General features: G+C 41.1%; 1 pseudogene; it reads left to right on the plus strand.

The window, feature by feature from the left end:
* The first annotated feature begins 15,571 nt into the window (after window positions 1-15,571).
* On the plus strand, window positions 15,572-27,716 carry LOC148029934 (uncharacterized; annotated as a pseudogene).
* The last annotated feature ends 44,373 nt before the right edge of the window (window positions 27,717-72,089 follow it).

Genomic DNA, 72,089 nt, shown 5'->3' on the forward strand with positions numbered 1-72,089 from the left:
TTTACTAAAAAGAGAGTGCGTAATAAGCAATCAATTTAGTGACATTGGTCCAAGAGAATGGTTTGAGCAAAAGAGAAAGTTGTAAGGGCTTCTCACTTGATGTCACTCAGTCTCTTCCTCTCTTCACTCTCTTTCTTGTAAGAAAAGATAACACAAGCATGAAGGCAACAAGTTTGCACACACATGAATAGCCTTTTCCATTATCTCTTATTCTTTTTCTACAATAGTCATAGGGTTTCCACCCTTTTTGGGCATTTGGCCCACATTAATGGTTCTTGTCTATCCTTGCATTCCATGCACTTTGGAATTTAAACTTGACCCACTCAACTTAAAAAGGGCTACAATTTGCATAGGAGTGAGCTTGGCCCTCAATTTTCATTTGTAAATATTCCCAGAAAATAAGCATAACATGTTAGAAAAATTGAATACTTGTTATTTTTTGCTTGTGTGCTTGCTTTATTAAGAGAGTTAACATTACCCCCTCTAGAACCTTGTGTTGAGGGACTTTGGTGTACAATAGATCCATCATGGGATGTATCAATGTTATTCTATCTCATTTATGCTCAAATATATGAATATAGTTACTAAAGGTATAATAATATAATTATAAATTCCATATTGAATGCTCGTGATATGCTAAATGAGTCTGGTAGTTGTTATTGAGGGGTGTTTAGATTGTCATTGCAACTATAGTAATGGTACTCTAGAATGTAGAAGAAGGCTTATGGATGTAGTGTTGTTGTAGAGGATGATTGGCCGCCAATATCTAGTGTGCAAATTGAATGTTGGATGCGTATGTAGCGAGCGCCAGAAGGTCCCCATGAACAAAAGAACTCTACTAAGCTCATAAAACAAGAAGAGAGTTTACATGACATGAGGCAAAAAGACAAATTGGGTACAATCTCCCCCCATGGCTTGTGTGAGCACTTCACAAGGCATGTATTTGTAAATTTATTCATCTCAAAGCTCAAAAATATCCCGATTTTACAATAAGCATGCTTTAGCTTTTGTATTTTCTTTTGTCCAAATAAAGAATAAAGTGGTTGGGCGCCCCAAAAAGTCAGACTATGCCCAAATACAATGTCCAATAATGAAATATTTAAACCGTACACCCGTGCGCATAAAAAATAATAAATATTTATCAAGCACTTCAATAAATAAGTGTGCCTAAATAAATATTAGCACCATGCCTTTAATGATAAGACGCACACACATACAAAATGATAATTTCTTCTAGGTAAATTGAATACATGATATCACCCAGTGCTTCCTAACACCACTGTTGCTTGCTCTACACATCAACTGAAACATTCACAATTGTTAGAAATTAATAAAATTAAACCGACAAAAGTGAATACCTAGCAGTCTTCAACTACAAAATAAATAAATAGGTTGGAACTTTGTCCTAACCTTAATTTAATACGAGTGCACTCTAAACTCATAAATGTCCATTAATTTAAATATGTATTTTGTAGAATCTTCTGCTATGGAATCACCCATGTGCACATTAAATTAACATGATGCCCGAAAAGGACAGGCATCCCCATCAACTTCTCCCACAAGGAATCCACCTTGTGTACGAGCCCCAGAAAATAAATATAAATTTACAAAATCCACCGCAAAACCTCACGGAATCCACCGTGGAATTAAAAAAACTCACGGAATCCACTGTGGTCTCATGGAATCCACTGTGGAATATGCCTCTTGGCATCAATATCATCGATTCTTCAATGAATTTTTCAATGACCATGGATCTCAAGAAACTTGCAATCAATGTGCTCTCCCTAGGGGCGTGTTTACCTTACTATGTAGTGCTTGTGCTCAAGCATGTGTGATGGGGAGATTGTTATCGAACAAATTAGGCTTGGCACATTACCCCACACTCGAGGACCTAGTCAATGTATAGTTTTATTATGCTATGAAATATTAGTTTGACAGGTTGTTCGAGTGAGCTTGATGTGTCCTTTTGTAGTTGTGCGGCAATTCATCTTAGAAGTTAGGCAAAGGTGGGTTGAAACTACTAACTCCATAACTGACCCTTAGGCTAGGTGGCGAGCATGCATGGATGTTATTACTCGATTGGCAAAGAAACATGGTGATGCTAAAGTTGAAGCTAGAAAATGGTGTTTAAATCAAGATGAAAAACTTTGAGTTGCTATTCTTTTTTTACTTAAGTTGGCTACTACTAATGAGGTTTTTCTACACCTCCTTTAAAACATTGAGGACTCCCTTAAGGTAAGGGAGAACTAGAATGTTGTAAGTGAAAAAGTTCAATTGAAGATGCACTAGGATTTACTTGGGGATGCTCAAAATGAAATCTATTTTAATTCCCTTAAGGTAAATCATTAGAAAAAAGTCCATGACAATTGTCCAAGATGTTGATGGTGCGATTTATACTAAAGATGTTGATAAGGTAGCACTTTTTTGGAGGCATGTGGCTTCCTTGGTCATGGTAGAACCATTACAAATTGAGGAGTGGTATAGGAGAGTTGCAACCTTCCTTGATGTCTAGGTGGAAAGGGTCCCAGCTACAATAATGCTTTTGCTTGATAGGCCTTTATCCAAAGATGAAGTTCAATTTGTGTTCTTCTCTATGAAAAAGGAAAGGCCCTTGTTATAGATGGTTTTCAAGACGAAATATTCAAGAGTTGCATGAGGCATGCCTAATTACTATTTGTGATTAATTAAATAGCTTTAGAGGCTCAAATAACATTATAGAATTGGCCAACCAAGGCTTTGTGAAGCTTATTCCCAAATGTCGAGAGATTGTGAAGCCTTCCCATTGTCACTACATAATAATTATACTAAAAATGACATTAAGTTTTTTCAAAAGCATTACAACCTACATCAAAATCCTCATGCCACAAGTAGTCCATTCCAAGCAATACTGGTTCATTAATGGAAGAAAAATTCATGATACAACATTAAATCTTAGGATGGCTATTGATTATGTGATGGATATGGGTTAAGAAGCTCTTTTTGTCAACATGGATTTGGATAAAATCCTTATGACCATGTTTGTTGGGATTTCACTATTGCTCTCATTCCCTTATGATTAACATAAAAAGCAATAAGTTTTCATTATAAGTCACAAGGATGTGAGATAGATGATATTGAGAACCTCCAAGACCCAATGACCTTCTTCCTTATTCAAATCAAATTCTCTCTTGATTCTTTGATTGATCTTGAAGGAGAGAGTCAAGGATTTCCAAAAGTCCATCCATCTTTGGAGGCATTTTTTCCAACATGCAATTGATAGCCTTTTATTGGAATCATAACAAATAAAAATATCCTTGAAGATATCCTTTTCTAGCCAAATTATTGCTAAGAGATATCTATCACCTCTCAAACCCAGTCTGTCAATCCATCTAGCATCCTATAGGGTTATCTACTATTGTTGACAAGATTTTGTGCCATGGAAGAGGCTATTATTTTTGCCTTACCATTGGCAAACAAGAAATTCTCCATCATTGACAAAATGCTTAATATGATAACTAGACATAGGTGCATATCTCAACCAATAAGCTAAAGGATAGCCCAAGGTTGATTAGGGATTTTAATAGAGAGAATTTCAATCTCATCACCCTTTCCATATCCTCACACAATTAGGATAACCCAAGTGCCTATACTAATTGTGTGAGGATATGAAGATCCTTCAAGAGCATAGTAGGCCCTATAATCTTGATAAGTGACTTTGTTAACCCTCAGAATGACACAAGGTGCCATCGGAACGACACAAGACACAAAGAAGGCTTAAGAAGAAGCATAAGAAGACAAACTGATGGAAAAGGGAAAACCAAGAAGCACAAGAAAATTTTCAAAATTACGAACAAGGCACACAAGAGATAAAGTGCATTTTAGTCCTTGTAAAAGAGCATCAAGCTCCCTCCTATGCAAGTTGTAAATGAAAAGGCACATGTAAAGAAGCCATGAGAATGGGAAAAAATAGGAAAAGAGTGGAAAAGATGACCAAGGCTGGACAGCTTGCCATAGAAATGGGTTGGGTGCCCAAGGGGAGAAGGACATGTATAAAAGCCAAACAGTGAATGTATAAGATCATTCTTGGTGTGTGTGCAAACTAGCTCTCTTCTTGTTCTTGCTCTTGCTTCCTTCTTATGCTTGAGAGAGGGAGAGAGGGAGTGTGAGAGAGGAAAAGCGCAAGTGTGTGAGAGTGTGGGACCATGGAGAAGCTCTTATTCTCCTCTCTTCTTCTTCTCCTTCTCTTCTCTTTTCTTGTATACATGGCTATGGAGGTTGGAGCTTAGAGTATAGAGATGGAGCTTGCTTGAGCTACCTTGAATCGTGGATCTATTGAAGGATTTGAGAAAGAAGAATACAATGATCGGATTCAATAGTAATCTCACTACATCATTGTGTGAGAGCATGTGCATGACTATGTGAGAGGTAGCCTTTGCCACTCGCTTGAAATGCTTAACTTGATAAGCGGTCCATAGGGTCTCGGCGGTTGCTAGTGATAGTTCCCGCTTTAATAACTTGTCAATTCTTCTGTCATCTCCTTTGTCTTCTTGTTGTTGTTGCTGCTAGTTTTTTTTGGGCAGGGCCATCATCCTCCTTATGGCTCTCATCAAGTAGGGTAGACCAAAGAGAGAGAGATGGAAGCGTTGCCAAGTTTTGCAACTACGTCCATCAGGTCCAGAAGCGCCTCGACCACATGCCTATCTGGAGCCCTGTCTATCCCCAACTTCTCAGCAGCATCGATGCCTTCAAGCAATACTTCATCAGCAACCTTGATCCTGCCTTCACCCGTGGTGTGATTGAGAATGGGTTGCATTCGGATGGCCATCGATAGCGATTTCTCTACAACAATACGATATGATAAGGAAAAACTCAATTTTACAAGGAAAAAAAGCAGTGGTGGAATATACATTAGACAAAGAGAGAGAGGTTAATTAGAGGGTTGGCCCCCTCTTGCACATCCAATGGTTTTGCTGCAAAGAACAGAGCAGCCCGGTTGCCTCTATACCTCTACGAGATGGCTCTTCATACTCCTCAATGCTCTTGCCAATCATGACCGGAATCTTGATGATTAGCATGGTGTTTGTACCACACACACACACACACACACACACACACACACACACACACACACACACACACATAGAGGTTGCTTTAGAATCAAACCATGGCTCCCTTGTGCCATGCGGAAGAAATAACCAATCTTCTACCTCGCTTGCATCCTTCTCTCCTACCTATGTAAGCCTAACCTCCTTGATCTTTTCTTCCTACCTCAACTTCACATTTGCTAGAATCTCCATGGTCCACGCCCCCAACCTCATGGAAGTGGGAAAAGACATTTCAGACACTGAGAGAGAGAGAGAGACAAAGTACGAAAATGGGCGTGTGAGTAGCCAATGCTCACATCCACGCTAATCCTGGGATCACACATGTCAATGAAGGTAGCAAGTCACTCGGCCAGATGATGAAGACATAAAAGAAGAAGAAGAAGAAGAATCCTAAATCGAAAAGCAGGCACACACCATCCCACATCACACCTTTGAGGAGAAAGAGGGCGAGTGAGCCTGTCATGGGTTCCTCTGAGTCTTCACATTAAAAGATCGGCGTTCACATTAAACAAAAAAGAAGAAGAAGAACAACAACAACAATGGGGAAAAGCCTCAAGTGAATGACGAGAGAGAAGAAGAAATGCACATGTGGTTGCAATGATCCTAGGTGGCCATTATTTGCTTTCGTTGGTTATCTCATGTTATCCCTCTTAACCCTTACCCTAACATCACAACAATTTAGACTTAATGTACCACCTTTTGGAACCATCCTCACTCCTCTATTTGGCCTCAACCCCTTCCTCATTTTCCCCTTTACTTAATGATCTCAACTATTTCATATCCTTCTATGCATTTGTCTCTCAAAGTGTACCTCGATCCATTAAGATATAAACATTTAAACTCACACAAAAATGTTCAAAACATATGATCAACATGGTTTTTCATATGCTCTACCCTCTTTACCCACATATCTCCCTCATTACACTCACCTAACCATTAAAGGTTCCCATCCACCTACTTTTCAACACCATGGATTGCCAATGTGGACCCCTATTTTGCTTTTCCCCTTCTTTAATCTTTGTGGACACATAATGCATCCACATTAACCTTTTAAATAAGGCTTAAAACAATTACCATAGCAACGTATCCTACATAAAAATTTAAGGTATGTTTCCATGATTTCCCCTCTCCCCTAGACAAAAATTCATATCCATTATAACAAGACCTATTCACAAGCACATATTCCCATGCTCTCCTCTTTTTTTGTACACAAGTGATAGCTTTGTTTTGATGTGGTGCCCTTTGAGCCACATGATGAAGGGAGTCATCCTTCTTTCTCTATTGGAATGGAGAAGTTATTCTCATGATTCCTTATTGAAGATGAAACCCTATCCTTTGGAGATTATACAAGATTTTCAGTGTGGGAGGGCTCAAGGCAGGAGTTCCCTTACTCTGGTGGTCATGGATTTGGAGTCCCCGTACCCTACCATGGCTAGGCCTTATGATCGAAGCTGTTTTACTAACAATTTTGGAAGTGTCTTGTGTTAGACAGTGGTTCTTATTCGACAAGGTTCGCGAGGACTCTTCACGTTGCAGGACCCTGCCACGGCTATAATATCGAACACAAAATAGGGAAAAAGAACCTTCAAATTCTATGAGTGGGCTGAGCCCATGATCCCAAAAATACAAACATATCTCTTAAAAGAAACTATATCCATAATGATATAAAACAACACTATCATATTCATCACTTTCATCATTATCCTCCTAGCTTTTAGAAATAAAGAATGAAGAGAGAGAGAAAAAGAGGAAGAGGAAGAGAGCCAAATACAAATATTTTTTCACAACCAGGAAGAAGAGAGCATGTGATCTGAGGGAAGAGAGGGAGAGAAAGAGACACACAACCACTCGTGTCCTCAATCCACCCTTTCACCCAAAAAGCACACCTCTCCATATTTGATTTCCTTTAATTTTCCTTTTGATACGTTTTCTTTCTTTTTCAAAGGCTTTGAGCCTTTGAGTTCTCTTCTCTTTTTAAATGTACACATACTTTGTATTTTAGTGGGAGATAGTGAGTGTGAACCCTCCCATGTTCTATCTCTCTTTTACAAATAAAGTGATTATTTTGTGACAAAAAATATAGATGACATAGAAACATGTTGCTTTTAGAGACCATCTTTGTTCCTTGTTTTTGCACATTTTTGAGTGTCATCACAAAGGCACCTTTACCCCTAACAACCTTCCACTTAAAGGTGAATCTTCCCTAGTGAGGAGTGAAAAGAAAAACAAAAGATAGTACAATGTACACATGTACAACAAGATGAGGAAAAATGTCATCTCATCCAATGCCCATCAATCTCCTGAGAGAGGAAAAGTGCTCAGTAGTGAGGCTTTTTGTGAGCAGATATGCAGGATTTTTGTCAGTGGAGATCTTGACAAGGTCAACAGACTTGTCCTCCTCCATGACCCCACGTATGAAGTGATACCTCACCTCAATGTGTTTCGTCTTCGCATGGAAGACCGGATTCTTGGCTAGTTGAATAGCACTCATAGAATCCGAATGCAATGTAGGTATAGAATCAATCCCAAGGTCATGAACCAAACGGCCCACCAACTATATGGCCTCCTTGCGAGCATCAATGGCTGCAACATACTCGGCCTCAGTGGTAGAAAGGGCCATACACTTTTCAATCCTAGACATCCAAGAGATAGCACCTCTAGCATAGGTGAATACATAGCTAGAAGTGGACTTCCTACTATCTGCATGTCCTGCATAATCAGATTCTTGTACCCCAACACTCCTATATCCTGGCTGCCATAGCAAATACACATATCTGCTGTGCCTTTCAAGTATCTCATGATACCCTTCACGGCATCCCAATGTTTCTTGCTAGGTGTAGTCATATAGCATGCCACAACACCAATGGCAAAGGTAACATTTGGACGAGTGGCTATCATGGCATACATCACACTGCCCATTGTTGATGCATAAAACACAATATTAGTGAGTTTGAGAATTCTCATTTTTTGAATACTAAAAAGGTGGCACCCCGATAACATGCCCAGAAGTTTCTCAAAACCATATGATGTGACCTATCATTGGAAAGCACTTGAAAAATGGAATCTATTGAGCTATAGAGTGCTTGATTTGGAGTTATAGTCTTGAAGTTATGACAAATCCGAAGATTTGACCACATGTTCCAAACTTATGGGAAATTCCCATATTCTCCAATATGGTGTTATAAGGGATCTTGACCATCTCAGCCCTCTGCTCATCTATTTGCGGACCTTGTGAAACCTTCACATAAGAAGGTAATGGGCAGCCAATAGGCTTCACGCCTTGCATGCGGAAACACTCAAGGACTTTATGAATGTACTCTCTTTGTGAGAGGTAGAGTAGTCCTTAATGCGTGTTGCACTTTTTAATGCACATACCAAGAATGTGAGAGGCCTGTCCCAAATCCTTCATCTCAAAGCTCTTCTTTAGCTGAGATTTAAGAGCATCCAGCTCATCATGAGCTTTCCCTGCTATTAGGCATATCATCCACATAAAGTACTAAAATAAGCAATGAGCCATCATGGGTTGTCTTCATGTAAAGACACAGATCCATAGCACTCTTGCTATAGCCCTGTGACTGCATAAAGGCATCAAACTTATGATACCACTCCCTAGGTGCTTGCTTCAAGCCATAAAGGCTTTTCTTCAACTTGCATACTAGGTGCTCCCTGCCAGGTTCTGCAAAGCCCTTAGGATGCTCCATGTAAATCTCATCATGCAAATCCCCATGCAAGAATGTAGTCTTGATATCCATTTGATACATGTCCAAGTCAAGCTGTGTGAATTAGGCCAAAACCAAGCGTAGGGTGGTCACACAGGGGATTCACTAGTAGTGATAAGGAGACGTCACTTGTGTGCAAGAAATATATGAAAATACCCCTTATCTACCCCCTATTTATGGGACCTTACCTTATAAAATGTACATTCCTTCCCTTAAATAACCCCCCTCCCTTACACTCATGTGGTACCATACAGTAAACCCTAGTGGACTCGCCGGGGGTGGTCATCTTGACCAAGGAGAAAAGAGTTCATCAAAGCCAACTCCATGCTCCTATTTAAAACCCTTAGCAACAGGTCTTGCCTTATAAGCCGGCTTGGGGTGTCCATGGATACTTTTCAGATTGTACACCCATTTGCATGGCAAAGTCTTCTTGCTATTAGGCAATGCAACCAAATCCCAAGTCATATTCTTATGTAGGGAGTCCATCTCAGACTACATAGCCCTCTCCCCTAGGAGTGATTGTCACCCCTGCGCATAGCCTCATCATAGGTGAGAGGATCTCTTGCATTTGTAACCAATACATAATGCATTGAGGGCTCAAATCTATTAGGTGGACGTTTAGCTCTAGTAAACTGTCTCACTGCAGACTCTGTTGCATGTCTAGCATCCTGTCCAACACCCTGGCCATGTGTACGAATTGCTATTGCAGGCTCTCCAACTGGCTGTGCAGGAGCACGTGGCTCCCCCTAGAATATAACCATGCGTATCTCTATCACATTCTCAGGCTGCCTATGCATCTTGTCTTCATGGAAGACTACATCATGGCTGCGGATGACTTTTTGCGCTTGTGGATCCCAGAGGCGGTAACCCATCTTGCTTGCATCTCCATAGCCAAGGAAAATGCATTTGACACTCTTTGGATCCAACTTAGTCTGCTTGTCCTTGGACACATGGCAGAATGCCTCACATCCAAAGACATATAGATGCACATAAGACAGAGGTTTCCCAGTCCATACCTCCTTTGCAACCTAGAAATCCAAACCACTGGAAGGTGATCTACTGATGACATGCACAGCTGTACTCACTGCCTCAGCCGAAAAGCTCTGTGGTAGGCTTGCATGGCTAAGCATACTGTGTACACGCTCCTGGATGGTTCTATTCATCAGCTCAGCCAAAACATTTTGGGGTGGGGTATAGGGGGTAGTTAATTGACACTTAATACCCCTCTCATCACATAGCTACTCAAAAGAACGTGACACATATTCTCCCCTATTGTCAGTCCTAAGGTATTTCAGCCTATGTCCTATCTGGTTCTCAACCAATGCAAGCCATCTCTAAAATACAACCAAGACATTTGACTTAAGCTTAATGGGGTAAGCCCAGACTTTACGTTAAAAATCGTCAATGAACATCACAAAATACTTTGCACCACCCATAGACTGACAAGGCATGGGCCCACATACATCCAAATGTACCAATGCCAGGGTCTCACTCATGTGTATCCTACCAGACTTCTTATGCGTATTCCTAGTCTATCTGCCATAAAGACAATGCTCACATGAATCAAAACATGCATAGTCAAGGGGTGGTAAGTACTGCAAACCAAAAAGAATTTTCATTCCCTTCAAGGACATATGGCCCAAACGAGCATGCCAAAGAGATATATGTGGGATGGAAACCACTAACAAAACATGGTCAATAGAGGATCCATCAACTACAAGAGGATAGAGGCTGCCAACCTTGGTACCTATAGCAAGCACAAGTCTACCATGTGTGATCTTCCAAGCAGAATCCCCAAATGAAACATAAAATCCATCATCATCAAGCTACCTTGCAGACATAAGACTGCATGTAAGCATAGGTACATGACATACATCGTGTAACAGAAAAGTACTACCAGTAGAGAACTGCAGTCGTACATCCCCAATGCCAACAATAGCAAGTGACCTATCATCACCCAAGTGAACTGAACCAGAGATAGTGCAATAGGAATGGAACCACACACGGCATGGTGTAATATGAAATGAAGCACCAGAATCCAAAAGTTAGTACCCTGCCTACATAGAGTGAACCTTGGTCAACGGCATAGCATCACAAGAACTAGCTACAAGTATGTACTCTCCATCTGAGTCATCAATCCGCATGCCATTTATCTCCTCTATTTTCACACTGGATTTCCCAGGTACCATGTTGCAATCAGAGAACTTTTCAAGTTCTTTGTCTTTCCCCTTCCCTTTTTGCGCTTCTCATCGCGCAACTCATGACATTGTGGGCATATATGACCCTTCTTGGCCGCAATGATGACATGTCACATTAGCATTTCTCCCACGAGACTTGCTACGCGACTTACCACACGACTTAGACCTAGACTTCTGCGAGTCTTTGTCACATCCATATCCATGGTCATTCTTTTCATTACCATATCTGCCTCTAACAGTCAAAGTGTGTGACACACGAGAGGCATCCAAGATTTTACGATTGATCTCTTCTTACAAAAGAGCACTCTCTATATCAGGCAATTTCAAAATAGTAGTAGGAGCACATAAGGCAGTGCAAAATACATCCCATGACTCACTCAGAGTCCCAAGAAAAAACAATGATGTAGCCTCATCATTAAAGGTAATGACTTGCGAAGTCAAGTTCTTGAGAATAGCATGGAACTGGCTCAAACGAGCAGACATTGTCATATTCTCCTTCATGCACAGGTCCATAAGATGCTTTAGCCAATATATCTGAATTGCTAGACTTTTCTTGTCATAGAGGTTCTTAATTTTATCCCAAATCTTCCAAGCACTCTATGCTTCCTCAACCACATTGTAATGCACCTGTTCAGTGAGAGACAAGATGAGGGTGGACTTGCATAACTCATCAAGCTCATCCCATTCGTCATTAGTCATAGTTTCAGGCTGCTCGCCATGCATCCTTAGTGGGTTTATCTGTGATTTTTACACTAATACCTAAAAAATTTGGCTCTTCCAATAGGCATAATTTGTACCATCATGCTTAGTGATATTGAAGATAGCACTGTCAATGGAAGAAGATGTTATACTACAGTCCAAATTGGTGCATATGGTTCAAAACTGCTTGCTATTTTCTGCTGTAAATAGCCAAAATACCACCAAAACCAAGGCAAAATGACCACAAACTGATAGCTATTGATGTTGCCCACCAAGTACCATCAAACATACATAAAATTAGGGTGATTTGGCATGAAAATTCCATGTCAGTCCATGCATAATTGCTTGTTGTAATAAAGTACAACTAGGTACAATGAGAGCAAACTGTAGGCAAAATGAATGCACCAAGTCAACCACTGACTGTCAAATCATAACCAGCATCAAGCAAGCATAAATTAGCACGTGACAGTCATATGGACATCGAGCAAACACCCAAACGTGTCAAATGAATATGTTAGTAAGCTGGCACACCCCCTGTGTAATAGGGCAAAGTGTACACAACATTGGCAAGACCTGACACAAAGATGTGTATGCTCAGGGAGTGCAAAGCCCAAATCAGCCATAGTATCCATAGACATCAAGTGCATCCAAACTGTAACTCTGGAAAGCTGAGAAATAGCCAAAGTAAGATCCAAGCAATCAAATGTCAAGGCAAAGCAAGGCTCAGTAGCATCCAACTCCAAACAATGTAACAGGCATGTAGTAGTTGCATAGGCCAAGCATGTCAAGACTAGTCAGACATAAGCAAAGTACATGCCATAAGTATAGCAAAGATGAAGATCCAAATGCTATGCAAGGTGAGCTCAAGCTCAATCAATGATTTGAGAGCAAATCAAGCTCTATGTCGATCCTCGAGAGCCACTACATCAATGTATACATCCAAGACAAAGCCCGAATGCAATAGGTATATTGAAACATAAGCAAAAGAGCTTCAACCCTGAATATTCCAATAGTAAATAAAAATCCAAAACTAAGCAAAAAGCAGCTCAATCCAAGCTCAAATCCATAGACAAACCATAGGCATACTTTCCCATATGTATAGGTACCAACCAGGCATAATCGGGCATCAAATGACTATTTAGCATGAGCATAAAGTGTAATGACAGAGGGCTACCCTGTTTTGGGTTGCCCATGGACTATGTAAAACAATCAATGACTGTGTAAATTCAGCCCCAAAAGCATCTCACATCATAGGTATACAATTCCTAGCATCCGGGATGCATTCAAACCAACCGAGCAACCAATCCCAATGCCAACCAAGAATAAGCATAAAGTGTTGATGTAACATTGTTTATGGCTGCTTGTGGACTGTGGAAAATAGTCCTAGATTGAGGTAAATTGGTCCACAAATCAATGCCAATGATAACCACCAATGTCGAACATCAAGGGGGTGTTCCCAAGTGCTAAATGAAGTGTTTTCAAGTTGCCAATGAGTGCCAAGGGAGGGCTGAAGTAAAAAACGAAAATTTTTATAGGTTTTCAAGCTAGCCCAAAATGATATGGGGCTTGTGGAAGGGTTGGGCAAGGTCAAGGAAAGGTTGGGGGAGTAGTCAAGGACCCCCAGGAGCTTGTTGAAGGGCAAAGTCATCGGTAAAGAGTAGGCATCACAAGAAACAAGAGGACATGGTTGCCCTGGTTCGCAAAACCTACGGATTGAAGTAAAATAACAAAAGAGAGCTCCAATACCTCTGAAGGAGTGCCTTGAGAGTGCCCAAATGGGCCGGGTAGGTGCTCGAGAAGTCGGGGAGTGACGGGAGCTTGGGAGAGTCGGCTATGGGTGGCAGAAAGGAGACCCGATGAGTGTAGGTAATCGATAGGAAGCTAAAGGAGTCATGAACCAAGTTGAAATGATTGAGCAACCATGCTCTAATACCAATTGAAAGGTGAGAAGGATTGAAGCTTGTTTGGAAGAGCTATGGTGGGAGAGCAAGAGCAAGAAAGAGAGAGACCAAATGGGAACTCCAACAGTCACAATGTGTGATCGGGCCTTCCTTTAATCAAACTGTCACTAAAAGAATAAATAATAAGGTGAGGTGACAAGCACCCACCACCTGCAGTATGCAATGGCGGGTACTATCAGTGTAGTAATACACAGGCAGCTAAGCAAAGGCGCCTTTACCCCCAACAACAACTATTAGATAATACTATCGTAGAGCATCCCTAGCAACTTTATTGCTTCAATCGCCCCAAATGCTAGAAGCCAAACCAAGATACCTATAGTTGCAAAGCAACTTGAGAACTATTAGATAGGTAACAATCCTCCTTACAACTTCATTGAGTAGTTTAAGGAGGTATGTGAGGTAAATAGCCTCATGGACCCCGCTCAGTGTGCTCAAGCTTTTGGACTCTACCTAGGGGATAAGGGACGAACTTGGTTTACTAGCCTAGACAACATTGAGTGCAAGAACTTAAATAACCCAAAGGATATTTTCATTAAAAGATTTTTTGAGGCCAGATACTTAGCAACCTCATTGTCAGATTGATGAATGTTAGCCAAAATGACAAGGAGAAAATCCAAGACTATGTTACTCACATGAGAAGTCTTTACAAGAGAATTCCAGCAACGAAGTGACCCAAAGAGAGAACAATCTCCACCATATTTATCAATGGAATCTAAAACAAAGAGCTCAATCTAGATGCCACAGATAGACAAATTGCCCAAGAGCATTGGTAGAAAGACCTAGAGTTAGAGGAAAAGGAAAAGATTGGCAATTTGCTCATGACACTGATATCAACTCCTGTAACCTTGCCATTAGGAGAATTTCTTAGGCAAAAACCCATGCTATGGCAAGTGTTGAAGTAGTGGTAGAAAGAACCGATGGACATGGAGTGATTGACTTACCAAACCATGATGCAGAGATGCATATACCAAGCTTAACCTTGAACCCATTATCTAGATCCCTACAAGTGAATGCCTTTTGGAAGGGTGTGAAAATGCATGCAATCTTACATGTTTCATTAGGTGATGCCACATGGAAAGGAAATTTGGACATAGAGAAAGGGTTAGTGTGCTTAGCCACGTAATTCTATAAGCTTGGGAAAATCCACCAGTAGAAACTACACGGTTTAATGTTACACTAGCTAATGTAATGTAAGTCAAACCATTCGGAGTGCTAAAATATTGCCTCTAAAGATAGCAGGAATCTAATTCTTGGTTAACTTCATAGTCATGAAGGGAATGGAATATGATATTCTATTAGGTAGGCCATGGATGAGAAATGCTCGAGTGATAGAGGATTGGGGCAATGTCCTGATATTCTTGGGCATCAGAGCAGAAGCTATTCGAGTAGAGATGGATACTTGGAAAACCTCACAAGTTAACCTTGAGGCTATCTCTGCAATACTAAAGGGTGACTCACAAGGAAATCATGAGCACGAACCCTTAACTAAGTATATTCCTTTCCCCGAGGAGGAGTGTGATTGGATGCACGTATTAGCAACCATCAACTTGCCATTCTCAGATGATGAGGACGACTATAGGCAACAAGCTATAGAAGAAACTACTAAAACCAACAAAGTCACAGTTTTTTATTTACGTGAGAATGATGCTACATCATCAATACCTCTTTGCATGATGGCCAGGAGGTCCAGCAATTGAGCAATGCTTGTTATGTACCGTGTGCTAACTAATAAACTCAAACTCCATAGAATTCTTAAGTACCTGACGAGAGAGCTAGGTTGTGACCCATTTGCAAACTTTAAATCTCTCAAGGATCTCGTGGAGAATCCAAAGTGGCAATGGATTAAGGTGCACGACCTAAATCTATTGTAAAATTGGGCTCTCATTGCAGATGAGAAAAGTCCTAGGAACATGAGCCATGGGAATGATGAACAGTCTGAGTATGAGAATTTAGATGGTGAGTATGAAGATTGTTGTTCCAATGGTGAGGAAAGTGAGGAAGAAGTCGAGACCATAGAGTATGATGTAGATGGATGAGTGATTGAGCAGTTAAGAGAAGACTCTAAACTTCGAGAGGCCAATGCTTTGTGTGATCGTACCTAGTTAGAGCACATGGACGTAGTGGACTATGAGCGAGCTCAATTAGTTCAATCAGGTGCCACACCACTGCTTAGAGTGGAATCAGTCTCAAAGCTATGATTACCAGGGAAAACTCCTTCTTCCAATGAAGGTTATGAGTTTAACTCTAAGTCAAAAGTCAGCTCTAAGAGTGATCCAAAAATCCTATGACCACCTAGGACCAAACACACCAAAGGGGACCTCTCGGTCCATTTGAGGTGCAAAGAGGCTCAAGGAAGAGAGATGGAAACAACCCAAATCCTCGGTAGCAGCTGGATGACAAAAGAAACCACATGACTTATCCAAACACTTCACTAAGCATAAGAAGGGCAAGTGCATAGTAGTGTTAGTAGGAGCCAAATGAGTAGGACAAGTCAGTAAACCCATTGAAGGACCTACTAAAGTTAAGGAGGTTAACATGGCAAGTGAAAGGAACAAGCCTTGACTCGTGTACATAGTTGACAACTTAACTGAGCAAGAGGAGCACAATCTCATTAATCTCTTATGAGAGTATGTAGATGCATTCGCTTGGTCCTTAGAAGAGCTGAAAGGAATAGATTCGAGTATTATGACTCACAACATTCATATGGTTGATGGCCCCCTAAGAGACTCCCAGATAAATAGGCAAGATGACTATGTGTAAAGCCATTATGTTAATTAAGGATTGGAAGTGGATTTATACACTCTTTTTAACCCCGAATTAATAATATAAAAGACATCATAACTTTTCCTTATGTAGTCCAACTATCATCTCGCCCAATAGTCTCATTCAAGTTACTTGTAATCTTTTAAATGTTACTATTCAACCCTCATTTTTGAACTAAAACCCCTAACATATCAAACCCCATTTGTTTCACATTTACATCAGCGAAAGTACTTATTGAAAAACTCTTAATTCATTGCTAATCTCTGTTAATACTCAAGTAAAATCACTAATATATATGGGTCATTACTTCCATCCTAAACATTATTTTACAAAGAAAGTATTCATAAATGGATTCCATTAACCATGAAATTTTAGCATCAAACTTTGAATAAGAAATATACTCGAGTCTCTTTTCATTCTTTCCACAAATTCTTTCTTTATCTAGGTAAATTGATTTTTTTACTTTTTTCTCAAAAAATATTTATAATAATTATGTTCAGACATAAAACCTTAAACTCTCTTAACCAAATACTCTTTATAATAAATGTACTTTATTTTTATGTTTCACCTTTAATTTTTCATTAATACTCTTAATTATCCCTAATTAAAATTAAAATTTATAAATTTTTATCACTAAAATGCTTATAATCTCTTAATATATTTATTTTCAGAGAATAAAATTTCATCCCTAAGTTTATTTTTTACTCTGCTTCAACTCACTTTCCATTGATACTACTTAGAAATCTTGATATTCCCTAGTTAGGGCTTAAAAATATAAATTTTAGCTTATTTTTCATCATTTTCTTATAATTTCAATTCATACAATGCAAGAATTTAATTCTTTTCCATCAATTTCAAAACTTAGAGATCATAAGTTCAATACATTCAATGTCAAATCTATTCAAACTATGTATTTTTCTTCAATTTTAAATAGAAATTGGCATACTTGATTAATGAAGAAAAGGAAGAACTTCGATCGTATTTGATGATGATGGTGCTTGCTCTCCTCTCCCTTTACGCTCAACAATCTCCAAGTCTTCTAATCTCTCTCATTTCTTACTAATATCCTCTAATTCTCTCTTAATCTTGTTGTAATTCTATCTCCCTACACCAAAGAATAGCCATCAAGAACCGAATGATGAGGAATGAGATGATAGAAGTGATTGTTTGCAACCAAATTGAAGGGGAGCGACGGATCCAAGGTTGGACTCGAGAGCTATTGCGGGAGAGCAAGAGCAAGAAAGGGAGAGACTAGAAATGGGAACTCTAACAGTCACAATGTGTGATCGGGCCTTCCTTTATTCAAACTGTCACTAAAAGAATAAAGAATAAAGTGATGGTGACGGGCGCCCGCCACCTGCAGTGTGCAGTGGCGGTGACTATTAGTATAGTAATACACGGGCCGCTAGGCAGAGGCGCCTTTACCCCCAACAACCTCCCACTTAAAGGGGAATCTGCCCTAGTGAGGAGTGAAAAGAAAAAGAAAAAAGACAGTACAACATGTACACATGTACAACAGGATGAGGAAAGACATAATCTCATCCCACACCCATCAACCTCTTGAGGAAGGCAAAGTGCATTGTAGAGAGGCTTTTCGTGAGCATATCTGCAGGATTCTGGTCAGTCGAGATCTTGACAAGATCAACAGACTTGTCCTCAATGACCCCACGTATGAAGTGATACCTCATCTCAATGTGTTTCATCTTCACATGGAAGACCGAATTCTTGGCTAACTGAATAGCACTCATAGAATTCGAATGCAATGTAGGGATAGCATCAATACCAAGGTCAGCAACTAAACGACCCAACCAAATGGCCTCCTTACAAGCCTTAGTGGCTGAAACATACTCGGCCTCTGTAGTAGAAAGGGCCGTGTATTTCTGCACCCTGGACATCCAAGAAACAGCACCTCCAGCATAGATGAATACATAGCTGGAAGTGGACTTCCTACTATCTACATGTCCTGCATAATCAGATTCAATGTACCCCACGACTCCTGTATCCTGGCTACCAGAGCATATGCACATATCTGCAGTGCCCTTCAGGTACCTCATGATACCCTTCATGGCATCCCAATGCTTCTTGCCAAGTGTAGCCATATAGTGTGCCACAACACCAACTGTAAAGGTAATATCTGGATGAGTGGCTATCATGGCATACATAAGACTGCCCACTGCGGATGCATAGGGAATCCTGGCCATCTCGGCCTTCTGCTCTTCTGTTTGTGGACAATCAGCTTGTGATACCTTCACATAAGAAGGCAATGGACAGCCGATAGGCTTTACGTCTTGCATGCGGAAGCGCTTAAGGACTTTATGAATGCACTCCCTCTGTGACAAGTAGAGGAGTCCCTGATACCTGTCGCGTGTAATGCGCATACCAAGTATATGAGCGGCCTGTCCTAGATCTTTCATCTTAAAGCTCTTCTTGAGCCGAGCCTTAAGAGCATCTAGCTCATCATGAGCTTTCCCTGCTATCAACATATCATCCACATATAGTACCAAAATCAATAAAGAACCATCACGAGCTTTCTTCGTGTAAAGACACGGATCCATAGCACTCCGGCTGTAACCTTGTGACTACATAAAGGCATCAAACTTATGATACCACTCCCTAGGTGCCTGTTTCAAGCCATAAAGACTTTTCTTCAATTTGCACACTAGGTGCTCCCTGCCAGGTTCTGCAAAGCCCTTAGGTTGCTCCATATAAATCTCATCATGCAAGTCCCCATGTAAGAAAGCCATCTTGACATCCATCTGGTATAAATCCAAGTCAAGCTGAGCAACCAAAGCCAAAACTAAGCACAGGGTGGCTATCTTAACCACAGGAGAAAAGACCTCATCAAAGTCCACACCATGCTCTTGCTTAAAACCCTTTGCTACCAATCTAGCCTTGTGTGCCGACTTGGGGTGTCTAGGGGTATTTTTTAGCTTGTACACCCACTTGCATGGCAAAGACCAAATCCCAAGTGTCATTCTTATGCAGGGAGTCTATCTCAGACTGCATAGCCCTCTCCTAGGAGTGACTATCACCCCTGCGCATAGCCTCATCATAGGTGAAAGGCTCTCCTGCATCTATAACCAAGACATAATGCATCGAGGGCTGAAATCTATCAGGTGGACGTTTGTCTCTAGTAGACCATCTCATGGCAGGCTCTGCTACCTGCCCAGCTACATGTCCAATACCCTGACCATGAGCATCTGCTGCAGTTTTGTAGGCTGTCCAATTGGCTATGTGGGAGCTCTCGACTCCTCTTGAAATATGACCCTACAGATCTCAACAACTCTCTCAGGCTGCCTATGCATTTTGTCTTCATGGAAGACTACATCATGACTGCGGATGACTTTCTGCGCCTGCGGATTCCAGAGATGGTAACCCATCTCACCTGCATCCCCATAACCAAGGAATATGCATTTGACACTCTTGGGATCCAGCTTACTTCTCTTGTTCTTGGGCACATGGCAAATGCCTCACATCCAAAGACACAGAGATGCGCATAAGAGGGGGGGTTTCGAGTCTATACCTCCTCTACAACCTGGAAATCCAAACCACTAGAAGGTGATCTGTTTATGACATGCACAGCTGTACTAATTGCCTCAGCCCAAAAGCTCTATGGTAGGCCTGCATGACTAAGCATACTGTGTACACGCTCCTGGATGGTTCTATTCATCCGCTCAACCAAACTATTCTGGGGGGGTGTAGGGGGCAGTCAACTGACGCTTAATACCCCTCTCATCACATAATTGCTCAAAAGCACGTGAGACATACTCACCCCCATTATCTGTCCTTAGGCATTTTAGCATATATCCAGACTGGTTCTCAACCAATGCAAGCCATCTCTGAAACACAGCCAAGACATCGGATTTTAGATTAATGGGATAAGCCCAAACTTTCCATGAAAAATCATCTATGAACGTAACAAAATACTTTGCACCACCCATAGACTGACAAGGCATGGGCCCACAGACATCCGAATGTACCAATGCCAAGGGCTAACTCATGCGTGGCCTATCAGACTTCTTATACATAGACCTAGTCTGCCTGCCATAAAGACAATGCTCACATGAATCAAAACATGCATAATCAAGGGGTGGTAAGTACTGCAAACTAGAAAGCATTTTCATTCCCTTCAAAGACATATGGCCCAAACAGGCATGCCAAAGAGATACATGTGGGATAGAACCCACATACAAAACATGATCAAGGAAAGAAGCTGATACAATCAAGGGGTAGAGACTGCCAGCCTTGGCACCTCTCGCAATCACAAGTCTGCCACGAGTGATCTTCCATGCAGAGTCTCCAAAACATACATGATATCCTGCGTCATCAAACTGTCCATTTGATATAAGACTGCATGTCAAAGTAGGTACATGACGTACATCCTGCATAACAAAATTGCTACCAGAAGGAAAGTGTAGCCTAATATCACCAATGCCCACAATATCAAGAGAGCTGTCATCACCCAAGCACACAGTACCCGAAACAGTACGGTATGAATGAAACCACTCTCCACAAGGTGTCACATGAAAGGATGCAGCTGAGTCCAAGAACCAACATTGTACATACATAGAATGTATCTCTATCATCTGCAAAGCACTAGAAGAAACTGCAAGGATATAATCATCATCATCAACATCCTCAGGTTGCATAACATTGATCTCTTCAATTTTAACACTGGACTTTGCAGGTACTATGCTGCGATCAAAAGACTTATCCTGCACTTTGTCTTTCCCCTTAACTTTGCGCCTTTCATTGCACAATTCATGGCATTGTGGCCTAATATGGCCCTTTTTCCCACAATGGTGACAAGTAACATGTGCATTCCTGCCACGGGATTTGCTACGTGACTTCCCACGAGACTTGGACCAAGATTTTTGAGAATCCCATCCATGGCCACTACCACTGCCATGCTTTCCATATCCATCATTCCTGCCTCTAACTGTCATAGCATGCGACACACGAGAGGCATCCAAATTCTTACGGTTAACCTCTTCTTGCAAAAGAGCACTCTCAACATCAGATAATTTCAAGGTAGCAGTAGAGGCACATAATGCAGTGCAGAATATATCCCATGACTCATTAAGAGTACCAAGCAAGAAAAGAGGAGTAACATCCTCTGCAAAAGTGATGTCCTGCGAAGTCAAGTTCTTGAGTATAGCATGAAACTGGCTCAAGTGAGCAGACATAGTCACATTCTTCTTCATGCGCAGATCCATAAGCTGCTTCAGCCAATACATTTGACTCGCTGGACTTTTCTTGTCATAGAGATTCTTGATGTTATCCCACAACTGCCATGCACTCTGTTCTTCCTCAAATACATTGTAGTGAACCTGTTTTGTGAGAGACAATACAATGGTGGACTTGCATAACTCATCAAGCTCAAGCCATTCCTCATCTAGCATAGTTGCAGGCGGATGTCCAAACTCTGACAAGCCAAATAACATCAAGACTACTCTAGATAATCCAAAATTCATCCAAGGTGGAGCTTCAATGAGCACTCAAACTCAACGTATAAATAGGGTAATCAACCGTGACATGAGCATCAAGCCATAGGCAACGGGTATGCATAAACCCAAGAAGCATCACTGTCAAAGCATATACCAATATCAATAAGTGCGGGCTGAAATAAGCTCAAGCTTCCAAAAGCATCCGGATTCAATGACAAGCTCAAAGTCGTCCCTCGATGATCAATACATCATAGCATAACCCAAGACATACATCCGGAACTAATAGGCATATGTCAAAGCATGAAAGATAGCTTCAGCCCAAGAGTATTCAGCATGCATTTACTATTATAAACTATGTATTTTCAGCCCCAAAATCAGGCCAAAATCATAGCATTACATGTAGCTTCAATCCCCCAATCAATCGGGATGCGATAGGCATCAAATCGGTTATGTAGTATGCCCAAACAAGCATAGGCATACAAATACATGCTGTCTCAGACCTGAAATCTATTGCAGAAGATCTTTTCATCAAAATTTGGCAAATCCAACATCACCATCACGTCCGGAGTGTGTCAAAACCCCAACTTAGAGACTTACCTTGCCTGAATCGGGTTCTGAATGCCCGAGATATGACAAAAAGAGTGATTTTTGGGCTAGATTTTGAAACAAGCGCAAAAAAAACGTGAGCTGGCTGGGAGGGTCTACTATCTCACATGTCAACAATGGGATCCAAAGGGGGCACAAATGAGGTCCAAAGAAGGCCTACACCAAGCCTCAGGAAGCCTTGATAGGCTGGAAGCAAGATCTAGGTGAAGGAAGCTCCAAGAGGTGTGAGCTATGGCTGCCCACAACTAGTTTACAGCCTATGAGACCTGAGAACTGAAGTAAAACTCTGAAATAATGAAGCAATACCTCAATTTCAATGCCCTCATGGTGCCTCAATAGGCCAGGAAGAAGTTCGGGAAGCCGGGGAGTGACGGGAGCTCAAGAGAATGAGCTATGGCTGCTGGGAAGGAGACCCACTGCAAGTAGAGAGATGCTGAGAATGCCACGAACCAAGCTCAAGAGTCGGAAAGAAAAGCTCTGATACCAATTGAAAGGGAGTGGCAGATCGAAGGTTGGACTTGAGAGCTATACCGGGAGAGCAAGAGGAAGAAAGGGAGAGACTAGAAATGGGAACTCCAATAGTCACAATGTGTGACCGGGCCTTCCTTTATTCAAACTGTCACTAAAAGAATAAAGAATAAAGTGACAATAACGGGCGCCCGCCACCTACAGTATGCAGTGGCAGTGACTGTTAGTGTAGTAATACACGGGCGGCTAGGCAGAGGCGCCTTTACCCCCAACACAAATGATATTGAGAATAATATCAAATGTTGCATAGAATCCATCAACACACTCCTTGAATATGGCACCCCATTTTTTTAATGATTTTCTCTCTTCTTTCTCAACATTCTTCTTTCCATGACATCCTCCTCCAACTTCTTGATTATCCCCTTTTCAAAATTTAAGGTTTTTCAACTTGAATTAGATCTTTCTGACACCCTTCCACATCTTTGATCTATTTTTTATCTTGCCTACGGCTTCTCAACCCAAATTCTATGCATGCATGCTAAATTATACATGCATTTCTTCCCGTCTCCAAAATATCCACCACTCCCACTAAAAATCTCTCCACTTATTCGCCTTCTACCACTTACTACTTTTTTACTTCCTAAAATTCCATGTTTAAAATATCCCAACTCTCTACTTCTAACTCCATCTCAACATGATCAAATACAGCTTTACGATCTTATTTTTATTAAATATTTATGAAAAATATAGCATAATATAGAGCGAGAGCCCTTCAATTTGATAAAAAAAGTGTAAAAATTGCTCAATTCTAAGGACTCGATGCTATCAATTGATTGCTAGCCAACTCTGCAGATTAGGACAAGATGGACTGTTGAGGAGCTGTGTATGTGAGCATGAGATGCATGATGTGCTTGTAGAAGGTCATAGCGAAATTGCTTGAGGACACTTCAATTGGGACATTATGCACATAAGGTCCTCCAATCTCAATTGTAGTGGCCTACACTATTCCACAATGTAGCTAAGTTTGTGAAACATTGTGATGAGTGCCAACGAGAACCAAAGTCCCTATTCATAAGGATAAGATGGAGTTGACCCCAGTAATAGCACGTCGACCTTTTGAAAAATGGGGGATTGATTTTGTTGGTCCAATCAACCCTGTAGCATAATACTCACAAGCAAAGTATATAATCATAGCTATAAGCTATCTCACCAAGTGGGCCAAAGCTTGAGCAACTCAAAAAAATGATGCTAGAACCACTACCGAATTTCTTTAGGAGCAAGTGATATCACGATTTGAATATCCCATGGAATTAGTCAGTGATCAAGGCACACGCTTCATCAATGAAATGATTGCCCACTTGTTATCCACGTTCTTAATAATCCATTAAAAAATCCTTGTCATATTACCCTCAAGCCAATGGTCAAAAGCTAAAGCTACAAATAAAATCCTAGTGGACTGTCCTAACCAAGGTGGTCTCTACCTCCCATAGTGACTGGGAAAATAAGTTAATGGCAGCATTATGGGCTTACATGACAACCTATAAAACGGCCATAAGACACAGACACCATTTAAGCTGACCTATGGAATTGAAGCAATCTTACTAGTAGAGTTCTTTGTTCTAAGCTTGATAATAGCAATCCAAGAGAGATAGGGCGGCAAGGAAGCATGGAAAAATCACATTGTAGAACTAGAATGCCTATTTGAAACTTGGCTCATTGTAACCCATGCCCTAATTTGTGAGAAGATATGGCACAAGACATTAGGGCCAAAAATGTTTCAAAACGGCAATCGTAAGAAAATGATTAAGTTGCTAATTAGAAGAGGTTTAAAAGAGAAAAACCCTGCAAATTTGGCTACTTGAACATGATTATGGAGAGAATGTATGATTCATTTAAGAGGTCGGGTATTAAATATCATCAATCTTTAATGGACCAAGTGTCACCTTTTCAGTCTTATTCTCTTGGAAATTGCAAAATCTTGTATTTTTGAATTTTTGCACCAAAAGACATCGCTCATTTATTCCTCGACGTTCATTTTCTGCATCTCTCTTTCCTGTGGTTCTATTTCCTTCTCTGTGATATTGTTGCCCTATTTAGGATTCCCTACCAAAATGTTTACCAGTACCTCTTCTAGCAATACAAGCGCAGCCCCACCACACAAGTATAAACTTACTATTCAATTAGATCCTGTCTATTCATCTCGGAGGAGTATACACCATCGAGCATTGTTGGACAAGGATGAAGCTAACTGGTTGTGATTACAAGGAAAGAAGCATGTAGACTTATGGATGGATGGAAATATTTATCCTCCGGACCCTTCTACAGGTAAACATCCTCCTTTTTACAATATTCACGACTACATAAGGTATGTTGGAGATGGTTGTGATGGGATGCTTGGCTATTGCATAAGGTTATATTCTGCATCTTTTACATTTAGAGAACAAATGCATGAAATGAAGGAAGCATTAACATTGGCACAAAAAACTATTTCTAAGCTAATGGACAAGGTTGATAATATAGAAAACTCTAATGAGTCGTTGCAAGAAAAATTATTGTGCTTGAAATAAACTCTAATAAGATTTAGACAGAGAAAAAGACGACTTAAAAATATAATGGACTTGTGTAGTCATGTGAAGAAAAGGAGACTAAATCTTGCAAAGAGATGTGTCTCTAATATTTCAAGTATTAATATTCGAGAGAATGATGAGAGGATTAAGCTCATTAAAGAAACCATGACAAAGAAGGATGTTATAAGGATTCTTAAATCACATGAAAATGTAGACTTGAGTAGCCAAACTCTGAAAGAGTTAGTGAAAGATTTAAAAGGAATAGTTAAACCAAATGAAATAGTGGAGACATGTGACAGTATGGGTATTAGTCGTAGAGGTTATCGTGCTCTCTCTAAATTGTGGTTTACAAATCTTAAATGTCATAGAATAAGTGCATTTGGTTTGCCTCGGCCTCTTGCAGTTTCAATTGCTAGGACAACTATGAATTGTAGGATTCCAGATGTTTTTGGAGAGTATATCTATATAGAGGGATCTATGCCCTATGAAAAACGTAAAACAAAAGCCTTTTTTGAATACAATACATTTAATAATATTTGGATTGATCTTAAAAGAGTTCAGATTACAATGGTCCATATGTATAAATTTACTGTCCAAGAATGTGGTGGTATTTTGAAGTTCACACTAAAATTGGATGAAGCATAGATTCAAAAGGGACAAAAGATAGAAAGAGTCAACATATGTATCATGAACAGGGCATTGGATTATAGTACTGGTAGGGGGCAACAACAACAGTTTAAGATACAATCCGAGATGGAGATTTGGTGGATTGGTGCGGCCCAGGTACCAACTGAAAGTCATGAAATCTTGAAATGGTTATTCTCTCATATATGTATTCCTGATATTATAAAGTCTCAAAGTGAAGGTGAAATGTTGATAGTCAATGGTGTTGGTAGTTTTAATGTTGAATGGCATATGAGTACTGACTTAAAAAGTATCAAATGTATGCTTGGATTAAGTAATGGGGCCAATGCAAAATATCCTTGTATTTATTGCATGGAGAGTTTGGGATCCAAAGAATGGAGTACTTTGCGACTAGCAAAAAGAGCCCTGACTGGGAATTCTGTAGATTTGAGCAAGTTCAAAAACATGGATGGCTTATGGGATCCTATTCTCTCAATCTCTCTAAGGAATGTTCATATTTGTACATTACATGCAGAGATTAGAATAATTGATAAGTTGCTTAGATTGCATCTTGACTATGCATATTCAATAAAACCAGTATCTTTGTCAGATGAATGCATTGATAAATGTGAGGCTTTACTATCAAAAATGGGTTTTCATGGAGGTCAAGTTCACCTGAGAAAGGATCCAATAGCCTCAGGGAAAACAAGAGAGGTCTTAGCAGACGTCTCTATGGGAGGTGCAAAAGCTAGACGATTTCTAAGAAATCATACTAGTAAACAAATGAATGTATTGTGGGAGTGTTGGAGAGAGTTGTGTGCAATCACAACAAATGTGGCTAGCACACCACGAATTGCATTCCTATGAATGGAGGTTTGGAGACACCTTGACATATTTTTAAAAATGCTCAGGAAAACCATATTGGGGAATATGGGAATTTCCCCTAAGTTTGGGACACGTGGTCAAATCTTTGGATTTGTCATAACTTGAACACTATAACTCCAAATTGAGCGCTCTATATCTCAATAGATTCCATTTTTCAAGTGCTTTCCAATGCTAGGTCACATCATAGGGTTTTGAGAAACTTATGGGCATGCTATCCGGGTGCCATCTTTTTAGTATTCAAAAAATGGGAATTGGGAGATTCCCAAACTCACTAATATCGTGCTCAGGAAAAAAAAGATAATATCTAACTATTCAGAAGAGTACAAACGTTCAATTGTGGATCTTGTTCAAGCAATTAAGGAAGCTTGGGGAGAAAAGGATATTACTTTCTACTTTGTAAGATAGACATAAATTTGAATCTTTCTTCTTTGAAAACAAGGTTTAATGATTTAAACTAATTATTTCTTGTTGGGTTGTCACAGCATATTCTTCTTGTTCATGGGCCTTATTTTGTGGAAGAGCAAGGACCCCTAGCAACTTACAGTAGCCAAGGTATGAAGAAATCTCACTACCAAGTATGTATGTGTTTCTTTCGAAGCACCAAACATGGAGGAGGAGCAATAAAAACCAATGCCCTTGAGGAGTTATTCAATTGGTTTTTTCGAAGACAACTTCAAAGATCGAGAACACAATAAATGCAGTGGAATCTAAAATATCAGTACTATTTTCAAAATATTATATACATGGCTAGCTTTTAAGAGCCTTTACATCCTCATCCTCCTCAGGCATTTTTCCTCTATAATGTAAAAACTTTCTTCTCTTGTATCCAGCTATGGATTTGATATCTGTTTTGTTTGCTGCTAAAACATAAGATGAGTATGCTAGGAAGTATCCATCCCTGGAGGCAGAGAAGCTGGGACCATAACCAAATATTCGTATGGCTGCTGTCTTTTCCAAAAACATAACTTTGTGCACATTGTACTGCAAACCCGAGTATCCAAGAATCCTTGTAAGTGCTTTAACACAGACAATTGGCCATGAGGCCTCCTTTGAGAAAGTGTTATGCAAAACCAACAAAATATTGGGATCAATCTTCGATATATAATGCCCAAGTGCAACATCCTTTAGGGAACTACCGCCAACTCTTGATCCTTTGGCTCTTCCCAAGAATTATCCTCATCTACAATCTCCAACTGTAAAAGCAATAGCCAAAATGAAAAAAATGAAAATATGTATGTGGTTCCACAAAAACAAAAGAATGCATTACCATTTGATTTTCATCACTCTCAAGTTTGCTTGGATTCCATAAGCTAATTGATGTCTCATTGACATCCTTGAGCTCCTTTACATATTCTGACTCCTCCCTTCCAAAATTGGAGATTCCAAGCTTTTCTTGAAATTGGTCAAACTCTTTGTCAGCAGCCTGTAACTCTTTCTCAACATCTTTAACCTTGCTTAAACATAGGGAAAAGGCATTTGATGCATCTATAAACTTATCATCAGACATTTGAGTATCTAATTTGAGTAAGTCCTCCTTGGACTCATTTTCAACATCCACTCTGCCTTTTGCATCTACAGATGCCTCTGCAATAACTGCCAAGCAATAATCTTCTCTCAAATTGAAAAGAATTTGGAGATCAGACAATAATATGTACTCCTTGTCTTTAATTGGGAAAGTAGGAAAAGATGGAACAATAAGGCTTGAAGGAGTGTCAGATGGCTCATTGTTAACCCCAACACGAAGAAAGCAAAAGGAAATAAAAAAGATGCAGGTCAAAGGCGGAAAAAAGGTAGCCCAACTAAAGAAAGAAGAGGAGAAAAGGCCAGAAGTGCAAGGGCAACCTTAAAAGTCCAAGGGAAATGCAAAAGGGGAAAGGTGCATTTTAAAATATAAAGGCGCACCCTGAAATCTTGTAAAAGAGTGCCAGGCAGTGGAAAATCCGGAAAGCTAAAACAGAAGGTAAAGACAAAGGCCAAGGCAAAGAGAAATGGAAGACAAAGGCGCACGAGGAAAAGCGCAAAAGAGCGCAAGCGCATCATGGTTTAATTCAAGGAGCGCCGGGCTCTCACCCGTGCAATTTGTAAATGTAGACGGGTGGTGGAAAGGAAGCTAGGAAGATAGAAGTGTTGAGATATCGAGCTCCACTCGTGATATACCAGGGTGACCGTTGTGCATTTATGTCACCGACTTGTCAGTTGCAGATGGGGTTGGTACACCGCCCATGAATAATAGCTACATGATAGCTATCCTTATCTACTCTAGTTCGTGGCTCAGTTAGTATGCCACCTTAGTTAATTGAGTTTGGTTTCAGACCCATATATAGGGTTCTTCTATTTCCTTGTACTAGAGTTCTTTTGGCTTACACAACTAAGAAGAGGAAAACTGTTTTCAGCCTCCACCTTTGTGTGTATTCCCCCATTGTGCAAGCAAGAAAGCTACAAGTGAGACTCCTTCCTTCTCTCCCACAATCTTGACATGGTATCAGAGCCTTGTTCGTGGTAAGGAGCTCAAGAAAGCAAGCCAAGCTCGCGGTGTTCTGGTAAGAGGAGCAGTGTTGCTTTCATTTTCTCTTGTGGGAGCAGATCTCTGCAGGTAGCACAGCCGAAAATTGCAAGAGTGCATTGTCTCAGGTTGAGACACCCTTCGCGGTGAAGCAAGAGGGCAGTATATGCTGCGGGAGATGGCTTTAGCCCTTAGGCGACCCTGTTTTTTTTATTTGAGGCCATTTCGGGGCCTGTTTTGGAGGCGGAAGTTTTCAACACGCACTCAGGAAAAGGCCCAGTTTTATGCTGTGCGACCACTGTTCTACAGGTCGGTGAAAAGTTACTGTAGAAATTGCATCGTATGCTTGTGTGCAGAGACATTGGGAGTTACAGAATTATCCTTGTTGCCTGTTGATGCAAAACCGTCACTAGGAAGTGACTGTGTGGTTAAATACCACTTTCTACAGTTTTGCAGATTAGCCCTTGTGAGGCTGAAGCTGTGTTCTTTGTAGTGACAGAACTTTTTGCAGTGTTCTGTAATGGCGTCTGATTCTCTCTCACAGATTGTCACTGAAAAGATTGACAAGAACAACTTCCAAGCATGGAAGTTTAGAATGACGAATTTCCTTATGGGAAAAGGATATTGGGAATTTGTTGCAGGAAATGAAGAAGAACCAGTTCTTCCTGATGTTTCCAATCAACAACAAATGCAGGCATTTAAAGCATGGCATGAGAGAGCCAGGAAAGTTATGTATTGGCTGTCTATCAGTATTTCAAACTATATGATTGTGCATATTCAGGATGCAAGTACGCCAAAGGAGGCATGGGATACTTTGTCAAAAATGTATAGCACAAATACTCAAGCCAGGAAAATGCAGCTAAAGCAAGAGTTGCATAATGTGCAAAGAGAAAATATGAGCATCAATGACTACCACATGAAGGTGAAGAAGATTGCAGATGCACTTGCTTCCATTGGGTCGCCAGTGGAAGATGATGATTTAGTTTCTGTGACCTTGAATGGTCTAGGAAAGGATTATGCACAGTTTCAAACATCCATTTCCGTCCGTGAAAGATTTCCTGATTTTGAGGAGTTGATTGCTCTTCTAATTTCTGAGGAGCAGAGAAATGGTGGTGCATCTTCTTCAGGAGGAACTTCAAAAGAAGCTGTCTTCTACTCAAATCCTGGAAGAGGTAGAGGCAGAGGTAGAGGAGGCCGATCTGGAGGCCGTGGTAGAAATCAGAATATGCAGCAAACTCAAGAAAACCAATCCTATGGAGGAGGACGTGGTAACTCTAGAGGAAGGGGGAGCCAAAGAGGTCGTGGTGGATGGCAAAGAGGCCAAAATGCAAACAGTAATATTGAATGCTACTACTGTGGTAAAATGGGTCATATGGCTAAAGACTGCTATAAAAAGCAGAATGACATCATGAATGGAAAACTGCAACAAGGGAATTATGCATCTTCTAGTAGACAGGGTGATGACAGAAATGAGCATTTGTTTATGGTTCAGCACATAAACAATTCTATGGCAAGTGCAGAAGAAAGCAATGATGTATGGTATGTTGACTCAGGTGCATCAAACCACATGACAGGTCATGCAGAATGGATGGAGGATGCAAGGAAAATGGAAAAACCAGGATTTGTGGAGACTGGTGATGATACTGCACATCCTATTGTGCAGATTGGAAAATTTCCTTTGTCTATGCAGGATGGGAAAAAGAAATACATGTCCGATGTATTTCATGTCCCGAATATCACCAAGAATCTGGTTTCTGTTGGTCAAATGGTTGAGCAGGGCTTGCAGGTCAGATTTAATCCTCATGGATGCTTTGTTGAGGATATGAAAAATAAAGGTCGCTTGATAGCAAAAGGAAATAAGAAGGGCAGAATGTTTACGTTAGATGCAGACATGTTTGAATTGAGTGCAGCAATGTTTGCACATGGGACCGGTGTAGTTGCAGATATTGATATCTGGCATAAACGCATTGGTCATGTTAATGTACAGCGACTTAAATCAATGCAGGCCCAAAATATTGTTGCAGGATTGCCCATATTCAAGGTTGCAGAAATGCATAAGATATGTGAAGCCTGTCAATTTGGAAAACAGGCAAGGAAACCATTTCCTAGACATGTTCAAGAGAGTAAGAAGCCATTGGAATTAATACACTCTAATGTGTGGACTACTAAAGCTGCATCTCTTGGAGGCTGTCATTATTTTGTCACTTTTATTTATGACTATAGCAGAAAAATTTGGGTGTATTTTATGAAAAAGAAAAGTGAAGTTTTTGGGCATTTTAAAACTCTTAAAGCTATGGTTGAAAAAGAAACAGGTTTGCAAATAAAATGCCTAAGGTTAGATGGAGGGGGAGAGTACCTCTCAAATGAGTTTGCAAGGTTCCTGCAGGAGCATGGCATAAAGCAACAATATTCATGCAGTCATACCCCACAATAAAATGGAATTGCAGAAAGGAAAAACATGCATATTGGAGAGGTATCTCGTGCCATGCTCAACGAAAATGACTTGCCAGATTTTTACTAGGTTGAAGCAGTTGCTACAGCAGTCTACATAATGAACAGGACTCCCACTGCAGCAATACATGGGATGACTCCAGAGGAGAGGTATACTGGTAGGAAACCAGATATTTCTCATTTGAAAATTTTTGGCTGCATTGCCAATGTACATGTGCCAGATGAGTTGAGATCCAAGTTGGATCCTAAAGCTGAGAAGTGTATCTTTATTGGTTACTCTCTGCAGCAAAAAGGGTATAGATGCTATAACCCTTCTACTCGTAAGTTTACAGTGAGCAGAGATGTTGTTTTTGATGAGATGAGTAGCTGGTATAAACCAGTAAATGTGATTGATGATGTAGATGCACAAAATGGTAATGCTGCACAGAATTCACAGCAGCAGTCACAAAATATTAGTGGACCTGGAGTGTCCTCTAGCAGTGGTTCACATTCTTTGCCATGGACAGACAGATTGAGATCAGGAGAATCTTCTCAAGGCAGTGAAAATAGTGGTATGCAGGTGTCACGAAAAGGAAAAGAGAATGTAGATCAGCCCATGTTTGATGTGAATGTAGGTCACTCTTATGTGGATGGTGAATCCAGTGGCTCAGAACAGAGCATTGATGATGAGTTGGGTATTCCTTCTATTGTTACACCTGGAGTAAGGAAGACCAAGGATGTTTTGAGAGCACCTGGGAGTGAACCTACTTTGCGCAGGTCAACCAGAGTTAGGTATCCTGTGGATAGGCTGAAATATGATGGATTTACAGCCATTCACTATGCATATATGGTCAAAGTGATACAAGAACCAGAACCCACTTCTTTTGAGCAAGCCATGTGAAAAGAAAAATGGGAGAAAGCCATGGATGAAGAAATGGATGCCTTGGAAGCAAATATTACATGGGAATTAGTACCTTTGCCTAAAGGTAAGAATGCAATTGGCTGTAAGTGGGTTTATAAGGTGAAGCACAATGCAGATGGTTCTATGAACAGATACAAGGCAAGATTAGTAGTCAAGGGGTATGCACAAACATATGGCATTGACTATGAAGAAACATTCAGTCCGGTTGCAAGGATGGCAACCGTAAGAGCAGTCATTGCTATGGCTGCATCAAAGGAATGGTCTTTACATCAGATGGATGTAAAGAATGCCTTCTTGCATGGTGATTTACAAGAAGAGGTCTATATGGAGCAGCCACCAGGTTATGTGCATGCTGTTCATCCTGAGTTTGTTTGCAGGTTGAAGAAAGCCTTGTATGGCTTGAAGCAAGCACCTAGAGCATGGTCTCACAAGATAGGACAGTATCTTGTCACTATTGGCTTTCATATTTCCAAAGCAGATTTCTCACTTTATGTGAGAAAAACAGAGAAATGTATTATGCTACTTGTCATTTATGTTGATGATTTGATTATGACAGGTGACAGTGATGAAGATATCCTTCATGTGAAAATGCTATTAAAGCAGAAGTTTGAGATGAAGGATTTGGGAGAGCTGCGTTATTTCTTGGGCATTGAGGTGATTAGATCACCAAGTGAGATACAGCTCTTGCAGAGGCAGTATGGATTGGACATGCTGTCCAAATATGGAATGACAGGCTGTAAGCCTATTTCAGTTCCTTTGGAGCAGAATGTGAAGCTGAGCACAGATGCAGGTGAGCTTCTAGAAGACCCTACTATGTACAGACGCATAGTAGGAAGCTTGATTTATATGACTATTACCAGGCCAGATTTGAGCTATGCTGTTGGATTGGTAAGTCAGTTTATGCAGGCTCCAAGGAAACCGCATTTGGATGCGGCTAGACGCATACTCAGGTATTTGAAGTCCACACTGCAGTATGGACTATTTAATGAGATTGGGGTTCAGATACAGTTGCATGGATACACTGATTGGGCTAGTAGCATTTATGATAGACGATCTACCAGTGGATATGTGTTCTCTTTTGGGAGTGCTGCAGTCACTAGGAGCAGCAAGAAACAACCTACAGTTGCCTTGTCCAGCACAGAGGCTGAGTACAGGGGTGCAGCAATGGCTGCATGTGAGGTAGCTTGGTTGCATAAGCTACTTTATGATATGCATCAGCCTACAGATGGGCCAGTTGTCATTTATTGTGACAACATGAGTAGTATACACTTGGCAAATAACCCAGTCTATCATGCTAGAACAAAGCACATTGAGGTGCATTATCACTATGTGCGGGAGAGGGTTTTACTAGGTCTTATTGATCTAGTTTATGTCAGCACAGAGGATCAGGTAGCTGACATATTTACGAAGGCATTGGGCGCAGAGAAGCTGCGCAAGTTCAGAGACCTGCTTGGTGTGCAGGAATTGGGATTGAGCTCGAGGGGGAGTGTTGAGATATCGAGCTCCACTCGTGATATACCAGGATGACCGTTGTGCATTTATGTCACCGACTTGTCAGTTGTTGCAGATGCGGTTGGTACACCGCCCATGAATAATAGCTACATGATAGCTATCCTTATCTACTCTAGTTCGTGGCTCAGTTAGTATGCCACCTTAGTTAGTTGAGTTTGGTTTGAGACCCATATATAGGGTTCTTCTATTTCCTTGTACTAGAGTTCTTTTGGCTTACACAACTAAGAAGAGGAAAACTGTTTTCAGCCTCCACCTTTGTGTGTATTCCCCCATTGTGTAAGCAAGAAAGCTACAAGTGAGACTCCTTCCTTCTCTCCCACAATCTTGACAAGAAGGACAATGGGGAAAAGGGCCTAGGCTACGGCCGGCCATGTAAAAAAGGGGAAAAGGGGTTGACCGCCCAAAAGGGATTTAGGGTTTTGTATATAAAGTTGAAAAGTGAATGAGAAGCTCATTCTTGTGTGTGGCCAAAAGTAGCTCTCGTCTTCTTCTTCTTCTTCTTCTTGCTTGCTTGAGCTTGTGCTTGAGAGAGGGAGTGTGAGAGTATGAGGGAGTGAGTGTGTGAGGGTGAGGGACCGAGGAGGAGAAGCTCTCCATCTTGTCCTCTCTTCTTCTCTTCTCTTCTCTTCTCTTGTCTTGCTCACGGCAATGGAGCTTGGAGCGTGGAGCTTGAGGATGGAGCTTGCTTGAAGCTTGCACTTGGATCTGGAGCTACCGGAGTGCGCGGGAGAGGAGGTAACTCAAACGGCATCAAGGTAAGCTCACTACACCCGTAGATATGGATGGCACGTCGGCTATGTGAGAGGTAGCCATTAGTGCTTGGCTTGGAACGCTTGAAACAATAAGCGGTCCGAGGGTCTTGGTGGTTGAGCGAAAGCTCCCACATTTTGGTTTCGTTGCCGAGACCAACGGATTCAAGCCTTGAGCGCTTGCGCGCTTCGAATCGAGCATTGGAGTAGGGTTTTCCCCGAACCGGTGCTTGAGGTAGATAGGTAGGAAGCGAGGGGGTTGAAGATGGTATTCGATCTCCTTGGCAAGTAGGTGTTTTGCTTTCTTGAGATTTATGTTGTGGAATGAAATAGTGTAGGCATTTAGTTTGTGATTGGATGCATTAGGATAGGAAAAAACAAAGAAAAAGAAACAAACAGTAGGGTTCTCTGTTGCTGTATAACAGGCTAAAAAGGGAAATAGGGGCACAGATCCTTGGAGTGCCGTTCAATTCGAGCACCACAGTGGTTCCAGGCATGTCTGGCATTCCCTTGTAGTGTCCTGCACCTAGTTGGAAGGCGATGGACGATTCGGTGTGGTAGACGTTAGCCTAGAGACATCGCGTGCAACTCGCGAGCCGTCGTCCACACCGTCGGACCAAGCCGTCTGAGTCCCAGAATCGGACGTCCGATTTTGAGAATTGGATGTTGGAACAATCGTCGGATCAGACCAACCCGTCCGATCTTGGAAATCGGACCACTCGGACCAACCCCGTCCGATCGGACCAACCCGTCCGGCTCGGACCACTCAAACTCGGACGCTCGGACAACCGTCCGATCGGATCAACCTGTTCGATCAGACCAACCCATTAGATTCGGACCATTTGGACTCGGACCACTCGGAATCGGACGACCTAGAATCGAACCATACAGACCAGTCAGAATCGGACCAATCAGAATCGGACACTTGTCAAAATCGGACGTCCGATTCCGATAATCGGACTCCTAAAAATCGGACATCTGAGAATCCGACAGAAAACTGTCAAAATTGGATAGGTATCTAGAACACAAATTTTGACACATCTAAACCCTGAAATTGACCCCAAGGGCTACGTAGAGCCAAAGGTACATCACAGGTCCATCACTGGGCTGAAACTTAGAGCAAGTAGTTCAAAATTTGGCTATAAACGGTCCTCCAAATCTCGCATGGTGTTTACCGTAACGGCCCTGCGGGCCGGGGGGGACTGCCCCCTCCAGACCCCCACAGAGGGGGCTCCCTCCGCACCTCCCCCGAGTAGATTGGAGAGAAAACGTGCGCCGTGACAGGTCTTCTAAATTGGACCCTAGTGAAGTAATGGCTCTACACGAGCATGGATTCTTACTTGCAAAAGAGTAGCCAAAAGCCCATACCCGAATAGAGATGAACAGAGACCCTAGAACCTCAATGGGCCCATCTAGCCAACAAGGGCAAAAAGGCCACACTGCAAAAACACATATGTGTTGCATTTGGACTGCATCTAGTCAAAGCAGAAACCAACAACATCAAGCTACAATAGCGAGAATGACTAGATATGACAGTCCTGACGATAGATGCTCCTTCAATAGCACTACATTGACAATCCAAGGCACCAGTGGAGAATCCACATCTGGTCGTACAGTCGAGGACTCAAGGGCATCTTTCAGAAGGCTTAAATTTACAAGCGAGGACCCGGAAGATGAAGATATAGTACCACCTGCTTATCTTAGGGTCAAGCTCACCGCGAAAAGAGAGCATACTATCGATGCTCTAATTGATGAAGGAGCAGATTTTAACATCTTGACCCATGAATCATGGACCCTACTAGGCCAACTAGAGCTCACTCCGACTAGTGCAACTCTTAGCCCTTATGGGGGACACCCACAAGCACTCATAGGGAAGTGCAAAATCGTTGTAACTATTGAAACAGAAAGCTTGCCACTCCTATTTTATGTTCCTCCCAATAGCGAGAATGGTGGAAAGGAAATCCTCCTAGGAAGGCCCTTCAAAAAGGCGACCAAGTGTGAGGCTGACTACGTAGCTCAGAGGATACACTTGACACTACCGGGTGTGAGGATAGTCACGACCTTTAGCAAGGGTGACCTCAGCAAACCTCGATGGAAAGGCAAGGAAGGTGCTGACGTAGCAGTCAAGCCCATTAACAAGAGCAAGGACTTGTTGGAAGAGTTGATACAAGCACAGGTCAAGCAATGAGAACCGGTGAGTGAGGCCATGCTTGAAACAAAAAGGTTAGGAGACAAGGCCAAGGATAGGGTTTGGACTCACAAATATCGTAGAAGACCACGAAAGAAGCCCAAGCCTTATCGACGAAGGCATCGATGGAGAGCTAGCACAATGCCACGATGGATATCCAAGGCGTTGCTTCGTGCTCAAGGGTATTATGCAGGCAACCAATGGATTTGGGTACCAAAACCTCTTGCTATAACCACCTCTGTTAGACGCCCAAATTATGTCAAAAGCAAGGAGGCATAGGAGGAAACCTAAATGAAAATCCAAGCCTCGAACCAAAAATATGGGAGTGATTGAGCCCCACACGATTGAAGTCAAGAAACCAAACATGACCTATCAAAAAGTAGATCCTCGGCCTAGCATGCTTGACAAGCAAATGCCAGATGTAATCGTTGAGGATACGCAGAAGCTGCTAGTGCCCAAGGAGCGTTTGATTCCCCAAGAGGATAGCAGGCATCATAGGCACAACATTGCTCATGGCAAGGTTAAATGCTTAACAAAGCAAATAGCAAAATCATCTAACAGCCACAAGCAAATCGCCCAGCCAGATTCAAAACCACTTAGGAGTCCCAAGTCTCCTACACCCTCTTCCCCTAAACGGACACAGGAAGCACAACAAGCGTCAAGTGTGGCTACTCGATCCCAATCTCTACCTACATCAGAGCTTCCAAATGTCCAAGAGGTGGGACATGACGCCATTTGTAGCTCTCGACCCAAGGATATGCATGAGCAACCCAATGTGACCAGATCAACTCATGCTCGATCCACACAAATGAATACTCAAAGGGCAACAAAATACATGACCACTTCCAATCGACCTAAGGACTTAACACCGCAATCCACCAAGGGTAGCCAGCCCACTAAACTAGCTGCTACTACTTCCACTCAGGGATCACAGCAGTCACAGCCCTTGGCTATGATAATGCCCCTTGTGGAACGTGTCCTTAGTAGTTTACCTATGGAGGAGGTGTCGCAACCAAATCCCTCGACAACTCCAGCACTTTCAAAGTGCCTGAAGCCTAGGCTGGAGGAGTTAAACACAAGGGAGTTGGTTGAAGGGCTAGACTCTCCGAAAAGGGAGGTAGTTGTGCTCTCACAACCTGGAGAGGCTATTCAGCAGGCCACAGCCATGTCCCATAAGGACACACTAGAGAAAGAGAATGCTGAGGCCCAACCAAGCACATCAACGGTTGACCTAGTCCAGGGTCCGGAGTCGTTGAGAGAGGCACCTTCATTGACCAAGAAAAAGAGGAGAAAACATCGAAAACAACAGCAGCTACAGGTGGTTGTGGACCCCAAGAGCATTGAGACCAAGAGCGAGGGAGAGCTGGGGAATAAAGCATCAAGTCCATCCACCAATGAACCCATTGATGTCTCTCCTAATAGCGGTGAAACCTCAGTCACATCCGTGTGCTCTGAAAAATCAAAGCAGCCGTTGCCAACAATAGAAATCACATCGACCAATCAAGAGTGGATACAACGTCGTCACAATAGGGTGACAAATCTATATCAGTCACATTCGAGAAGAACCATGACAAAATAGCAGCAAAACCTCAAGAGAAACGTGAGAACCCCAAGAGCATAAGAAATCCTAGCGTTGACCAATCTTGCTCATCTAGGCCTGAGCCCCCAGCCATGCTAAAGCCTAAGGAAACTCTTAGAACTTTGCATGAGATAGCAACCGAGCAAGCCCTCGTTGAACATAGAAGAGTCGTAGAATGCTTAACTAAGTTGGAGGCTAAGCTCAAAGTGGTCACACATGTCTACGTCCTTGCGGACATGGGCACAATCCCCAAGGAGCAGCTTGGAGATTACTTGACCTTTCCTCTATCATGGGAAGAACAAGAACATCTTAACGGGCACTATGACAGGCTCCTGCATGAACACATGCGACTCATCCTTGACGAGGAGGCCGACGAACTGCGCTTAACTGTCACTTCAATGAAGTGCTCTGTCGATTGAATCTCGTATACATAGAGCTACTAAAGTGACTGTCAGCAGGCCAGAGTCAATTTGAGCAGCGATGGTGTGAAAGCCGCGTTGTAATGGCCAAACTAGGGGCTCAGATCATGACAATCTCAGAGGAGCGATTGGCCAAGTGGTGGTCTCAAAGAGACCCAACCTATGTGGCACCAACTTCCCTTCGAGTGCTGAGTGCCATTCGGGGTATGGACTTAGCTGGAACTAGCCAAGAGAATGCTATGTTTGATAAGGTTCTCACTGAGGAGGAGTTACATATAGCCAGTAGACTCGGACAAGGTTCCATGCTACTCGATGTGGCAAAATATCTATCGGTATTAAGTAAGCTGCCACAAATACTAGATGCGTGTGCCACACTCCGGTACAACCCCGAGTTCTACACTTGGTTCTTATCCTCGTGAAGTGATATGGATCCATAAATATGTATATAAATAAACACTACTTTTTGTGTCACCGTGTATAAACAATGTCAACACACACAAGCAATGATAGTCAGGCGCAGGGAGAAGAGTGGGGTCAGATAAACTAAGCTCCTCAAGTCCTCCTCTCATCACGCATTTAAAAGTGTGTGACCAACCCCACCTCCAAGTGAGAGCATGCAACCCACATTGCCGCCATAGGAAGCCTTGACCAACAACTCTGATGGTGTAGACAGGGTGTAGTCCTTTCCAATACACCTGATTCCCTTTTTTGTCTATCCTTTCGAGGATGTGCCCTGTCCCACTCCACGACAACCAGTCCACGCGACTTAGCATAAACTAATATCCGCTAATGACTGGAGGCCACGCGAACATCAGCATGGGGGCCATTCCTCTACAACAAACACCGCATGCCTCACCCCTCCCCTTCTTGTCATATGTGCTTCATAAACCACACTAAAATCCCTTCCATGCAAACAGTTGTATCTTGTATCAAGGCCTAAACCCTTGGATTGCGTCTTGCAGGTTTCCTTTTGTGGCGGAACGCATGGAGAATCATGGAGATCTAGCATGCAAAGACGCTCTTCACAAAAGGCGGGAGCATGTGGCACGCGCCCCTCCACTGGAGCGCTATGTGCCCACCATCAAGAGGTATGCCAAGAAGCGAGGCCCTAAGCGACACTGCCCAGGGCGAAGGCCGAAGAATCCTCGAGTCAAGAAAGTCGAGACTCGAAACGCGCAACAGGTGGCAGCACTAGTGGCACGAACTCCCAGCTCCCGCTCGGGCCCCAGATGCTCAAAGGCAGAAAGGGCAGCTCGGGAAAGAGAGGAATTTCATGAATTATTTAAAGACATTCTGGAGATGGTAGCGGGTCAGGACTACACCATTCATGTCCCGGCCGACATGTTCCCTGCTCACCCCCATGGGAGCCCCACACCAACAGAGCCCCAATCACCTGGCCACCCAGACTCGCCTCGCCTCGTACAAATCGAGTAGCCCATGATGCATAAAGGGCTTATTAAATGATAACTGGCCATAACTTTTTGTTTTTGAATGGTTAAGTGTTCCCGACTTGTTAAGTGTTGACATGTTCCCGAATTGTACGAACTTTTCATATCTGCATTTAATATATTTCACGTCTTTAGCAAAAGAAAAAGCTAATCAAGCTAACGTGATAAATATCTAAGTTAACACCATAGAATTTCGATAATTGATGTCTCCTTGCATTGCACTGGTTTATTATAGTTGCGGCATATACAATGCATGTACTCTCATGAAGCGACAAGTGGATGCAGGATAATACAGGTCCTTGTACGAAATGTTCAATGCCCAATCACCGCAACACCAACAACCCCACAACGAGCCGCAGCAAAGCCACGCTGCCGAAAGCACCCTTGCCAACCACCCCCATCGCATGGTCCAAAGCACATTCATGGGACACGCTCTCCTTCCGAGTAAAACTCTATAGTTGGCTCACGATAGTCGTTACCTCACTTGTACCAACATCGAGTATGTCGCAATGAGGTTTGCAAAATCTCAAGTGTATCTCTTCATCTCAACAACAGTTCCTCTAGTATCAAGGTTGGTGACACAATCGTCTCTGTAATATCCATCCTTCATAGCCTTTGGATCCCAACATTTCTCAATCCAAATGAAAGGCTAACAGCCTCAATGTATGGCATTGATTGTATTCATTTTTTCCACCACAAAAAAAAAGGGGGAGAAAAGAAAAAGAAAAAGAAAAAGAAAAAAAAAGCACACACGATCACGACACCGCACCTAAGGGTCCTCAAATTAGGTACGTCTAGTGACCTTGGTCGGCTGGCTCCGTCCCTAATCCCCTAGCCCTTTGTACATCCCCCACAATTGTTGAGGGCATATTAAGGGTAGGACATACCTAGGGAGCTCGCCTCGCCTATGGTTAGACCTGTCACCCTGAACCACTTGCACAATTCTCTTGCACTAATCTCAATACCATTACAATCCACAGTGGTAAGCAAGGCATGAAAGACAATGGAAAAGTACACCATACCTTTCACGCACTATAGGTAGTCACTAGCTACCAAGCACTAGACATCAAGGAGCTCACTTATGCTACATGGCCTTGACAAAACCATAATGATGTCTCAAGCAATCTTCAAGTGTACTCCCCGTCTTCATCGACAAATTTTTCCATCAACTTAGCCCGTTGCTTCACTGATTGCTATACAAGGAACTAGGCCAATAGTCTTCTAACTAAGTAATACCTAAATATGCACGTGTACACACTTAATATTCACACTATAACCTATACACGGTTTGGGTCCTCAAGTGCAGGACAATACGCCAGGCTTGCTTAGAGTTTGACCTGTCTCTCAAACTAATCCAAATATGCCTTGTGCACGATAAGAAGACTAGCACTACCCCTTAAGGAGAGACCACATGCGAGGTTTTCCAATTGCAAGTATAAGGTGTTGTTCGCTCTTCATCAAACTCTGACTACTTATCCCTTACCATCCGACAAGCCCGCAAAGAATCATCATGTGCAGAATCCCCAACAAACTACCACTTGTGCTGGCCATCAATGCAATCCCCAACACAAAATAGCCCTACCGCCAACTCCAACAACCTTCCACCAGCCACCATGGCCACCAACAGGCCCCCCGAACCTTCTACCACACCACCACCAACACTCCTCCACGGAAACCACCGGCGTCCTTGTCACCCATGTCTTCGGTGCATGATACAACCTGCTACCTACGACGGTGAGTGCCATGGGACTGACACTCGTCTAGGAGGGGGGTAATGTTAACCCCAACACGAAGAAAGCAAAAGGAAATAAAAAAGATGCAGGTCAAAGGCGGAAAAAAGATAGCCCGACTGAAGAAAGAAGAGGAGAAAAGGCCAGAAGTGCAAGGGCAACCTTAAAAGTCCAAGGGAAATGCAAAAGGGAAAAGGTGCATTTTAAAATATAAAGGCGCACCCTGAAATCTTGTAAAAGAGTGCCAGGCGGTGGAAAATCCAGAAAGCTAAAACAGAAGGTAAAGACAAAGGCCAAGGCAAAGAGAAACAGAAGACAAAGGCGCACGAGGAAAAGCGCAAAAGAGCGCAAGCGCATCATGGTTTAATTCAAGGAGCATCGGGCTCTCACCCATGCAATTTGTAAATGTAGACGAGCGGTGGAAAGGAAGCTAGGAAGATAGAAGGACAATGGGAAAAAGGGCCTAGGCTACGGCCGGCCATGTAAAAAAGGGGAAAAGGGGTTGACCGCCCAAAAGGGATTTAGGGTTTTGTATATAAAGTTGAAAAGTGAATGAGAAGCTCATTCTTGTGTGTGGCCAAAAGTAGCTCTCTTCTTCTTCTTCTTCTTCTTGCTTGCTTGCTTGAGCTTGTGCTTGAGAGAGGGAGTGTGAGAGTGTGAGGAAGTGAGTGTATGAGGGTGAGGGACCGAGGAGGAGAAGCTCTCCATCTTCTCCTCTCTTCTTCTCTTCTCTTCTCTTCTCTTGTCTTGCTCGCGGCAATGGAGCTTGGAGTGTGGAGCTTGAGGATGGAGCTTGCTTGAAGCTTGCACTTGGATGGTGGAGCTACCGGAGTGCGCGGGAGAGGAGGTAACTCAAACAGCATCAAGGTAAGCTCACTACACCCGTAGATATGGATGACGCGTCAGCTATGTGAGAGGTAGCCATTAGTGCTCGGCTTGGAACGCTTGAAACAATAAGCGGTCCGAGGGTCTTGGCGGTTGAGCGAAAGCTCCCACACTCATCAACCTCTATAGAGGTCTCTTCAATTACTATCTCTGCTCTGAATTCAACAACATCCAAGTCCTGTGCAACTAATGCTTCCATTTGGGTGTCTAGTTGCTCCTCAACATCAACTTTATCTACAATCTCTTTAAGAAGGCAAGAATTGCATAATTTTGAGGTTTCTTTATGCTTTTCATCAGATCTTAGAGGGTATTTCACAAGGGCAATACAATGAATGTAGTAGACTTAAGCATAAGCTTGCATTTTTTTGGGTGTAAACAACATAACTCATGTGTATAAAATCTATCAAGAGAATGATAACCACATTTCTTGGTAAACAAGGACTTCTCAGTGCCTAACCTTTCAACTGGGGTGTGAATATACTCCTTGGAATCCAACTGAACAACAGGATAGGCCAACTCTTCAAACTCTGCAAAATCTTCCTTGATAAACTCATTTGAGAAATTGAGAACTTGATCAAGGTCCCACCCTGGATTGAAAATCTCCCTAGTTGTTGGATAGAAACCAACATCGATATTGTTTTCTATGAGAAAATCCAAAAGCTTCTCAAAGGCTATGACATCTGTAATTTGAGACAGCCCTGGGATCCTCATAGGAGACTTTGAAGCCTTTCCCTTCTTTGGATCCTTGCTTGAACCTTCAGTTGTCACAAACATATGAGATGCTATTGAAACATCTAAGGCAATTGACCCATTTATCATTGTGGGCTCAAGGACTCTTTTTCCTCTTCATAGATGTGGAGGCAGACATGTGTGACATCTCTGTACCAGACATCTTCTTGAGATTCAAAAGCTCAAGCCTGCTTGCCTATACAAGGAAAATATAAAGTTCTAAGCTTTTTGAAGTGGTGCACTTGCTCCGTGTTGCAGGATCTATCAATACGACACGAATGAGAGCCTTTAAACGAGTGCTCGACGAGTCAGCAATACGACGCAATAGAAAGAAAATCAGGTGCTTTCTATTTAACCTCTCACGCTATGTTGGACGATATAGGAGTAGGACACGATCTTGACAGAGGGGGGGTGACGGAGGGGGGCTAGGAATACAACACAATCTTGACGAAAGGGGGTGAAAGAGTATGGACGGAGGGTGGTGACATGGAGATTGAAGATGGAGTAGGTGATGGAGCAGGTGACGGAGGGGGGTGACGGAGTAGGTGATGGAGTAGGTGATGTAGGGGGTGACGGAGGGGAAGTTGATGAACAAGGAGACGGAGGGGGGTGATAGAGGGATGCAAGGGGTGATGGAGGGGATGATGCAGGAGGTGATGAAGCAAGTGATGTAGGGGATGACAGAGCAAGTGAAGCAAGGGTTGACGTAGGGGGTGATCAGGGGTTGACAGCGGGGGTGACAGAGATAGTCTGATGCGCGAGGAAATGGAGGAGAAAAGTGCCCAAAAAATTTTAGGTTTCCTTAAATAGGCGTGAGCGTGGGAACAAGGAATATTCCAGAAACCCTAATAAAACAACCAATGAGAACATGACACGTGGAGATCTGCACCTATAAGTATATAAGAACTTCTCAATTGGCGCGAACGCGATTTCAAACCTTACATCACAACTGCCATTCATGTGACAGCTCTGATGTATCCAATCGACAGAGGTGTCGTACGCCCGACGTTAGTGACGTCGAAAGCTAGTGACTTCTGAAACAAAGCGATAGAATACTTCAGCAACTAAAGCAAGAACCTTCATCGCATCGCATGGTAATCAAATCTCCGAAACAGCGTGATATCATTCATCAACTCTTTTGCAACATCCTTAATCGCGTTGTATGGTCCTGGAATTTCCGAAACACCGCAATATCATTCATCAGATCTTTTGCAACATCCTTAATCTCGTCATATCGGACTTCACTACTGCATGGGGAACTCATGCTTTCGATTGTGTTAGAATCTGCCAATACGAAGTGATTAGGACAAAGTAAACTCAAATTCCCTTAATCGTGTTGTATTGGTCTTGCCTTTATTACCAAGCGAGGAGGAGTTCAAGGCTTTATCCAGTTGCTGTTACGGCGTGATGGGAGTCAGTTGTCTTCGTGTTTAGGTTCCTTATCGCGTTGTGTGGGTCTCGATGGCCATGACAAAATAAACTGCCAGGAAGGTCTTGGTGAATAAATCTTCTGAAGAAGGTCCTGAGCTAACTATTGAGGAGACAATTGAAGAAGTTGTTGTCCCTATTACACCAGTTGGTAAAGTTTGTTCAAGTGAATCCTCAGAGAACAAGTTATCTGGTGAGTTTCAGTCCTCAGCCTCTCCTCACTCTCAGGTTCCCAAGGAAGCCCCTGTGAGGAAAAAGAGAAAGTCAAGATGGTTTTACATGCAAAGATGTTTTGCAGAGATAAGGAAAGGTCAAAAGTCCACTGGTCACCTCATTCATAAGACTGCATTTTTTAGAATAGTCAAGGAGATATTTGATAGATTTTTCTCTATTGCTTCTGTGGATGACCTCAACAAGAGATGGCAGTTGTTTGTCCTACTATGCTTGCAAGAGGCAGGAGAGGATTTTCTTATAGATTTTATGAATGATGCTTATATTGCAGCTGCACATGCACATCGAATTACATTAATGAATAAAAACTTTAGTATGGTTAGCAGACTCAAATATGACAAAGTTTTGAAGCCTCTTCCATCAATTGATCCAAAGGCATTTGAAATCCTCAATGTTCCACCCAGGAGAAAGCAGAAAGAGCCACCAGCACCCAAGATTGAAGAGGTTACCTATTTTTATCCTACAAGGGTTGCAACTGAGCAGGAGGTTGTCTTGGAGGAGAAAAGGAAAGAGGTAATAGAAAATGAGGATTTGATCTGTCAGAGAAAGATTTTGTCTATTGACCAAGTGAACTACAAGAGGATGAGCAAAGTGTACGGCCAAATGGTCATGAATGTTTGTGTTAGTCCTGAGAAAGAAGACTACCTCACCATTTCTCCAAAGGATAAGATCCTATTTGAGAAAAAGGACGCTCAACTAATAGATTCAGTAGTTTATTGTTGTTTGAGGTAAGGTCTTTTGCTTCTCTTTATTTATAATGAATTTTTCTAAGGGTCCTTATATTCTAGTCATTCTCTACTTGTATACATGGCATATGTTGCTTCTCTTAGCATTGATATTGCTAAGGGTATATTTGTTATTGATCCACTTCTGCCTGTGGATTTGTTTTCAAAATCTAATTCAAAACAAGGTTTTTTAAGGACTTCGAAAGTGTCGCAAACCATCATATTTTTTTTCCATATATTGAAAGGTACTTCCTTCAACATTCTATCTCTTGATGATTTGTCTTTAAGGTTATTTCTCACTTATGTTTTGGTTTGTAGAGGACACTGGAGCCTAATCTATATCGACATTCCTGCAATAGAGGTCATTTTTATGAATTCTCTTTCAGGAATCCATGGCCAATCAAAGATGTATTGTCAATAAACACTCTTTATTTTATCTTTGATTGGATAAAGTTTATAGTATTCGCTAATAAGTTAATATGTGTAGTGCTGCTAGACTTGTTACTACTCACTTGGACACCAGCTTTCAAAGCATTGTTGATCCTCATAGACCTTTCAAGTTTCTGCTTCAAGAGGTCCCATTTCAAAATGACATACATAGTTGTGGCTAGAGAGTGGTTTCAAATGCTTTGAGGATAATAGATTCAAAGTTGCTGAATGTAGAGGGGGTGAATGTAAGTTTCCTATGCTTTATCATTTTTATAGTGAAAGTCTCTTGCTACTTCAAATAACTTGTGTGCTTTTTTACAGTGTAGAGACTACCCTAAGTCATACATGCAGTGGATATGGGAGAGGTATATTGAACTAGTTTTAGATAGGGCAATTACACCGGTGGACCCAAATTCCCCTCTCCCAGCTAAAAATTCCAAAGGACAGGCAACAATGAAGGACAAAGGCAAGAAAATGGCAACCATTAAGAAAAAGAAGTCTCCAAGGTCCGAACAAAAGCGGCCCCAAATGAAGGGCATGCCTAAGCTTTCTCCATTGAAATTTAGTCCATCCCCTCTAAAGCCCAAGGAGAAAAGAGTGCCTAAGGTAATTAAGTTCTTTGTGTGACCAAGGAAAACACCTACTAAGAGGAAATTAGCGATGACGGATGAAAGTATGGACGATGAAGCAACGTTTCCAAAGAAAGAGAAAAGTATTAAGGATGGAGAAGCTAAAGAATAGCCCAAGGATGGAAAAGCCAAAGATCAAAGAGAAGCTAAAGAATAGCCTTATAATTACCAGTTTGTCTATTTGTACTGAAGTAACATCCCCTTGTGTATACATCTGTAGTGCAATATTCTAACCCAAAATGTAATGATATGTCATTTTGATTTTACCTATCAAAGACGATTTTTTGTTCATAGAACCATAGAGAATTATAAAGCACATACCAAGTCTTTCCTATTAAATTATACTGCAATTTTGTAACTCATGATAAAATGAAATCATTTTGGTCCACAAACGATGATTTGTTATTCATAGAATCACTGCAAAGCCTATACCAAGATTTTTTTAAATAGTACTTATCAATGTGCATAATTCCATGTTTCTAGCAGCAATATTTGTGAGCAAAAGAAAGATTCAAAATTATTTATACATGCATATTTATGGTCCAAAACTCACAACACTAGGAGGCAAAAAACTCATATATGATACAGAGCTCTTAGCTCTTTTTCCAATTACAGCACCATTTACCTTGAACTTATATCCAGGAGTAACATTCTCTAGAAACTCCAAGGTGTCTCTTACATCCTTAAGACTCCACTTTGAAGTAATGTTCACCTCCTTTACTTCTTGTGCGGTAACTTGTACTCTAAGTTTCAATGTCTTATAATCAATATCTGAATCTAAAGGAACCCAAGTACCCAATCTAAGTTTGTATCTTCTGTAATCAAAACCTAAGATAAGAGATTGTTGAGATATATTATAGGATAAGCCCAATGATTAAGGGCACACATTGCACCTTATGAAGTCACCTTTGTGGTCAGATTCCTTGACTTTCCAACATAGACCTAAAATTTTGTCCAAATCTTCCTCTGAAAATTTTCTATTTAGCCATGAAACATTTGTCCATTGTAAACATGTTGTTTTAAAGAAAGCTACAAAAATATGCAAAGGTAAAAACCACGATAAGCGCTCTTCTCGAGATCCTTCCAGTAGTCATAGCCTTTTGAAAATCTTGAGCAATCTTGAGTTTAAAACTCTCCATTGTTGCTTCATCAGGCATCTCCCAATCCAAAGATGAGAGGCTTGGTAGCGGCAGATCTTCAAGGTATCCATACACACATGCTCTTGAAGGAACCACATATTGTGCATAATACATAAAAATTCCACTTTTATGAAAAAAATTCGTGGTCTGATCAGCATAAATAATGTCTGCAAATTCTTTATGAATGGCATGGAATGTTCCGTTGAGGCTCTCCATAGGTTGCCACTCGAAACTTGTTGATGGAAAGATATCTACAACCAACAATCCATTATTTAGCATATGCTTCAAACAAAACCATATACTCACATAAACCTGACAACTCAAACTTCCAGTGTGCTTGCTGGGAAAAACATTCTTGTGGAGCCAAGTGCGTATCTCTAGCCATGTAAACATGTTGCACCAATGCAAACCAGCCTTGAGGCATGGTTTTGAAGGCAAAGATACGTCCCTTCCAATGATATTTGATATCCCCTTGTTTTGTTTTTTTCACTTTGTGAGAGCCCCTGCAAGATGGTAGCATTGTAACCCAATCATTTATAGTAAATATTTTGGGCTCCCAGTCTCCATTTGTGCTCTTGCTATACATGGTGCAAGAGTTTATGGAATGAGAAGGATGCCTTGTGGATGCCATGTAAAAGACAATGAGTATGCAAACAATGTGCAGAGAAAGAAACCTAAAGAGAGAGGTCAAGGAGACTAATTAAAAATACTACGAGCGCCAAGAACTTTGAAAATTATCTCGATTTTCAAAATGGTCTTAGTTAGCTTAACTTTGTCATGCCTTCATCAGAGGTTTTGACAATTTTTATTAGTTAATAGGGGCCGTTGGGGCTACCAAAACTTGTCAGGGTTTGAAGATTTCGGCTAAATAGGAGGAGAGAACCACAAAATGAACTCTACTATCTCAAAAGCAGAGGAGACAAGAATACCATATTTTTGTCCATGTGGCAAAATCTCTTTGGCCCTTTCCTTAATCCATGGATTAACAAAAGTGTCATTTTTAACGTTTTTTGGCCCTAATGGTTGGTTTGACAAGCATGTCAAAAAATGTGACTTTGAACAAGGAGACTTAGTGTTGTTGTACTCTATAAAGGGTCATAAACAAAAGATGAAGTTCAAGGGGTCGTGACCTTTCAAAGTCCGTAACATTAGTAGAAATGGCAACACGAAGCTTGAAACCCTAGAAGAAGAGGGTATAGGCTTTTCAGTGGCAATCACATCGAAAAGTAATACCCTCCATCACACCCACTATACAAACCTCCCATGATAACACCATCCATGAACATTAGAGTGGAAACTATCAAAAGCATAGAAGATGAGGACAAAGAAATAGTAGCACCATCCTACTTGTGCATAATGGTAAATGCCCAAAAGGCACACATCTTTGATGCATTCATCGATGAGAGAGTTGACAATCACTTATGATCATTGGACCCTCATTGATTAGCCCCAAGTGCAATCGACTAATGCCAAACTCTATCCAGTCCTATCCACTACTACGAAAGTGCAAAGTAATGATTTCTATCAAGATTGAGAGCCTCCTGATCATCTTTTATGTACTGCCTAATAAAAAAGGTGTTGGCAAGGAATCACTTTTGGGTCACACTTTCAAGAAACAAACTCAATGCAATGTTGACTATAACTCTCAACACATCCACCTTTGCCATAGGCAATGTTAGGATAGCCACATCTTTCAACAAGGGTACTGTGACTTCACCCAAAGCACACAATGCCACCAATAGTTAAACCCAGTGCCATCCCTAAGGAGGGGGATAGTGAACCCGCACAAACATCCAATGGGAAACACTCACAACACTTAAAAGTCCCAATCAAAGCTACAATCCAAATAACCAAGTGGATTCCCAAATGTAAATCACACGCTACTAAGGGCACATCCACAAAATCTCATAACTCTCATGTCCCACACACTAGACCTAAAAGAAAAAGCTAGCATTACATGAATAGGCAAAGGACCAAATCGCAATGGGTGCCAAAAGCCCTATTGTGTGCCCAAGGCTTCTATGATGGCAACACCCTGGTGTGGTTGCCTAAATCCATGAATGGTACACTTTTCCATCCACTACAACCTCCAATCAACACACACATACCCACGAGCCAGCAGGAGGTAAAAACCAAAGCGAGCAAAAAATGCTCAACCCATGAACACTCAATGGGTCTATCATCCAAAAGTCAGTCCCACTACTGTTAGGCCTTGCCTTGATACCTCGAGTGCACCACCCACTACACAAACAAAGAACCATGCATCCCCTTAACCACAAGCTCAAGCACAAGCAACAAATAACAAAAACTCCATTGACCACCTCATAGTAGAGGCAACCATAGCTAAGTAGTCCAATTGAGTCAAACCCCAACCAGCCACCATAGGCCGTAAACCATGTTATTAATGCCAATCCATTCTTGAATTGGCATTCAATATGGCCATGACCACAAGAGATGACTTAATGATCTGTATCAGACAATTGGACTCAACTTTCATACTATTTGCTAGAGGCTATGAACGCCTGAGCCTAGGCATGCTTGATGAACAAATAGCAAATGATATACGTTCTTTGACTTGTTCTTGGGAGGAATTTGAATTCATATTCACAATAACTTCCATGACTGTAGAAGAGTTAATTGCCACTGAAGTATCTTGAGAAAAAGCCTTAAACCAATGGTTAATCATGTCTGTCAAGAAAAGTAGAGTTCCAATGTCACCTGATGAACTTGATGAGCTGAAAAAGATGGCTGAATCCAAGTCCTAATTCCTATGGAAATGGTACTCCCTCCACATCCAATGGGAACAAAAGGGTTCTAAAATCATGACCAATGCAGAGCAAAGGCGTGCCATAACCCTACTTACATGGCCCCAACTTCATTTAGACTACTAGCCATGATGTGAAACAGACCATTAGAAGACAATGCCATGTTCAATCCATACTTAGATAGGATCCTAACAGAAGAAGAACTCCATGTTGCTAGCAGAATGAACTCAAGTGATCTCTTGACTAATGTCCTGACCTATATCACACATGTGGACATTTTCCCACAAGACGTTGTCATGCCACTAGGCGAACAGTATGAAAAACTCTAGAGTGCATCATCATTTGACTTTCTTATTGATCTAGAGAATCAATGTCATCTGAGTCATTAGTGCTAGTGTATGTGGCATGGATGGTTCAAAAATACTAGATTTTTGGACAATTTTAGTTTATTTTTGATATTTTGGATATTATTTATTGTAAATATTCTAAAATTCTAAAGAAACTTCTAGATTAGGATGGCATGCAAAAAGCAAGTTGCTTTTTTAGTCAGTTTTGGATTTTTCATGAAAAAGAAAGATGGACAAAATCACGTGCATCACAATTGCAGTTGACAGGCAGCAAACATCACTATGAATGGGGAGAAGAAGGAGTGATCTGGGAGATTTTTGAGCAGGTGTCCTGCGGTTTTCTACCCTTTCGAAGCCAATGAAACCATCAAATTTGGGTTTCGAGTAGCAAAGAGAATGTTAATGTTTGATGCATATTTTTGATCTACGAGGGAGCTCTAAGAGATCTAATGCTTGGACTTTGCTTCTGAGTAGTGCCAGATAAGGGATTTCAAGTTCTATCAACACATAGCGATTTGATTCATTGCGCTTTGTCTTTATTATATTTACCTCTTGTCTATTCTTTTTCTTCTCTTCCATCTCCTGTCCTCTACTTCCTTCTATCTCTAATCCCTAGTGGATATGACCTTTTGACTAAAACCCCTTCGACATTGGTGAACCCAACATGAAAGGTCGTCAGAAGGGAAGCCAAGATGGGAGAACCTGCGAGCACAATTTCTAGTGATGTTTTGTAGCAGTTAGTGCAGAATATGAACATGCTTATGCATGTACAACAACAACATGTGATGCAGGCTTCTGCTCAAAGAGAAATTGTTGTGATGAATACTCTACAAGCAATTGAGCATGAGATAAAGTTGTTCAATGGCAAGAATGTATCCGCATATGTGCATACCTATGCTCAAAAGATGAAATTCTTTGGGGCAGCTCAACTTGCATGGAGCCGATATTTTGTACGGGTTACATGAACTAAAAGTGTGAATTACTAAATTTTACATGCAGGATGCTGACTGGGTAGCTTTCAAGAAGACACTCAGGGAAGAATTTTACATTGAAGACACCAGTTTGATTACGCGCAAGACTTTTCAGGAGTGGGTTTTACAACCCAATAAGGGTCTTGTGGCTATACAGAATTATTAAGAGAATTTGAAATTCGATTTGAGCAGTTAGATCTTGCAGAACAACAAGCTCTTGTAAGTTAGAAAATTGAATGGCTTCTACAAGCAGCAAATCCTTAGCTTCAAGAGAAGCTGGATGATTTGCTAAAGGGTCAGACTACAGAGACATGTCTTAAAATAGAGTGGAGGCATGTCAAGGAATCTTTTATTGCACTTATAAAAAAGCATAGAAGAAGAGAAAGATTTCATGTCTTTATCTTGCCCACTATTACGGGCAAAACAATTTATGTATTTAGTAAGCCACCCACTTCTATGGCTAAACCTATGGTTGTACCTGTTGTTCCCACTGTTAGGGAAGATGTTATAGATGTTATAGATGTTAGGGAAGACATGTGAGATCTTCAATTGAAGGTCGAAAAATTGGATGAAAAAGGACAAGAGAAAGGGGGATGGGCAACAGTCCCTAAACCGAGAAAAAGATATATATGGTGCAATAGTTTGCAGCATGAGAGAAAGGCTTGTGCTACTTATCAGGAGGCTTTGGCATGACAGCTCATCTTTTGGAAAGATGGCAAGATCCATGCACAAGAAACATGATTGCCTCTTGCTTTGAATTTTGGAAAGGAAGGTATGCCGAAGTTGTTGGAAGACTTGGTTGTTCGAAATGCTTATGCGGCTACACATGCTTCTACTTTCAGTTTACAATTGGATAGAATGCATGGCCAAATGATGGTTGGTCCAAAGGCTGCAATATGGACACATGGTCTGCATGCAAGTGAAAAGGGAAAAGTTACTGATATTGAAATGTCTCATGCAAGGCAAGACATTCACGATGACATAACTGGTTGGAAATCATCAGTAGATGCATATTTAGTGTATGCATATTTAGCAAAGGTACAAAACATGGATGTACTTGTGGAAGAGAAACAAAAGAGAGATGAAGATAATGCATGGACATCTAAAAGAATAACAAGAAAAAGTGTGGATCAGCCTAAAGCTACAAATCAGCCACCTCCCAAGCATATTATGGAAGAGGCCACAGGAGCAAAAATAGGATAGCAAACAAGAGGGTAAAAAGAAGGTCAAGCAGCCAGGATATAAGTTGCAGTCTGATATTGAGAAAGCCACAGTTCTTAAGAAGGTTCTTGAAGAATAGATCTTAAATAGTCAGGTGGAATTCACATTGGGAGAGGTGCTTGGGATCGCCAAGCGGGAATTTCATGATGAAATCATTGACGTAATTAAGAGGAAGCATCAGTTTCTTGGTGATACCACTAGTGCATTGCTACAATTTGAAGAGGAAACTGGTTTGTTGGGTATTTGGGTTGTATATGAGCATGATGTAAGTAGTGGATTATCTATGCAGGATGCTACTAATCAGTAGACAACATGTGGAAAAGAGAAGAAAGTGGTTGAAAATGCATTGTCTTGTAGCAATATGCATGGTGGAGTAAGGCAAATGCAACAATATGGTAAAGAGACTCTAGGATTTATTCCTTGAAGTCATTACACAAGAAATCATTGGGCCAGGTCTACCACTGAAATGGTAGTGAAAATAGGGGAGCGTGAAACTCCTTGTGTTGCTTTTCTTGACCATGCGTCTAAGATTGATGTCATTGAACGTGGATTGTATGAAAATCGTGCATGGCTTGTGGACACTGATCATGGTTGTTTGGCATATAAGGGCTGCAAATAATTATTTGAGGGAGCTCTATGCTGCATTTCCTAATGTAAAAGTGACGATTGGTGATGCACAAGAAGAGTAAGACTTCTTTGTGCAAGATAGTTCCTCATATGCAGTGATTTTAAGACAGCCCTATATTACAAGAGTGCGTATGGAAACAAAGGTACTTGATGATGGTTTTGCTTATGCAAGAGTCAAAAGCAAGGATGGAAGGAAAGCAGTCCAATTTCTTATTGTTTGTGTTAATCATCCTAGGAATCAGGATACGCTTTGAGAGTTTCCTTTGCATCCAAATGCAAGGGAATTCAAAGACTTGAATTTTCATTAAGCACTGTTGTAATGCGGGGTTACAGTAGTACTGTTCAGAGGATGTACTCGCCTCTTGATGAAATGAAGCATGTATTTACTACTGGTTATTCTTAGTTTACAACAAACACTTCGTGTTGGTTTAAGCCTATGAAAGCTATGTGCAAGGCTAAACGTATATCTATGAAATGGGCTACTAAGAAACCGAGAGCATTGGGGCTATTAGCTGAAAATGAAGGCACTTCAAGCATCTTTTATGGGCTGAATATTAATGAAATTATGGCTGAAATTTCAGCAACTATATATGCAAAAAATGAGATTGAAAACAGAGTGTTGTTAGTATGTTCTTTGGACATGTATGATGTTATAGCATTGTTTGCTTAGTAGGAAGGATTGCAATGGGCTAAAGCACTTGTGGAGACAAAGTACAAGATTGTTGACAAAAATGTGAAACTAGTTGATTTGGCGCTTTCACCAGAAAGTGAGGGTCTGTATGAAAAATTGTCAAGGTAGCCAAGCTTGTGGAATCCTAAAGATATAGGTCATCAATTTACATCTGAAACATTACAGGAATTGAAAGTTGGTGCAGCAAGTTTTTTTTTGCCTACTGAAAGAGACTATTTTATACATATGTTGGCTAGGCATGGAAAGGCATTTGCATTTCAGCCAAGTAAAATAGTTTGTGTGGATCCAAATGTTGTCTCTCCTATGGTAATATTTATTGTGCCACATGTACCATGGAACTTGAGGCTTGTTCCAGTGCCTAAAGCTTACTTGCCAAAGCTAATGGATTTGCTAAATGAAAAGATTCGCATGAAGTTCTTGGAGCCCTCTTCAGCCTCTCATTGGTTTACTGTGCCCAAAAAGAATGGGGCTTTGAGATTTATTTAAGACATGCAACCGCTCAATAAAATTAAGTGACCATAAGAAATGTGGGTGCATGTCTTGTGGTTGATGAATTTGTAGAGCCTTTTGTAGGTAGAGTGATCTATTCTTTGGATGATCTTTACTCACTGTATGATCAATTTCAACTTGCAGTTGAGAGTAGGGATATCACAACCATGAAGACTCCCTTAGGGTTAGTATGGATATGTACTCTCTCACAGGGTGCAACAAACTCAGTGGCACACATGACAAATGTTATGAATAGGGTACTCATGGATTTTATACCACAATTGACAATGCCCTTTGTGGATGATGTTCCAATCAAAGGATGTGCAGTGGATGAAAAGAATGAAGAGATGGATGCTCATGGGTGCAGATAGTTTGTTGCAAACCATATTGTAGATTGTGAAAGGATTTTTTCACATCTAAAAGAGATGCATTTAACTCTTTCTGTCTTTGGAGTTAAAGAGGTTTTGATTGTTGGGCATATGTGTGGGCCCTATGGGTAAAGACCATCACCAACAAAAATAGATGGGATTGATAGAATGCAAGATGCATGCACAAATGTATCAGAGTGTGCGCGGATTTTTGGGTGCATGTGTGTTTTATTTGATATGGATTCCTCACTTTGCACATGTAGCTAATGCTCTATATTAGCTTCTGAGAAAATGTCAGAGATTTCATTGGGAAAGGAAGCAACAAAAAGCAATGAAGAAATTGAAGCAGCTCTTGAAATCTCCTTCTACATTGAGAAAGGCTAATTATTCACATGGAAAGCCTATCATTATTACTATTGATACAAGCCCAATCGGGATTGGATGGGAAATTGGGCAAGATGATGAGGAAGGGCAAAGATATGCAATTTTCTTTGGTGCTAAAGTATTGACTAAATGACAAAGAAGGTATCCACAAGTAAAAAGAGAATTATGGGGAATTGTGACAGCCCTTAAATGTGATGGTTCTGTTGGTTATGAAAGGGGGGTAAAATCGTAAGACACCTACTCAAAAATCTCCCAAATCACTCCTTCTTCTTCTCCCTGTTCAGAGTATTGTTTGCTACCTGTCAACTACAATCATGATGCATGCGATTTTTCCCATCTTTCTTTTTCATGAAAAATACAAAATTGGCTGAAAAAGCAACTTGCTTTTTGCATGCCACCCTAATCTAGAAGTTTCCCTATCTTTTTAAGATATTTACAATAAATAATATTCAAAATATCAAAAATAGGCTAAAATTTTCCAAAAATCTAGTATTTTTTAACCATCCATGCCACAGACACTAGCACTAATGACTCAAATGCCATTAACTCTCTAGATCAATAAGAAAGTCAAATGATGATGCACTCCAGATTTTTTCACACTGTGTCTGTGTAGTGGCACAACATCCACAACCTCTGAATTTGCACATCCTCCGGTATGTGCCAAAATCCTAGTTGTCACTAGATTCTGAGTCCTTCTCATCCTCTACAACCATATCCTTTGCTTCTTCATCTTCCATATCTTCCTAGCTAGCCCCTATATCATGGCTAGTATTTTCTTCCAATTCTGGCAACTCATAGGCAGTAGATTCCTACCTCTTGAATAATATGATAATTTTACCTACTACTGGAAGTTTTATAACTATCCCATCCAACTCATTTAATGCATAGGTAGCATTATCAAACACATGTCTTACCACATAAGGTCCAAACCATCTTTTGGAAACTTTAGGTATGGCACTATGTTGGTTGTCTAAACTGGTATCATAAACCAATACCCAATCCCCATCTTGTATGGTTCTTGGCCTCAATCTATGTCTTTTGTCAAACCGTTTCTTGTTTTGTATCCTTGCTACCCTTAACTTTGCAAACTACTGCCTCTATGTCTTCTGACTTTCTTTCCAACTGTCTAATACATAAGGCCAACAACTCCTCTCAATTCAACTCCTCTTCCCAAGGTAGCACACTCCATGTGAGTGTCATCTCTTCTATCGGTATGATAGGTTTTTAACCATACATCAATTTAGTAGGCATATATCATGTAATAGCACTATGAGTTGTTTTGTCATCCCACAAAGCATAAGGGAGCAATCGTGGCCCCTCTATTACCTCTCTCCACATGCTTTTGCCAATGCCTTCACAATAGGTGGATGGCCTCTTTCGCTTTTGCCATCAGGGTTATAAGCTAAAATTAAAGAAAGCTTTATCCCCAACCATGCAAGGAAACTATGAGCTTCATTTGCATCCAACTCACCCCTATCTATTGTAATTTTTTCCACACAGCCATACCAACAAAAGATCTCTTCTAAGAGAAAAGTACACACTCCACTACCCCCTTAAAATGAAGAGACAAGGAAATGTGGGTTGCAATCCATCCCGATGTCTCATAGATGAATACATTTGACATGTTGTACATGTTTCCACAAAGTGAGCAACATCCTTATACACACCCTGCCACCAATAACTTTCTTTGATCTTTGCAAAAGTACCCCAAACACCTCTATGGCTAGCCCATAAGCTTTCATTTAATTCTTGCATAACATTTACTTGTGAAGCTTTGCCACCCAAAACTCGCAATGGCATACCCTGTTTCTTTTTAGCATGTTTCCATACGTATCGATCTTTAAGAAAAACCCATAGGCTTTCCTCTTGATCTTCTTAAACTCCTTATCTGACCATTCGTCTCTCTTTGTTAATGCACTAAGGTATTGTTAACCAATTCTCAACTAGTCTCATGCATATTTATCTTTCAAAAACACTTCTACACAAGATACAAAACATCTAAAGTATCTTCTCTTTGCTTTCCAAGCTTCTATTAGTGCTATAGCAACTCCTTGCATTGCTAAATTCACTCTTACAACATCATTTTCAGCTACAAGAAAGTCACCTTCTTCCTCCTCATCCATCATCCCATCTTCATTCTCATAGCATGCCCGAGATAACATGTTTGCCACTGGGTTATCTCTTTCTAGAATATGCTGAAATTAAGAATGTTGATGTTTGATGCATGTTTTTGGTCTACGAGGGAGCTCCAGGAGATCTAATGTTTGGAGTTTGCTTCTGAGTAATAGCAGACAAGTGATTTTGAGTTCTATCAATACATTGAGATTTGATTCATTGTGCTTTGTCTTTATTGTGTTTACCTCTTGTCTATTCTTTTTCTTCTCTTCCATCTCCTATCCTCTACTTCCTTCTATCTCTGATCCCTAGTGGATACAACCTTTCAACTAAAACCCCTTCAACAATGTGGACCATCCTGCTACATTGGAGTATAACCCAAACTTCTATGATTGCCTATTGAAACACTAGAGCATACCAAGAGCATCCCTTAACCTCCATTCTCCAATCGTAGGAAGGATTCTCTCATCACTTGAAGAGGGGAGGGAGTAAGGTGAAAAGTGACATAAAGTGAAAGGTGAATATGAATCAGAATACGATTGAACTCCAAAAAGAAGGATAAATTGAATTTTCATTTAGTAAAAAATTATTCATGAAGTTCTTGCATGGAATGTATGGATTGATTTATATGCAAAATTTTCATTCCTTAACTTATACATTTCACTATTTGATAATGTTTCCTTCTAACCACTTCACTTCTTAAGCAAAAATTATCCTTCAAAGAGACGTTAAGCAAAAATTGTCCTTCAAAGAGAACTCAAAGAGAACTCATTGTGATCTATTATGTTATGTTAGGAATCCAAATGGCAGGGATCCCATTTATTGAGGAAGAATGGAACAAATATCACTTAACCACAGAGATGCAAGTTTTTAATCAACTACGATAGAGGAGCATACACAACCTAGAAGAACTTGTGGCAAATTGAGAACACAACCCAAGCTTGTTAGGCAATCCAATCTAGCCAAGTACCTCAAGAACGTCGACCAGCAAATAGATCACAATAGGTGCACACAATTTCTCACATCCTTCAATGCTAGGAAGAACAGTGGTTTAGTGACAATCAAACAAGGGGATGGAGCCAAGAGTGTGAAAGTTTTGCTCAGCCCAAAGTTGGTTGAGAAAGCTCTAGGGTTAGTGGACAAGCTAGAAAGGAGGCCAAAGAGTGAATAAGCAATAAGTATACATGAATGATGGAATCAACATAGCAAACATCCTTGAGCCCACTATTAGATTGCAAGCTAAGATAGTGCATGCTCTCTTTTCAAGCCTAGAGATACAATGCACTCACGAACAGAATAGGGGTACCACTGCTCAAGAGCATTGCAGCCAAGGCACTGGATGAAGTAAACCTGAACTACTATATCCAAACAACATAGCTAAGGTACTGGCATTAGATCTAAGAGCACGAGTGGAGATTGAGTCAGAAGGGAAAAAACCTGCATCCAAGGCATCAAATGTAGGTTTCAGAGGAGTGCTAACAACCCTAATCCAAGAGGCCATGGGAGAGATGGATAGAGAAGAGGAAGGGGAGGAAAAACCAAAACAATCGCCAATCCATGAGCATCACTCACCCATTCCAGTGAGCCCTCCCATCTCTTTCTCCACAAGGAACCTTGGGGAAGAAGAAGCTAATAGAGTCCAACAAGAATAAGCAGAGCAAGTGGCTGAGAAGAGGGGAGTTGACTGCCAAACTCAACAATAAGGAGCCTCAAGTGAGAGAACAGTCAGCAAGAGCAAGGGGAGCAAGGATCAACACCATCCAGCCAGGGAGAGAGGCAAATAATTATGCTAAAGACTCCTAGGAGGAAGACTAGATCTACCAATGAAGAAAGCAGAGATTTGCAGAGGACTGAAGACGAGTCAAAGAAGCTCAAAGAGGAATGTAAAAAGAGATAAAAAGAGGAGGAAGAAAAGTTAAGATGAGAGGAGGAGGAGCAAGTGGCCATTTCCATTAGAAGATTAGTAAAACAACCCTCTCAATCTCAAGAACTAGCCATGATGAGCCCGGCACATGAAGATGTACCTAGCACAAGTGCTTCCGCAGAGGAGGTTGATGAAAGACCAGTGGTAGAAGGTAAGGCATGCAATACTATCAATCGTTGGCTATCACAACCACCCCAACACAAGGAGCCACATAGGTGGTGGTCAATGAGAGTAATGTGATGGCATGGGTATAGTACCTATATTGGCAAAGTGCATGAGATGGCACCAATAGCATCAAAAGGGGCCCCAATGGTAGGAGCAAGAGACCAGTAGCAACCAATGCAGAATCCCACCAAGGTTCTAAGGTACCACGCCTTGAGGTATCAACCACTTTGATACCATTGGTGGTGCACAACACAAAGGAGTATGATGAGCTAGTGAAAGAGCTCCAAAGCCAGTGTGAGAGAATGAACTGGAGAGAAAAGCTATGCTTGCCGAGCTAGAAGTAGAAAATGATGCTTTTCTAGCCTTCCAACTAGAAAAGACAAGGAAAATGACAATATATACCAGGAAAGTGAGAGCGTTGAAAGAGGCCTTGAAGGCAAGGCATGGAGAAGAAAATTTGCAAGACTTGTACGAAGAAGAAAGGGAAAGACGCATGGCTTTAGAGCAACTATGTGCCTTAAACTCCAAGGAAAAAAAACTTCTAGAGTTAGAAAACAAGGAGTTGAAGCAGTAGAGGGAGGAGTTGAGACAAGAGTTGCATGCCACAAAGACGCAAAAAGATGAAGAGGCCATGAAGAAGATGGCAGGGTTGCATAATCAACTCCATACAGCACTCTATGAGCAAGGCATCCTAAAGGAGCATGTGAAACACTAAGGCTAAGACAAAGAAACGATGCTTGTGATATGGAAAGAGCAAGAGCAGTTGTGCTAGTAACCATCCTCTCATGCGAGCAAAATCAAAGTCTCCAATAGATGAGAGAGAAAGCTGAGGGATGGGTAAAAAGGAATAATGCTAGAATCAAGGATTTAGTAGATAGCATGGCACTATCAGAAAGCGAACGCATAATGACTGAAGAAATAGCAGAAGTAATAGAGACGGGGATGTTGGTATAGCATGAGGCTTTCTTGAACACAATGTTGCATGTCACTTAGGCAGAAGAAGAAGACAAGATCAAAGGGCTCAAAAATTAGAACTCACAAGGAGAGCATTAAATATGGCCTCCATGAAAAGACACCTAGAGCCATCACCAACCTAAGGATGGAAGAGCAAAGGCAACATTTGATCAAGGCAGGGTTGTCTAGGCAAGAGCTTAACTTGCTGGGATTTGGGGAATATGAGTAACAAGCACACCCCCTGCTTAGGAGCCTATAGAGCCAAATCTTGAAGAGGGGCCGGATTTTGAGTAGGATAATGATGAGGGAGAGCAGTCTAATGTGCCAAGCCCACCCCCACAAATAGAATTGCAAGTAGAAGTACATGACGAAGATCCCACTACCCCAAAAAGAACTATGGAAATGAGGCGTAGAAGGAGGGAGTTGGCAGAGATATCACAAAGAAAGCTTAGTGTCAAGACTTAGCCAATGCTTGAAGCCCCTATCCCTCAATAAGAAGAATGCTTACCAGTCAACTGGGCACAAGAATTTTCCCTATGGGAGGAGTGTGAAAGTCACTACAAGCCATTCGAATTCACCTTCCCCTACCCTCAATCACTTGATTGAGTACTATCACCAAGGGTGATGGAGGAGGTGATCAAGCTCTCAATGTGGCTAGGCAAAAGGTGGCCAGAGGAAAGGGCAAAGCACCTAACGTAGTGGCAGAGAGAATTGGCTACATGTTGGGAGGATAAAGTGATGGATGAGCTTTGAGCAGTCAAGAACTATGAATCCCAACCGAAGTGGAGAAGAAACATATGGGATGGTAGTATGGATGCATGGATGACCTTTGTTGACACATTGACATATGAAAGTCATAATTCGATCTACATGCCCTATCCAAGGAGATACATAGTAGATTTTGATCCGAAGGTGCATGGAAGGTACGATTTTTCTTGAATTTACAATGTTAATGCTATGACTTCTAAGGAATGCATGACCTTCACTGAAAAAGATCTTCACCCATTTATTGCGCACTTCCTTAGGGAGTTTTCTTCATGTCCAAATCCAGTTTTTATCACCGCTCGTAATCATCTATATCTCCTAAGAATACTTCTTAAGCAAAAGGCCATAGCAGAGGAAGAGTGACTATCGGCCCTCTTTTTTTATATAATGCGGGCATAGATAGTTGTGCTACAACTAGGCTCATGATGAGAGCTACCTTATTGCTAACCTTTTCTATGAACCTCCTAGAGGACATGAGTGATAATTAGTTCACGAGATGTAACCACTCACTTTTTTCCACTACACCTCTGAACATGAGGGTTAACTTAAAAGGCTATATGCTAAGCCTATCCTTCCTAAGTAGGTCACTTAAACCCCCACCTAGCTTTGCCCTTGCATGGGAACAACGTGCAACTTAGTATTATCCCTTGTAATTTATTCAAATAAATGAAGAGAGAGAGAGAGAGAGAGAGAGAGAGAGAGAGAGAGAGAGAGAGAGAGAGAGAGAGAGAGAGAGAGAGAGAGAGAGAGAGAAGAAAAATAAAATTCTCATTTGTAATACATGGGTGCCATGAACATTACATCTAGGGACCATTAAATCCCTAGCCCCTCCCCACGTCACACACTTAGGGCACATCAAGGGCAAGACATTATAATAGACCTATCTCCCTAAGTCATGGACACCACCTCCCCCTTCCAGGAACTAGGTCCTCAAGTGTGGGACAACACCTCAGGGGCTTGCATATGACCCATCTCCTAGTTCCACCACCACTTGCACATTGCGCTACATGGTAAGGCAAACACTCCTCCTAGGTTAGTGCACCTATTCTTCCTTTACGTGTACATTTTACAGTTGTGTAGCTAGCCAATAACTCTAGAGGCCCTCTTCAATAAGTCAACATATCTTTAGCACCAACAATCTCCGATCATATGTCACAAGCTTATCCTACATGACCAATCTCCCAAAAGCCCCAAGTACCATTTCCTAGACCACTCTCAACTCTCCAATCCATACCATCTAGTGCCATGGGATTGGCACTTAGCAGGAGGGGGGGTACTATTAACCCTCGGAATGACACAAGGTGTAAAGAAGGCTTAAGAAGAACCATAACAAGATAGCCTAATGGAAAAAAGAAAACTAAGAAGCGCATGAAAAATTTTTAAATCAAGAACAAGACACACAAGAGATAAAGCGCATTTTAGTCCTTGTAAAAGAGTGCTAGCCTCCATCCTGTGCAAGCTATAAATGAAAAGGCACGTGTAAAGGAGCCATGAGAATGAGAAAAAATAGAAAATGAGTGGAAAAGAGAACCAAGGCTAGAGGACGGCCGCGATCATGGAAATGGATCGGGTGCCCAAGTGGAGAAGGACAAGTATAAAAGCCAAAAAGTGAATGGATAACCTCATTCTTGGTGTGTGTGCAAACTAGCTCTCTTCTTGTTCTTTCTCTTGCTTCCTTCTTGTGCATAACAGAGGGAGAGAGGGAGTGTGAGAGAGGAGAGTGTGAGTGTGTGAGAGTAAGGGACCGTGGAGAAGCTCTTCTTCTCCTCTCTTCTTCTTCTCCTTCTCTTCTCTTTTCTCACACATGCGACTATGGAGGTTGAAAGCTTGGAGCATGGAGATGGAGGTTACTTGAGCTAGCACCTTGAATTGTGGATCCATCGAAGGATTTGAGAAAGAGGACAACAATGATTGGATTTAATGATAAGCTCACTACATCATTGTGGGAGAGCATCCATGGCTATGTGAGAGGGCTATGTGAGAGGTAGCCATTGCCACTCACTTGAAATGCTTGACTTGATAAGCAATCCTAGGGTCTCAGAGGTTGCTAGTGACAGCAACGACAAACTTCAATATGGTAGAGACTCTTGCTGATAGGCTAGAGGGGCTAGGTTCTACTATAGGTGGTATGGAGAAGGAAGTTTGGGAAAGCCTCAAAGGCATTCACAAATTATTTGATTCCAATCCCCACTTGGGATTTACTTGGTCCAATAACCAAAAACCCCCTATCTCAGGAAATCTAGGCTAGATAAGTGCTACATCTCTTCCAGACTATTGAAGTCATATATGAACTACCATCAAAAGTTACTATATACAATAGCCCTCTCTAACCAAAAATCGATTCTCACAACCGTATCCTTGGAAGCGTCCTTGACACCTAGAGCAAGATGATTCCATGCAGATCCAAACCTTTTTAAATTTTGATACGTCTAGCTAGGTATGAAAGAGATTAGGGAATCACACCTCCCAACCAAAGAAAGCCTTGGACATTAGCCACCAAGCACTCCCAACACTTTCTAAGCCATGCTAAGCACACTCTAACCAAGGTTAGATAGGAACACAAAGCCAAGATCTATTTGAAAATAAATACTCCAAGAAAAAGGTGTTAAAGAAAGGGAGATCTCATTACAATTCCACAGCCAAGCTCGGAAAGGTGGAGCTAATAGAAGCTAAAAGCATGCAATTACATGCTAGGGAGTTGTGGGCTACCAAGGGAGATAGACCATCCAAAGAAAATTTCAAAGCACTTGAGCAAAAGCAAGTTAAAGGATAAAACCCCTCTCCTTCTAAAGAAAGATGTAATGTTAGCAACCAATCAGGATGAAAATTTGGCAATAGCATGCGAACATTTTTCAACATTTTTAGCATGCTTAGGTTGGCTAGGAAATTTAGACTTTAGCAAAAGCATATGTGTTTGGTTGTTAGAAAAAGGAAATCCCATCAAATATGGTCCCTGTCCTAGAGGCTAATTTCACCTCCTTTGAGCTTGCAAGATACAATAGAGTCATTGGACAAAGGTAAATTCCTAGGCCTAGATAGCCCAACCAACAAATTTTATCAACATTACAAGGAGATGAACACATTCCAATCACTTGCCTCAACCGAGCCTATAAAGCACTAGCCAAAAGGGATATGATCCACCTCAACAAATGGGCAAGAAAGGAGGCAAAAGGGTTCGTTAAAGCTACATATATCCTAGATGCTTTCATAAACATGTGGGAGGAACTTGAGTATGCCCAAAAGAAAAATCACATTTTTTCCTCAAAATTGACTTTGACAAAGCCTACAGTGGTAGGCTAGAATGGGACTTCATTCTATAGTCCTTACTAGGCATGGGTCTAGGTAGAAGATTAATCAAATATATCTCAATACTATTTGGAAATGATTCCATTAGAATAGTAGTAAGTGGAGAATTAAGCAGGGCTCTCCCTCTAAGGAGATCCATTAGACATGGATGTCCCCTGGCCCCCCTACTTTTTTCCATTGCTACGAACAAGTTGGGTTTAGACCAAGTGCAAAAAGGGAAAATTAGAGGGATTCACCTTCCTAATAACGAGGAAATGATCCTCAGCACATTTGCTAATGACACTAATGCAACTCTCAACAATGATCTAGATTCCATAACTACATTTTGGGATTGCTTAAAAACATTCTATCTACTTTCTTGGTTAGTGACCAAGCATGCTAAATTTGGTATTAAAACATTGGTCAAGGACCCTTTTGAGTGGATCCTCAAGGCAGGATACTAGGTGATCCTTGAGAACAAAATATTCAAGCTACTAGGGATTCCAATGGGCTTTGGTGTTACCTAAAGGTAGAGGTGGCAATGATTTCTTGAAAGAACTAGGAAGAAAGTAGATAAATGGATTGGACTATAGGTAGAAAAAACATTGGTCAAGCATGCCAAATTTGGTATTTAAACATTGGTCAAGGCTCTTTTGAGTGGATCCTTGAGGCAAGATGCCATGTGATCCTTGAGGGAAAAATGTTCAAGCTACTAAGCATTCCAATGGGCTTTGGTGTTACCTAAAAGTAAAGGCACAATGATTTCTTGAAAGGATGGGGAAGAAACTAGATAAATGGATTGGACTACAGGTAGCAGAACCTAGCCTCAATATGTGTAGTATTGAACCACATATTAATAACCACTTGTGTATACTTCTTGGCTTGTTGTAGACCCCTTAAAGCACCCTTGGATAGCTAGAAGCATTGTACAGAAACTTTCTGTGGAGAGGAGACCCCAACAAGTCCAAAATGCCATGGCAAACCTACACAATCCTCAAAAAATAAGGGGGTCTAGGAGTCATTGACATCTATGCCATAGTGGATAGACTCGTAGGAAAATGGATGATTAGAAGCCTTGAAAACCTTGATGAGGGGTGGGTTGTACTCCTTGTTGAGAGTATAAAATAGTTTAGAACTCCAGTCTACCCTAGCTCTAAAAGGCTTCCCATTCACACTGCAATTGTCTCCTCTTGTAAGTTCAAGGTCAAGGGAGCTTCCCCCCTAATCAAAAGACTATGGGAAGCGTGATAGAAATTCAAAGACCAACTATTCCTCAAAAATATGAAGAAAGCTCTCCATTGGGTGGGTAGGGACTCAATTTGGCTAAGCATATCCCTCCCCATAAAAGCAAGAGAAGACTTCAACAAGGTAGCCAAACTGCACAAAAAGGGAATTCAAGTTTGGGGGTGACATTGGGACTATGTTGGGCACTCATGGATAGGTGAGTGTGAACTAAGATTAACATTTAGACTAAATAATGAGGACCTCACCTTCATACTAAATAGAAAAGAGGTATGGGGGGTTGCCAAGGCTAATACAATGTGGGAATAAGAGTAGGCTAGCAGACTGTAGGTGGGCCAAGAGGAGCAAATTACTTCCTCTCTTGGCACTGTCTAGAGACAATTCCACGTTAATCACCAAACTCAAAAAAAGGTGGAACTTGAACTAGATCAGTAGTCAATGGGAATTTAGGTTTAAACAAGTTTGGAGCTCCCCCTCCCCCAAAGGTTTCGATTCTCCTTTGGCTAATCCTACAGAAATCAACTTAAGAAATAGCTTTGAGATTGGGAAAGGGGTCAAGAGTTTACAAAAGATGCAATAAGGAGAAAGAAACCCTCCCCAACGTGTTCCTCAACTGCCCTACTAATAAAGCCCTATACCTAGTGGCTCAATTTGACCACTTTGTTGTATCATCAAAAGAACTCCTCTTTTGAGAGGCCAAGGGCTCCCCTCCATCCTTTAGATATATATTAGCGGCACATTCTTATGGATAGTTTAGATCCTAAGAAATGAAGTTGTTTTGACTATTGACTTCGATGTGTAGGTAATCAAACAAGCTCCTATTGTTGCTATGACTAAAGCTAAATTGATTATGATTGGATCAAAGGAATGACTCTCAAGGGAAGATCGAGAGGAGCATTGTCGTGCCGCTACACGCACACCGTGTAAAAAAAACTAGAGTGTGGCTTCCTTATAGATTTAGAGAGCCAATGCAACTTTAGGCATTAGTGTTAGGGTCCATGATTCAAAAATATCATATTTTTGGATAAGTTTTAGCCTATTTTTGATATTTTAGATGTTATCTCTTGTAAAAATCCATAAAATTATAAACAACTTCTAGATTAGGATGACATGTAAAAGAAGGCATGTAGATTTCAGCCAAATTGAGAGGATTTTACGTAAAAAGAGAGATTGACAAAATCATGCGATGCGCGATCGCTGTTTTCAGGCAATGAACAACACTCCAAAGTGGGAGATGAAGAACGAGTGATCTAGCTGAATTCTGGCCAGGTGTTTTGGCAATTTACCCCCCTTTTGGAGCCAATGGAGGCATTAGATTGGCGATTTCAGCAGCATAGAGGAAGGTATTATTTTATACACGTTTTTATCTATAAGAGTTTTATTTTCTCATAATGCAGGAATAAACTGACAGGCTTCATCTCTGTTAGTGTTCTTAAATTGACAGGCTTCATCTCTGTTAGTATTTTTATACATTTTATTCTTAAACTGACAGGCTTCATCTCTGTTAGTATTCTTAAACTGACAGGCTTCATCTCTGTTAGTATTCTTATACATTTTCTATTTCTTTCTGTGAGTATTCTTCTATGTCTTCTATTTCTTCAAACCCCTTCTCTTCTGTGGGCTGATTTGAGGCTGATATCTTCAGCCATATTCAGAGAATTAGCTACAGCATCATTCTTTTAATTCATTTCTTACTCTATAGAAGACATCTTGTCAAAATATACAAGTATTATGCGCCCCTATGACACAGCAATATTTGTAGATCATTCGTAGATGCTTTGAGTTGAATTAAGAGGAGATTTTTCTCTTATTTCTTGATGTGGTAACTTATCCTTATCAGGAACTCAATTTGAAGCTCTCTTGAAGCAAGTCTCTTCTCCCTACAAGCCTTGTAATTGACTCATAAGCTTTTGTCCCTAACAATCTACATTGAATGTAATCATGCAAAGTTGATTCATGCTATGGCATCATGTATGAACGATGGGATGCAGAGTTATTTATGATATATGACATCATATTGTACTTGATTTTATAATTTGTGATTGCTCTTACAGTCAAGAAAACAAGCTTGATTTGAGTTAGAACTTATGAGATAATACTCTTGTGATCTTTGCTAAGAACATGCAGTCGGAAGCTCTATTAACATCTTTAAGAACTTGGCTTGAAACCTTCAACCCTTCTCTTATCTCTACCATCTCCAGAGTCTAAGCTCTTGAATCCCCCATACATTATTGTCTCTCAAACCCGTGTGATTGACCGTGAAGTACCTCTTGAACCTTTAATCATTTACTGTAATCTACTTGTCTCTTGAAGACACATCTCTATCTATCTTGTCAAGTTTTCTTGCCAAACCTCTATGGTGACCTTCAACCCTATGCACTGCGACATTGGTGAACCCGATGTGAAGGTCGGTGTAAGAGAACTCCATATGGGGGATTCTTCAAGAGATAGTGTACAACAATTGGTGTGCATACTACAGCAGACTCAGTAACAACAAATCCAAATGTTACAACAACAACAACAACAACAAAGGCAACACGAAGAGAAGATTGATTTCACAACTCTCAAGGCCCTAGATGAAGTTGGGTGGGACTTAAAACAATTTAATGGTCAAAATGTATTTGTTTTCATTCGCTTGTATGTTGAGAAAATGCTCTTCTTTGGTGTACCGCAACATTCATGGAGTCACTATTTTTCCAGACTAGTCAAGCATGGTATTCAAGAAAGAATCCATGGTCTTTTTCAGCGAGATGTGGATTGGCCTGAATTCAAAAAAGCCCTACACAAAGAATTCTTCTTAAAAGACTCTGGCCTAATGACAAAGAAAAGTTTCACTAATTGGATTGAGAAACCCAACAAAGGTTTAGCTACAACAGCTTTATACCATGAGCTTGAAAGTAAATTTGGGCAACTTGATGCTGAAGACCAACAAATTATGGAAGGTTAGAAGATTGAATTATTCCTTAAGGGTGCAGATCCCATTCTACAAGAAAAGCTTACTGATCGCCTAGAAGGTGCTACCTTTGAAGCAAGAGTCAAGACTGCATGGACAGATATTACTAATGCAGTTAATATGATTGCTTAAAGAGAGCGGATGCAACTAAGATTGGGCTCTACTTCAACTTCAACAACTCCATTGATGGAGCTATTCCCTATTCCTTTGACTAATCAACCAACTCTTCCTTCTTATGTTCCTTCTAAAAATGATGTCATGGATGAACTCATTAGAAGCATGAGTAACCTTCATTTGAATCTTACACAAATTAGTTCCAAGGTGGAGAAGCTGGATGTCAAAGTTGAAGAACGAGGACGATCATCAACTCAAAGACTCATGAGAGAAGGCTATAAGAGGCACTGTATTTGGTGTGACAGTCAACAACATGACAAGAGGGAGTGTTCTGCCTTCCATGAGGCTGAAGCAAAAAAGCTCGTCTTTTTGGAAAGATGGAAAAATTCATGACTGGTCTTCCATTGAGCCAGATTTTGGCAATGGTGGAATGAAGAAAAGATTAAAAGATTTAGCTGTAAAGAATATCTACGCAGTAATTGATGCAGCTACCTATGGGTTACAAATTGAACCAACTAAATCAAATTTGAAAGCATGTAAAGCTAATGTGCAACCTAAAGTATGGATGTAGGCACTAGATCAAATGGAACGTGGTAAAGCAGCCAAATAGGATTTGGCTAATGCCAATCAGTGCATTCAAGAAATAACTGGTTGGAAAGAACCGGTAGATTCTTTTTCCGCCTTTGCACATTGGGTTGGCATTAATCATAAAGAAGTCTTAATTGAAGAAAAGAGAAGAAGAGAAGATGAACCAGGGCCTTTCTCTTCTGGCACTTTGAAATGGGTAACTAGAAGAACGCCTAAACAACCAAAGCTTGCTGAAAATATAACCCCAGATCAAGAGATGGAAGATGCGCCACAAACAAAGAAGACCAAAGGAAAGAAGAAAGGCAAGCAGCCAGGCTACAAATTGCAGTCTGACATAGAATCTGCAATCGATCTCAAATGAGTCCTAGAAGAACGAATTCTGGGAAGCAAAATTGAATTTACCTTAGGCAAAATTCTTGGAATTGCCAAACGTGAATTCCATTATGTAATTATTAATGTAATCAAAAGGAAAATACAATATGTTGGTGATGAAGCTGAAGAAACAGTTCATGTTTTTTTGCAAGTTCTTCGAGTTTTTGTGCAGGACGAAGAGAAGCTAACTTCACAAGGAATTCATCTTGAAGCAGTTAAAGAATTAATTGTAGTAATTGAAGCTGGAGATAAAGAAAACATGAATGCAAAAATTAAAGAAGTGAAAGCTAAAAATGTAATGGTCGGTTGGTCCAAACCAGTTGGACAGCCCACCTCTCAAAAAGAAGGCCGTCTACACCACATGCATGAGGAGAAAGAGGCTCGGTTAATTCCAAGCAATCACTACTCCCATACGCATTGGGCAAGAGCAACAACAGAGAAAATTGTCAAAATTAGAGAAAAAGAAACACCATATATTGCACTCTTAGACCATGGCTCAAAGATAAATGTCATGGCAAGGAGTCTCTATGAAAGTGGCGGATGGCCCATAGATGTTGATCCAAGTTGGCAAATGAAAGCTGCAAACAACTCTTCTAGATAGTTATATGCTGCATCTCCTAATATGCAAGTAACTATTAGAGACATAAAAGACAATTTTCACTTTTTTGTTCAAGACTCTTGTAGTTACCCTATCATTCTTGGGCAACCTTACATTTCTGAAGCCTGCTTGGAAACAAAAGCTCTTGATGGTGGTTCTTCCTACACTCGAATCCGAAGCAAGGATAATTTCTTACTGTGTGTGTTAACCATCATCGAAACAGAGATCGATTGTGTGATTATCCTATGCCTCCTAATGCCCGAGAATTCAAGGGTTTTCATGCTGCACTGCTGTAAAAGGAGGCTATGGCAGTGCGTCATGTAAAAAGATTGAACCTCCTTATGTTACAGAAACTATGTCTCTAGCAAATTTGTATGTATGTACAACCAATAGTATGGGTTGTTATAAGTCTCTTCCAACCATGACTAAAGCTAAAAGAAAATATTTATATCATA

The sequence above is a fragment of the Lygodium microphyllum genome, chromosome 10, assembly GCF_053477565.2.
Source record: "Lygodium microphyllum isolate KBCC chromosome 10, Lygodium_microphyllum_v1.1.10, whole genome shotgun sequence".
NCBI lineage: Eukaryota > Viridiplantae > Streptophyta > Polypodiopsida > Schizaeales > Lygodiaceae > Lygodium > Lygodium microphyllum.